We start from the raw sequence: 72,089 nt of genomic DNA, 5'->3' as shown, positions 1-72,089 counted from the left end.
TATTAAACACCAATCAGTGGGTATTAAACACCAATCAGTGGGTATTAAACACCAATCAGTGGGTATTAAACACCAATCAGTGGGTATTAAACACCAATCAGTGGGTATGAAACAACAATCAATCAGTGGGTATTAAACACCAATCAGTGGGTATTAAACACCAATCAGTGGGTATTAAACACCAATCAGTGGGTATTAAACACCAATCAGTGGGTATTAAACACCAATCAGTGGGTATTAAACACCAATCAGTGGGTATGAAACAACAATCAATCAGTGGGTATTAAACACCAATCAGTGGGTATTAAACACCAATCAGTGGGTATTAAACACCAATCAGTGGGTATTAAACACCAATCAGTGGGTATTAAACACCAATCAGTGGGTATGAAACAACAATCAATCAGTGGGTATTAAACACCAATCAGTGGGTATTAAACACCAATCAGTGGGTATGAAACAACAACAATCAGTGGTATTAAACACCAATCAGTGGGTATTAAACACCAATCAGTGGGTATTAAACACCAATCAGTGGGTATTAAACACCAATCAGTGGGTATTAAACACCAATCAGTGGGTATGAAACAACAATCAATCAGTGGGTATTAAACACCAATCAGTGGGTATTAAACACCAATCAGTGGGTATTAAACACCAATCAGTGGGTATTAAACACCAATCAGTGGGTATGAAACAACAATCAATCAGTGGGTATTAAACACCAATCAGTGGGTATTAAACACCAATCAGTGGGTATTAAACACCAATCAGTGGGTATTAAACACCAATCAGTGGGTATTAAACAACACAATCAGTGGGTATTAAACACCAATCAGTGGGTATGAAACAACAATCAATCAGTGGGTATTAAACACCAATCAGTGGGTATTAAACACCAATCAGTGGGTATGAAACAACAATCAATCAGTGGGTATTAAACACCAATCAGTGGGTATTAAACACCAATCAGTGGGTATGAAACAACAATCAATCAGTGGGTATTAAACACCAATCAGTGGGTATTAAACACCAATCAGTGGGTATTAAACACCAATCAGTGGGTATGAAACAACAATCAATCAGTGGGTATTAAACACCAATCAGTGGGTATTAAACACCAATCAGTGGGTATTAAACACCAATCAGTGGGTATTAAACACCAATCAGTGGGTATTAAACACCAATCAGTGGGTATGAAACAACAATCAATCAGTGGGTATTAAACACCAATCAGTGGGTATTAAACACCAATCAGTGGGTATGAAACAACAATCAATCAGTGGGTATTAAACACCAATCAGTGGGTATTAAACACCAATCAGTGGGTATGAAACAACATCAATCAGTGGGTATTAAACACCAATCAGTGGGTATTAAACACCAATCAGTGGGTATTAAACACCAATCAGTGGGTATGAAACAACAATCAATCAGTGGGTATTAAACACCAATCAGTGGGTATTAAACACCAATCAGTGGGTATGAAACAACAATCAATCAGTGGGTATTAAACACCAATCAGTGGGTATTAAACACCAATCAGTGGGTATGAAACAACAATCAATCAGTGGGTATTAAACACCAATCAGTGGGTATTAAACACCAATCAGTGGGTATTAAACACCAATCAGTGGGTATGAAACAACAATCAATCAGTGGGTATTAAACACCAATCAGTGGGTATTAAACACCAATCAGTGGGTATGAAACAACAATCAATCAGTGGGTATTAAACACCAATCAGTGGGTATTAAACACCAATCAGTGGGTATTAAAACACCAATCAGTGGGTATGAAACAACAATCAATCAGTGGGTATTAAACACCAATCAGTGGGTATTAAACACCAATCAGTGGGTATTAAACACCAATCAGTGGGTATGAAACAACAATCAATCAGTGGGTATTAAACACCAATCAGTGGGTATTAAACACCAATCAGTGGGTATTAAACACCAATCAGTGGGTATGAAACAACAATCAATCAGTGGGTATTAAACACCAACCAGTGGGTATTAAACACCAATCAGTGGGTATGAAACAACAATCAATCAGTGGGTATTAAACACCAATCAGTGGGTATTAAACACCAATCAGTGGGTATGAAACAACAATCAATCAGTGGGTATTAAACACCAATCAGTGGGTATTAAACACCAATCAGTGGGTATTAAACACCAATCAGTGGGTATGAAACAACAATCAATCAGTGGGTATTAAACACCAATCAGTGGGTATTAAACACCAATCAGTGGGTATGAAACAACAATCAATCAGTGGGTATTAAACACCAATCAGTGGGTATTAAACACCAATCAGTGGGTATTAAACACCAATCAGTGGGTATTAAACACCAATCAGTGGGTATGAAACAACAATCAATCAGTGGGTATTAAACACCAATCAGTGGGTATTAAACACCAATCAGTGGGTATTAAACACCAATCAGTGGGTATGAAACAACAATCAATCAGTGGGTATTAAACACCAATCAGTGGGTATTAAACACCAATCAGTGGGTATGAAACAACAATCAATCAGTGGGTATTAAACACCAATCAGTGGGTATTAAACACCAATCAGTGGGTATTAAACACCAATCAGTGGGTATGAAACAACAATCAATCAGTGGGTATTAAACACCAATCAGTGGGTATTAAACACCAATCAGTGGGTATTAAACACCAATCAGTGGGTATGAAACAACAATCAATCAGTGGGTATTAAACACCAATCAGTGGGTATTAAACACCAATCAGTGGGTATTAAACACCAATCAGTGGGTATGAAACAACAATCAATCAGTGGGTATTAAACACCAACAGTGGGTATTAAACACCAATCAGTGGGTATGAAACAACAATCAATCAGTGGGTATTAAACACCAATCAGTGGGTATTAAACACCAATCAGTGGGTATGAAACAACAATCAATCAGTGGGTATTAAACACCAATCAGTGGGTATTAAACACCAATCAGTGGGTATTAAACACCAATCAGTGGGTATGAAACAACAATCAATCAGTGGGTATTAAACACCAATCAGTGGGTATTAAACACTAATCAGTGGGTATGAAACAACAATCAATCAGTGGGTATTAAACACCAATCAGTGGGTATTAAACACCAATCAGTGGGTATTAAACACCAATCAGTGGGTATTAAACACCAATCAGTGGGTATTAAACACCAATCAGTGGGTATGAAACAACAATCAATCAGTGGGTATTAAACACCAATCAGTGGGTATTAAACACCAATCAGTGGGTATTAAACAACAATCAATCAGTGGGTATTAAACACCAATCAGTGGGTATGAAACAACAATCAATCAGTGGGTATTAAACACCAATCAGTGGGTATTAAACACCAATCAGTGGGTATTAAACAACAATCAATCAGTGGGTATTAAACACCAATCAGTGGGTATGAAACAACAATCAATCAGTGGGTATTAAACACCAATCAGTGGGTATTAAACACCAATCAGTGGGTATTAAACACAATCAGTGGGTATTAAACAACCAATCAGTGGGTATTAAACACCAATCAGTGGGTATTAAACACTAATCAGTGGGTATTAAACACCAATCAGTGGGTATGAAACAACAATCAATCAGTGGGTATTAAACACCAATCAGTGGGTATTAAACACCAATCAGTGGGTATTAAACACCTAATCAGTGGGTATTAAACACCAATCAATCAGTGGGTATTAAACACTAATCAGTGGGTATTAAACACCAATCAGTGGGTATTAAACACTAATCAGTGGGTATTAAACACCAATCAATCAGTGGGTATTAAACACTAATCAGTGGGTATTAAACACCAATCAGTGGGTATGAAACAACAATCAATCAGTGGGTATTAAACACCAATCAGTGGGTATTAAACACCAATCAGTGGGTATTAAACACTAATCAGTGGGTATTAAACACCAATCAATCAGTGGGTATTAAACACTAATCAGTGGGTATTAAACACCAATCAGTGGGTATTAAACACCAATCAGTGGGTATTAAACACAATCAGTGGGTATTAAACACCAATCAGTGGTATTAAAACACTAATCAGTGGGTATTAAACACCAATCAGTGGGTATTAAACACCAATCAGTGGGTATTAAACACCAATCAGTGGGTATTAAACACCAATCAGTGGGTATTAAACACCAATCATCAGTGGGTATTAAACACCAATCAGTGGGTATTAAACACCAATCAGTGGGTATTAAAAATCAGTGGGTATTAAACACCAATCAATCAGTGGGTATTAAACACCAATCAGTGGGTATTAAACACCAATCAGTGGGTATGAAACAACAATCAATCAGTGGGTATTAAACACCAATCAGTGGGTATTAAACACCAATCAGTGGGTATGAAACAACAATCAATCAGTGGGTATTAAACACCAATCAGTGGGTATTAAACACCAATCAGTGGGTATTAAACACTAATCAGTGGGTATTAAACACCAATCAATCAGTGGGTATTAAACACTAATCAGTGGGTATTAAACACCAATCAGTGGGTATTAAACACCAATCAGTGGGTATTAAACACCAATCAGTGGGTATTAAACACCAATCAGTGGGTATGAAACAACAATCAATCAGTGGGTATTAAACACCAATCAGTGGGTATTAAACACCAATCAGTGGGTATTAAACACCAATCAGTGGGTATTAAACACCAATCAGTGGGTATTAAACACCAACCAGTGGGTATTAAACACCAATCAGTGGGTATGAAACAACAATCAATCAGTGGGTATTAAACACCAATCAGTGGGTATTAAACACCAATCAGTGGGTATTAAACACCAATCAGTGGGTATTAAACACCAATCAGTGGGTATTAAACACCAATCAGTGGGTATTAAACACCAATCAGTGGGTATTAAACACCAACCAGTGGGTATTAAACACCAATCAGTGGGTATGAAACAACAATCAATCAGTGGGTATTAAACACCAATCAGTGGGTATTAAACAGCAATCAGTGGGTATTAAACACCAATCAGTGGGTATGAAACAACAATCAATCAGTGGGTATTAAACACCAATCAGTGGGTATTAAACACCAATCAGTGGGTATGAAACAACAATCAATCAGTGGGTATTAAACACCAATCAGTGGGTATTAAACAGCAATCAGTGGGTATTAAACACCAATCAGTGGGTATGAAACAACAATCAATCAGTGGGTATTAAACACCAATCAGTGGGTATTAAACACCAATCAGTGGGTATGAAACAACAATCAATCAGTGGGTATTAAACACCAATCAGTGGGTATTAAACACCAATCAGTGGGTATTAAACACCAATCAGTGGGTATTAAACACCAACCAGTGGGTATTAAACACCAATCAGTGGGTATGAAACAACAATCAATCAGTGGGTATTAAACACCAATCAGTGGGTATTAAACAGCAATCAGTGGGTATTAAACACCAATCAGTGGGTATGAAACAACAATCAATCAGTGGGTATTAAACACCAATCAGTGGGTATTAAACACCAATCAGTGGGTATGAAACAACAATCAATCAGTGGGTATTAAACACCAATCAGTGGGTATTAAACACCAATCAGTGGGTATGAAACAACAATCAATCAGTGGGTATTAAACACCAATCAGTGGGTATTAAACAGCAATCAGTGGGTATTAAACACCAATCAGTGGGTATGAAACACAATCAATCAGTGGGTATTAAACACCAATCAGTGGGTATTAAACACCAATCAGTGGGTATGAAACAACAATCAATCAGTGGGTATTAAACACCAATCAGTGGGTATGAAACACCAATCAGTGGGTATGAAACAACAATCAATCAGTGGGTATTAAACACCAATCAGTGGGTATTAAACACCAATCAGTGGGTATTAAACACCAATCAGTGGGTATGAAACACCAATCAGTGGGTATGAAACAACAATCAATCAGTGGGTATTAAACACCAATCAGTGGGTATGAAACAACAATCAATCAGTGGGTATTAAACACCAATCAGTGGGTATTAAACACTAATCAGTGGGTATTAAACACCAATCAGTGGGTATTAAACACCAATCAGTGGGTATTAAACACCAATCAGTGGGTATGAAACACCAATCAGTGGGTATGAAACAACAATCAATCAGTGGGTATTAAACACCAATCAGTGGGTATGAAACAACAATCAATCAGTGGGTATTAAACACCAATCAGTGGGTATTAAACACCAATCAGTGGGTATTAAACACCAATCAGTGGGTATTAAACACCAATCAGTGGGTATTAAACACCAATCAGTGGGTATGAAACAACAATCAATCAGTGGGTATTAAACACCAATCAGTGGGTATGAAACAACAATCAATCAGTGGGTATTAAACACCAATCAGTGGGTATTAAACACCAATCAGTGGGTATTAAACACCAATCAGTGGGTATGAAACAACAATCAATCAGTGGGTATTAAACACCAATCAGTGGGTATTAAACACCAATCAGTGGGTATTAAACACCAATCAGTGGGTATGAAACAACAATCAATCAGTGGGTATTAAACACCAATCATTGGGTATTAAACACCAATCAGTGGGTATTAAACACTTCTTTTGGGCCTCCTTATCTCGAGAGACAATGGATGCGCGCCTGGAGGTGGTCAGTGGTTTGTGAAGCAGCGCCTGGAGTGGCTATAAAGGCCAATTCTGGAGTGACAGGCTCTTCCACAGGTGCTGCAGAGAAATTTGTTTGTTGGGGCTGTTGCACAGTTGGCTCTCCCCTTGCGCCTCTGTCTTTTTTCCTGCCAACTACTAAGTCTCTTCGACTCGCCACAATTTAGCCCTGTCTTTATGGCTGCCCGCCAGCTCTGGCGAATGCTGGCAACTGACTCCCACGACTTGTGATCAATGTCACACGATTTCATGTCGCGTTTGCAGACGTCTTTATAACGGAGACATGGACGGCCGGTGGGTCTGATACCAGTGGCGAGCTCGCTGTACAATGTGTCTTTGGGGATCCTGCCATCTTCCATGCGGCTCACATGGCCAAGCCATCTCAAGCGCCGCTGACTCAGTAGTGTGTATAAGCTGGGGGTGTTGGCCGCTTCAAGGACTTCTGTGTTGGAGATATAGTCCTGCCACCTGATGCCAAGTATTCTCCGAAGGCAGCGAAGATGGAATGAATTGAGACGTCGCTCTTGGCTGGCATACGTTGTCCAGGCCTCGCTGCCGTAGAGCAAGGTACTGAGGACACAGGCCTGATACACTCGGACTTTTGTGTTCCGTGTCAGTGCGCCATTTTCCCACACTCTCTTGGCCAGTCTGGACATAGCAGTGGAAGCCTTACCCATGCGCTTGTTGATTTCTGCATCTAGAGACAGGTTACTGGTGATAGTTGAGCCTAGGTAGGTGAACTCTTGAACCACTTCCAGAGCGTGGTCGCCAATATTGATGGATGGAGCATTTCTGACATCCTGCCCCATGATGTTCGTTTTCTTGAGGCTGATGGTTAGGCCAAATTCATTGCAGGCAGACGCAAACCTGTCGATGAGACTCTGCAGGCATTCTTCAGTGTGAGATGTTAAAGCAGCATCGTCAGCAAAGAGGAGTTCTCTGATGAGGACTTTCCGTACTTTGGACTTCGCTCTTAGACGGGCAAGGTTGAACAACCTGCCCCCTGATCTTGTGTGGAGGAAAATTCCTTCTTCAGAGGATTTGAACGCATGTGAAAGCAGCAGGGAGAAGAAAATCCCAAAAAGTGTGGGTGCGAGAACACAGCCCTGTTTCACACCACTCAGGATAGGAAAGGGCTCTGATGAGGAGCCACCATGTTGAATTGTGCCTTTCATATTGTCATGGAATGAGGTGATGATACTTAGTAGCTTTGGTGGACATCCGATCTTTTCTAGTAGTCTGAAGAGACCACGTCTGCTGACGAGGTCAAAGGCTTTGGTGAGATCAATGAAAGCAATGTAGAGGGGCATCTGTTGTTCACGGCATTTCTCCTGTATCTGACGAAGGGAGAACAGCATGTCAATAGTCGATCTCTCTGCACGAAAGCCACACTGTGCCTCAGGGTAGACGCGCTCGGCCAGCTTCTGGAGCCTGTTCAGAGCGACTCGAGCAAAGACTTTCCCCACTATAAACACTAATCAGTGGGTATTAAACACAAATCAATCAGTGGGTATTAAACAGCAATCAGTGGGTATTAAACACCAATCAATCAGTGGGTATTAAACACCAATCAATCAGTGGGTATTAAACACCAACCAGTGGGTATTAAACACCAATCAGTGGGTATTAAACACCAATCAGTGGGTATTAAACACCAATCAATCAGTGGGTATTAAACACTAATCAGTGGGTATTAAACACCAACCAGTGGGTATTAAACACCAATCAGTGGGTATGAAACAACAATCAATCAGTGGGTATTAAACACCAATCAGTGGGTATTAAACACCAATCAGTGGGTATGAAACAACAATCAATCAGTGGGTATTAAACACCAATCAGTGGGTATTAAACACCAATCAGTGGGTATTAAACACCAATCAGTGGGTATGAAACAACAATCAATCAGTGGGTATTAAACACCAATCAGTGGGTATTAAACACCAATCAGTGGGTATGAAACAACAATCAATCAGTGGGTATTAAACACCAATCAGTGGGTATTAAACACCAATCAGTGGGTATTAAACACCAATCAGTGGGTATGAAACAACAATCAATCAGTGGGTATTAAACACCAATCAGTGGGTATTAAACACCAATCAGTGGGTATTAAACACCAATCAGTGGGTATGAAACAACAATCAATCAGTGGGTATTAAACACCAATCAGTGGGTATTAAACACCAATCAGTGGGTATTAAACACCAATCAGTGGGTATGAAACAACAATCAATCAGTGGGTATTAAACACCAACCAGTGGGTATTAAACACCAATCAGTGGGTATGAAACAACAATCAATCAGTGGGTATTAAACACCAATCAGTGGGTATTAAACACCAATCAGTGGGTATGAAACAACAATCAATCAGTGGGTATTAAACACCAATCAGTGGGTATTAAACACCAATCAGTGGGTATTAAACACCAATCAGTGGGTATGAAACAACAATCAATCAGTGGGTATTAAACACTAATCAGTGGGTATGAAACAACAATCAATCAGTGGGTATTAAACACCAATCAGTGGGTATTAAACACCAATCAGTGGGTATTAAACACCAATCAGTGGGTATTAAACACCAATCAGTGGGTATGAAACAACAATCAATCAGTGGGTATTAAACACCAATCAGTGGGTATTAAACACCAATCAGTGGGTATTAAACACCAATCAGTGGGTATGAAACAACAATCAATCAGTGGGTATTAAACACCAATCAGTGGGTATTAAACACCAATCAGTGGGTATGAAACAACAATCAATCAGTGGGTATTAAACACCAATCAGTGGGTATTAAACACCAATCAGTGGGTATTAAACACCAATCAGTGGGTATGAAACAACAATCAATCAGTGGGTATTAAACACCAATCAGTGGGTATTAAACACCAATCAGTGGGTATTAAACACCAATCAGTGGGTATGAAACAACAATCAATCAGTGGGTATTAAACACCAATCAGTGGGTATTAAACACCAATCAGTGGGTATTAAACACCAATCAGTGGGTATGAAACAACAATCAATCAGTGGGTATTAAACACCAATCAGTGGGTATTAAACACCAATCAGTGGGTATGAAACACCAATCAATCAGTGGGTATTAAACACCAATCAGTGGGTATTAAACACCAATCAGTGGGTATGAAACAACAATCAATCAGTGGGTATTAAACACCAATCAGTGGGTATTAAACACCAATCAGTGGGTATTAAACACCAATCAGTGGGTATGAAACAACAATCAATCAGTGGGTATTAAACACCAATCAGTGGGTATTAAACACTAATCAGTGGGTATGAAACAACAATCAATCAGTGGGTATTAAACACCAATCAGTGGGTATTAAACACCAATCAGTGGGTATTAAACACCAATCAGTGGGTATTAAACACTAATCAGTGGGTATTAAACACCAATCAGTGGGTATGAAACAACAATGAATCAGTGGGTATTAAACACCAATCAGTGGGTATTAAACACCAATCAGTGGGTATTAAACAACAATCAATCAGTGGGTATTAAACACCAATCAGTGGGTATGAAACAACAATCAATCAGTGGGTATTAAACACCAATCAGTGGGTATTAAACACCAATCAGTGGGTATTAAACAACAATCAATCAGTGGGTATTAAACACCAATCAGTGGGTATGAAACAACAATCAATCAGTGGGTATTAAACACCAATCAGTGGGTATTAAACACCAATCAGTGGGTATTAAACACTAATCAGTGGGTATTAAACACCAATCAGTGGGTATTAAACACCAATCAGTGGGTATTAAACACTAATCAGTGGGTATTAAACACCAATCAGTGGGTATGAAACAACAATCAATCAGTGGGTATTAAACACCAATCAGTGGGTATTAAACACCAATCAGTGGGTATTAAACACTAATCAGTGGGTATTAAACACCAATCAATCAGTGGGTATTAAACACTAATCAGTGGGTATTAAACACCAATCAGTGGGTATTAAACACTAATCAGTGGGTATTAAACACCAATCAATCAGTGGGTATTAAACACTAATCAGTGGGTATTAAACACCAATCAGTGGGTATGAAACAACAATCAATCAGTGGGTATTAAACACCAATCAGTGGGTATTAAACACCAATCAGTGGGTATTAAACACTAATCAGTGGGTATTAAACACCAATCAATCAGTGGGTATTAAACACTAATCAGTGGGTATTAAACACCAATCAGTGGGTATTAAACACCAATCAGTGGGTATTAAACACTAATCAGTGGGTATTAAACACCAATCAGTGGGTATTAAACACTAATCAGTGGGTATTAAACACCAATCAGTGGGTATTAAACACCAATCAGTGGGTATTAAACACTAATCAGTGGGTATTAAACACCAATCAGTGGGTATTAAACACCAATCAATCAGTGGGTATTAAACACCAATCAGTGGGTATTAAACACTAATCAGTGGGTATTAAACACCAATCAATCAGTGGGTATTAAACACCAATCAGTGGGTATTAAACACCAATCAGTGGGTATGAAACAACAATCAATCAGTGGGTATTAAACACCAATCAGTGGGTATTAAACACCAATCAGTGGGTATGAAACAACAATCAATCAGTGGGTATTAAACACCAATCAGTGGGTATTAAACACCAATCAGTGGGTATTAAACACTAATCAGTGGGTATTAAACACCAATCAATCAGTGGGTATTAAACACTAATCAGTGGGTATTAAACACCAATCAGTGGGTATTAAACACCAATCAGTGGGTATTAAACACCAATCAGTGGGTATTAAACACCAATCAGTGGGTATGAAACAACAATCAATCAGTGGGTATTAAACACCAATCAGTGGGTATTAAACACCAATCAGTGGGTATTAAACACCAATCAGTGGGTATTAAACACCAATCAGTGGGTATTAAACACCAATCAGTGGGTATTAAACACCAATCAGTGGGTATGAAACAACAATCAATCAGTGGGTATTAAACACCAATCAGTGGGTATTAAACACCAATCAGTGGGTATTAAACACCAATCAGTGGGTATTAAACACCAATCAGTGGGTATTAAACACCAATCAGTGGGTATTAAACACCAACCAGTGGGTATTAAACACCAATCAGTGGGTATGAAACAACAATCAATCAGTGGGTATTAAACACCAATCAGTGGGTATTAAACACCAATCAATCAGTGGGTATTAAACACCAATCAGTGGGTATGAAACAACAATCAATCAGTGGGTATTAAACACCAATCAGTGGGTATTAAACACCAATCAGTGGGTATGAAACAACAATCAATCAGTGGGTATTAAACACCAATCAGTGGGTATTAAACAGCAATCAGTGGGTATTAAACACCAATCAGTGGGTATGAAACAACAATCAATCAGTGGGTATTAAACACCAATCAGTGGGTATTAAACACCAATCAGTGGGTATGAAACAACAATCAATCAGTGGGTATTAAACACCAATCAGTGGGTATTAAACACCAATCAGTGGGTATTAAACACCAATCAGTGGGTATTAAACACCAATCAGTGGGTATGAAACAACAATCAATCAGTGGGTATTAAACACCAATCAGTGGGTATTAAACAGCAATCAGTGGGTATTAAACACCAATCAGTGGGTATGAAACAACAATCAATCAGTGGGTATTAAACACCAATCAGTGGGTATTAAACACCAATCAGTGGGTATGAAACAACAATCAATCAGTGGGTATTAAACACCAATCAGTGGGTATTAAACACCAATCAGTGGGTATGAAACAACAATCAATCAGTGGGTATTAAACACCAATCAGTGGGTATTAAACAGCCAATCAGTGGGTATTAAACACCAATCAGTGGGTATGAAACAACAATCAATCAGTGGGTATTAAACACCAATCAGTGGGTATTAAACACCAATCAGTGGGTATGAAACAACAATCAATCAGTGGGTATTAAACACCAATCAGTGGGTATTAAACACCAATCAGTGGGTATGAAACAACAATCAATCAGTGGGTATTAAACACCAATCAGTGGGTATTAAACACCAATCAGTGGGTATTAAACACCAATCAGTGGGTATGAAACACCAATCAGTGGGTATGAAACAACAATCAATCAGTGGGTATTAAACACCAATCAGTGGGTATGAAACAACAATCAATCAGTGGGTATTAAACACCAATCAGTGGGTATTAAACACCAATCAGTGGGTATTAAACACCAATCAGTGGGTATTAAACACCAATCAGTGGGTATTAAACACCAATCAGTGGGTATGAAACAACAATCAATCAGTGGGTATTAAACACCAATCAGTGGGTATGAAACAACAATCAATCAGTGGGTATTAAACACCAATCAGTGGGTATTAAACACCAATCAGTGGGTATTAAACACCAATCAGTGGGTATGAAACAACAATCAATCAGTGGGTATTAAACACCAATCAGTGGGTATTAAACACCAATCAGTGGGTATTAAACACCAATCAGTGGGTATGAAACAATCAATCAGTGGGTATTAAACACCAATCATTGGGTATTAAACACCAATCAGTGGGTATTAAACACTTCTTTTGGGCCTCCTTATCTCGAGAGACAATGGATGCGCGCCTGGAGGTGGTCAGTGGTTTGTGAAGCAGCGCCTGGAGTGGCTATAAAGGCCAATTCTGGAGTGACAGGGCTCTTCCACAGGTGCTGCAGAGAAATTTGTTTGTTGGGGCTGTTGCACAGTTGGCTCTCCCCTTGCGCCTCTGTCTTTTTTCCTGCCAACTACTAAGTCTCTTCGACTCGCCACAATTTAGCCCTGTCTTTATGGCTGCCCGCCAGCTCTGGCGAATGCTGGCAACTGACTCCCACGACTTGTGATCAATGTCACACGATTTCATGTCGCGTTTGCAGACGTCTTTATAACGGAGACATGGACGGCCGGTGGGTCTGATACCAGTGGCGAGCTCGCTGTACAATGTGTCTTTGGGGATCCTGCCATCTTCCATGCGGCTCACATGGCCAAGCCATCTCAAGCGCCGCTGACTCAGTAGTGTGTATAAGCTGGGGGTGTTGGCCGCTTCAAGGACTTCTGTGTTGGAGATATAGTCCTGCCACCTGATGCCAAGTATTCTCCGAAGGCAGCGAAGATGGAATGAATTGAGACGTCGCTCTTGGCTGGCATACGTTGTCCAGGCCTCGCTGCCGTAGAGCAAGGTACTGAGGACACAGGCCTGATACACTCGGACTTTTGTGTTCCGTGTCAGTGCGCCATTTTCCACACTCTCTTGGCCAGTCTGGACATAGCAGTGGAAGCCTTACCCATGCGCTTGTTGATTTCTGCATCTAGAGACAGGTTACTGGTGATAGTTGAGCCTAGGTAGGTGAACTCTTGAACCACTTCCAGAGCGTGGTCGCCAATATTGATGGATGGAGCATTTCTGACATCCTGCCCCATGATGTTCGTTTTCTTGAGGCTGATGGTTAGGCCAAATTCATTGCAGGCAGACGCAAACCTGTCGATGAGACTCTGCAGGCATTCTTCAGTGTGAGATGTTAAAGCAGCATCGTCAGCAAAGAGGAGTTCTCTGATGAGGACTTTCCGTACTTTGGACTTCGCTCTTAGACGGGCAAGGTTGAACAACCTGCCCCCTGATCTTGTGTGGAGGAAAATTCCTTCTTCAGAGGATTTGAACGCATGTGAAAGCAGCAGGGAGAAGAAAATCCCAAAAAGTGTGGGTGCGAGAACACAGCCCTGTTTCACACCACTCAGGATAGGAAAGGGCTCTGATGAGGAGCCACCATGTTGAATTGTGCCTTTCATATTGTCATGGAATGAGGTGATGATACTTAGTAGCTTTGGTGGACATCCGATCTTTTCTAGTAGTCTGAAGAGACCACGTCTGCTGACGAGGTCAAAGGCTTTGGTGAGATCAATGAAAGCAATGTAGAGGGGCATCTGTTGTTCACGGCATTTCTCTGTATCTGACGAAGGGAGAACAGCATGTCAATAGTCGATCTCTCTGCACGAAAGCCACACTGTGCCTCAGGGTAGACGCGCTCGGCCAGCTTCTGGAGCCTGTTCAGAGCGACTCGAGCAAAGACTTTCCCCACTATAAACACTAATCAGTGGGTATTAAACACAAATCAATCAGTGGGTATTAAACAGCAATCAGTGGGTATTAAACACCAATCAATCAGTGGGTATTAAACACCAATCAATCAGTGGGTATTAAACACCAACCAGTGGGTATTAAACACCAATCAGTGGGTATTAAACACCAATCAGTGGGTATTAAACACCAATCAATCAGTGGGTATTAAACACTAATCAGTGGGTATTAAACACCAACCAGTGGGTATTAAACACCAATCAGTGGGTATTAAACACCAACCAGTGGGCATTAAACACCAATCAGTGGGTATTAAACACCAATCAGTGGGTATTAAACACCAATCAATCAGTGGGTATTAAACACCAATCAGTGGGTACTAAACACCAATCAGTGGGTATTAAACACCAATCAGTGGGTATTAAACACCAATCAATCAGTGGGTATTAAACACCAATCAGTGGGTATTAAACACCAATCAGTGGGTATTAAACACCAATCAATCAGTGGGTATTAAACACCAATCAGTGGGTATTAAACAGCAATCAGTGGGTATTAAACACCAATCAATCAGTGGGTATTAAACACCAACCAGTGGGTATTAAACACCAATCAGTGGGTATTAAACACCAACCAGTGGGTATTAAACACCAATCAGTGGGTATTAAACACCAATCAATCAGTGGGTATTAAACACCAATCAGTGGGTATTAAACACCAATCAGTGGGTATTAAACACCAATCAATCAGTGGGTATTAAACACTAATCAGTGGGTATTAAACACCAATCAGTGGGTATTAAACACCAATCAATCAGTGGGTATTAAACACCAATCAGTGGGTATTAAACAGCAATCAGTGGGTATTAAACACCAATCAATCAGTGGGTATTAAACAGCAATCAGTGGGTATTAAACACCAATCAATCAGTGGGTATTAAACACCAATCAGTGGGTATTAAACACCAATCAGTGGGTATTAAACACCAATCAGTGGGTATTAAACACCAATCAATCAGTGGGTATTAAACACCAATCAGTGGGTATTAAACACTAATCAGTGGGTATTAAACACCAATCAGTGGGTATTAAACACCAATCAATCAGTGGGTATTAAACACCAATCAGTGGGTATTAAACACCAATCAGTGGGTATTAAACACCAATCAATCAGTGGGTATTAAACACCAATCAGTGGGTATTAAACACCAATCAGTGGGTATTAAACACCAATGAGTGGGTATTAAACACCAATCAATCAGTGGGTATTAAACACCAATCAGTGGGTATTAAACACCAATCAATCAGTGGGTATTAAACACCAATCAGTGGGTATTAAACACCAATCAATCAGTGGGTATTAAACACCAATCAGTGGGTATTAAACACCGATCAATCAGTGGGTATTAAACAGCAATCAGTGGGTATTAAACACCAATCAGTGGGTATTAAACACCAATCAGTGGGTATTAAACACCAATCAGTGGGTATTAAACACCAATCAATCAGTGGGTATTAAACACCAATCAGTGGGTATTAAACACCAATCAATCAGTGGGTATTAAACACCAATCAGTGGGTATTAAACACCAATCAGTGGGTATTAAACACCAATCAATCAGTGGGTATTAAACACCAATCAGTGGGTATTAAACACCAATCAATCAGTGGGTATTAAACACCAATCAGTGGGTATTAAACACTAATCAGTGGGTATTAAACACCAATCAATCAGTGGGTATTAAACACCAATCAGTGGGTATTAAACACCAATCAATCAGTGGGTATTAAACACCAATCAGTGGGTATTAAACACTAATCAGTGGGTATTAAACACCAATCAATCAGTGGGTATTAAACAGCAATCAGGGGTATTAAACACCAATCAATCAGTGGGTATTAAACACCAATCAGTGGGTATTAAACACCAATCAATCAGTGGGTATTAAACACCAATCAGTGGGTATTAAACACCAATCAGTGGGTATTAAACACCAATCAATCAGTGGGTATTAAACACTAATCAGTGGGTATTAAACACCAATCAATCAGTGGGTATTAAACAGCAATCAGTGGGTATTAAACACCAATCAATCAGTGGGTATTAAACACCAATCAGTGGGTATTAAACACCAATCAGTGGGTATTAAACACCAATCAGTGGGTATTAAACACCAATCAATCAGTGGGTATTAAACACTAATCAGTGGGTATTAAACACCAATCAGTGGGTATTAAACACCAATCAGTGGGTATTAAACACCAATCAGTGGGTATTAAACACCAATCAATCAGTGGGTATTAAACACTAATCAGTGGGTATTAAACACCAATCAATCAGTGGGTATTAAACAGCAATCAGTGGGTATTAAACACCAATCAGTGGGTATTAAACACCAATCAATCAGTGGGTATTAAACAGCAATCAGTGGGTATTAAACACCAATCAATCAGTGGGTATTAAACACCAATCAGTGGGTATTAAACACCAATCAGTGGGTATTAAACACCAATCAATCAGTGGGTATTAAACAGCAATCAGTGGGTATTAAACACCAATCAATCAGTGGGTATTAAACACCAATCAGTGGGTATTAAACACCAATCAGTGGGTATTAAACACCAATCAGTGGGTATTAAACACCAATCAATCAGTGGGTATTAAACACCAATCAGTGGGTATTAAACACCAATCAATCAGTGGGTATTAAACACCAATCAGTGGGTATTAAACACCAATCAGTGGGTATTAAACACCAATCAATCAGTGGGTATTAAACAGCAATCAGTGGGTATTAAACACCAATCAGTGGGTATTAAACACCAATCAATCAGTGGGTATTAAACACCAATCAGTGGGTATTAAACAGCAATCAGTGGGTATTAAACACCAATCAATCAGTGGGTATTAAACAGCAATCAGTGGGTATTAAACACCAATCAATCAGTGGGTATTAAACACCAATCAGTGGGTATTAAACACCAATCAGTGGGTATTAAACACCAATCAGTGGGTATTAAACACCAATCAATCAGTGGGTATTAAACACCAATCAGTGGGTATTAAACACTAATCAGTGGGTATTAAACACCAATCAGTGGGTATTAAACACCAATCAATCAGTGGGTATTAAACACCAATCAGTGGGTATTAAACACCAATCAGTGGGTATTAAACACCAATCAATCAGTGGGTATTAAACACCAATCAGTGGGTATTAAACACCAATCAGTGGGTATTAAACACCAATGAGTGGGTATTAAACACCAATCAATCAGTGGGTATTAAACACCAATCAGTGGGTATTAAACACCAATCAATCAGTGGGTATTAAACACCAATCAGTGGGTATTAAACACCAATCAATCAGTGGGTATTAAACACCAATCAGTGGGTATTAAACACCGATCAATCAGTGGGTATTAAACAGCAATCAGTGGGTATTAAACACCAATCAGTGGGTATTAAACACCAATCAGTGGGTATTAAACACCAATCAATCAGTGGGTATTAAACACCAATCAGTGGGTATTAAACACCAATCAATCAGTGGGTATTAAACACCAATCAGTGGGTATTAAACACCAATCAGTGGGTATTAAACACCAATCAATCAGTGGGTATTAAACACCAATCAGTGGGTATTAAACACCAATCAATCAGTGGGTATTAAACACCAATCAGTGGGTATTAAACACTAATCAGTGGGTATTAAACACCAATCAATCAGTGGGTATTAAACACCAATCAGTGGGTATTAAACACCAATCAATCAGTGGGTATTAAACACCAATCAGTGGGTATTAAACACTAATCAGTGGGTATTAAACACCAATCAATCAGTGGGTATTAAACAGCAATCAGGGGTATTAAACACCAATCAATCAGTGGGTATTAAACAGCAATCAGTGGGTATTAAACACCAATCAATCAGTGGGTATTAAACACCAATCAGTGGGTATTAAACACCAATCAGTGGGTATTAAACACCAATCAATCAGTGGGTATTAAACACTAATCAGTGGGTATTAAACACCAATCAATCAGTGGGTATTAAACAGCAATCAGTGGGTATTAAACACCAATCAATCAGTGGGTATTAAACACCAATCAGTGGGTATTAAACACCAATCAGTGGGTATTAAACACCAATCAGTGGGTATTAAACACTAATCAGTGGGTATTAAACACCAATCAGTGGGTATTAAACACCAATCAGTGGGTATTAAACACCAATCAGTGGGTATTAAACACCAATCAATCAGTGGGTATTAAACACTAATCAGTGGGTATTAAACACCAATCAATCAGTGGGTATTAAACAGCAATCAGTGGGTATTAAACACCAATCAGTGGGTATTAAACACCAATCAATCAGTGGGTATTAAACAGCAATCAGTGGGTATTAAACACCAATCAATCAGTGGGTATTAAACACCAATCAGTGGGTATTAAACACCAATCAGTGGGTATTAAACACCAATCAATCAGTGGGTATTAAACAGCAATCAGTGGGTATTAAACACCAATCAATCAGTGGGTATTAAACACCAATCAGTGGGTATTAAACACCAATCAGTGGGTATTAAACACCAATCAGTGGGTATTAAACACCAATCAATCAGTGGGTATTAAACACCAATCAGTGGGTATTAAACACCAATCAATCAGTGGGTATTAAACACCAATCAGTGGGTATTAAACACCAATCAGTGGGTATTAAACACCAATCAATCAGTGGGTATTAAACAGCAATCAGTGGGTATTAAACACCAATCAGTGGGTATTAAACACCAATCAATCAGTGGGTATTAAACACTAATCAGTGGGTATTAAACACCAATCAATCAGTGGGTATTAAACACCAATCAGTGGGTATTAAACACCAATCAATCAGTGGGTATTAAACACCAATCAGTGGGTATTAAACACCAATCAGTGGGTATTAAACACCAATCAGTGGGTATTAAACACCAATCAATCAGTGGGTATTAAACACTAATCAGTGGGTATTAAACACCAATCAATCAGTGGGTATTAAACACTAATCAGTGGGTATTAAACACCAATCAATCAGTGGGTATTAAACAGCAATCAGTGGGTATTAAACACCAATCAGTGGGTATTAAACACCAATCAATCAGTGGGTATTAAACACTAATCAGTGGGTATTAAACACCAATCAATCAGTGGGTATTAAACAGCAATCAGTGGGTATTAAACACCAATCAATCAGTGGGTATTAAACACTAATCAGTGGGTATTAAACACCAATCAATCAGTGGGTATTAAACACCAACCAGTGGGTATTAAACACCAATCAGTGGGTATTAAACACCAATCAGTGGGTATTAAACACCAATCAATCAGTGGGTATTAAACAGCAATCAGTGGGTATTAAACACCAATCAGTGGGTATTAAACACCAATCAATCAGCGGGTATTAAACACTAATCAGTGGGTATTAAACACCAACCAGTGGGTATTAAACACCAATCAGTGGGTATTAAACACCAATCAATCAGTGGGTATTAAACAGCAATCAGTGGGTATTAAACACCAATCAGTGGGTATTAAACACCAATCAATCAGCGGGTATTAAACACCAATCAGTGGGTATTAAACACCAATCAATCAGTGGGTATTAAACACTAATCAGTGGGTATTAAACACCAATCAATCAGTGGGTATTAAACACCAACCAGTGGGTATTAAACACCAATCAGTGGGTATTAAACACCAATCAATCAGCGGGTATTAAACACTAATCAGTGGGTATTAAACACCAACCAGTGGGTATTAAACACCAATCAGTGGGTATTAAACACCAATCAGTGGGTATTAAACACCAATCAATCAGTGGGTATTAAACAGCAATCAGTGGGTATTAAACACCAATCAGTGGGTATTAAACACCAATCAATCAGCGGGTATTAAACACCAATCAGTGGGTATTAAACACCAATCAATCAGTGGGCATTAAACACTAATCAGTGGGTATTAAACACCAATAAATCAGTGGGTATTAAACACCAACCAGTGGGTATTAAACACCAATCAGTGGGTATTAAACACCAATCAGTGGGTATTAAACACCAATCAATCAGTGGGTATTAAACAGCAATCAGTGGGGATTAAACACCAATCAGTGGGTATTAAACACCAATCAATCAGTGGGTATTAAACACTAATCAGTGGGTATTAAACACCAATCAATCAGTGGGTATTAAACACCAACCAGTGGGTATTAAACACCAATCAGTGGGTATTAAACACCAATCAGTGGGTATTAAACACCAATCAGTGGGTATTAAACACCAATCAATCAGTGGGTATTAAACACTAATCAGTGGGTATTAAACACCAATCAATCAGTGGGTATTAAACAGCAATCAGTGGGTATTAAACACCAATCAGTGGGTATTAAACACCAATCAATCAGTGGGTATTAAACACTAATCAGTGGGTATTAAACACCAATCAATCAGTGGGTATTAAACACCAACCAGTGGGTATTAAACACCAATCAGTGGGTATTAAACACCAATCAGTGGGTATTAAACACCAATCAATCAGTGGGTATTAAACACCAACCAGTGGGTATTAAACACCAATCAGTGGGTATTAAACACCAATCAGTGGGTATTAAACACTAATCAGTGGGTATTAAACACCAATCAGTGGGTATTAAACACCAACCAGTGGGTACTAAACACCAATCAGTGGGTATTAAACACCAACCAGTGGGTATTAAACACCAATCAGTGGGTATTAAACACCAATCAGTGGGTATTAAACACCAATCAGTGGGTATTAAACACTAATCAGTGGGTATTAAACACCAATCAATCAGTGGGTATTAAACAGCAATCAGTGGGTATTAAACACCAATCAATCAGTGGGTATTAAACACCAACCAGTGGGTATTAAACACCAATCAGTGGGTATTAAACACCAATCAGTGGGTATTAAACACCAATCAATCAGTGGGTATTAAACACCAACCAGTGGGTACTAAACACCAATCAGTGGGTATTAAACACCAATCAATCAGTGGGTATTAAACACCAATCAACCAGTGGGTATTAAACACCAATCAATCAGTGGGTATTAAACACCAACCAGTGGGTATTAAACACCAACCAGTGGGTATTAAACACCAATCAGTGGGTATTAAACACCAATCAATCAGTGGGTATTAAACACCAACCAGTGGGTATTAAACACCAATCAGTGGGTATTAAACACCAATCAATCAGTGGGTATTAAACACCAATCAGTGGGTATTAAACACCAATCAATCAGTGGGTATTAAACACCAATCAGTGGGTATTAAACACAAATCAATCAGTGGGTATTAAACAGCAATCAGTGGGTATTAAACACCAACCAGTGGGTATTAAACACCAATCAGTGGGTATTAAACACTAATCAGTGGGTATTAAACACCAAACAATCAGTGCGTATTAAACACCAATCAATCAGTGGGTATTAAACACCAATCAGTGGGTATTAAACACCAATCAATCAGTGGGTATTAAACACCAATCAGTGGGTATTAAACACTAATCAGTGGGTATTAAACACCAAACAATCAGTGGGTATTAAACACCAATCAATCAGTGGGTATTAAACACCAATCAGTGGGTATTAAAGACCAATCAATCAGTGGGTATTAAACAGCAATCAGTGGGTATTAAACAGCAATCAGTGGGTATTAAACACCAATCAGTGGGTATTAAAGACCAATCAATCAGTGGGTATTAAACAGCAATCAGTGGGTATTAAACAGCAATCAGTGGGTATTAAACACTAATCAGTGGGTATTAAACACCAAACAATCAGTGGGTATTAAACACCAATCAATCAGTGGGTATTAAACACCAATCAGTGGGTATTAAAGACCAATCAATCAGTGGGTATTAAACAGCAATCAGTGGGTATTAAACAGCAATCAGTGGGTATTAAACACCAATCAATCAGTGGGTATTAAACAGCAATCAGTGGGTATTAAACACCAATCAACCAGTGGGTATTAAACACCAATCAGTGGGTATTAAACACTAATCAGTGGGTATTAAACACCAATCAATCAGTGGGTATTAAACACCAATCAGTGGGTATTAAACACCAATCAATCAGTGGGTATTAAACACCAATCAGTGGGTATTAAACACTAATCAGTGGGTATTAAACACCAATCAATCAGTGGGTATTAAACAGCAATCAGTGGGTATTAAACACCAATCAATCAGTGGGTATTAAACAGCAATCAGTGGGTATTAAACACCAATCAATCAGTGGGTATTAAACACCAATCAGTGGGTATTAAACACCAATCAGTGGGTATTAAACACCAATCAATCAGTGGGTATTAAACAGCAATCAGTGGGTATTAAACACCAATCAATCAGTGGGTATTAAACACCAACCAGTGGGTATTAAACACCAATCAGTGGGTATTAAACACCAATCAGTGGGTATTAAACACCAATCAATCAGTGGGTATTAAACACCAACCAGTGGGTACTAAACACCAATCAGTGGGTATTAAACACCAATCAATCAGTGGGTATTAAACACCAATCAACCAGTGGGTATTAAACACCAATCAATCAGTGGGTATTAAACACCAACCAGTGGGTATTAAACACCAACCAGTGGGTATTAAACACCAATCAGTGGGTATTAAACACCAATCAATCAGTGGGTATTAAACACCAACCAGTGGGTATTAAACACCAATCAGTGGGTATTAAACACCAATCAATCAGTGGGTATTAAACACCAATCAGTGGGTATTAAACACCAATCAATCAGTGGGTATTAAACACCAATCAGTGGGTATTAAACACAAATCAATCAGTGGGTATTAAACAGCAATCAGTGGGTATTAAACACCAACCAGTGGGTATTAAACACCAATCAGTGGGTATTAAACACTAATCAGTGGGTATTAAACACCAAACAATCAGTGGGTATTAAACACCAATCAATCAGTGGGTATTAAACACCAATCAGTGGGTATTAAACACCAATCAATCAGTGGGTATTAAACACCAATCAGTGGGTATTAAACACTAATCAGTGGGTATTAAACACCAAACAATCAGTGGGTATTAAACACCAATCAATCAGTGGGTATTAAACACCAATCAGTGGGTATTAAACACCAATCAATCAGTGGGTATTAAACAGCAATCAGTGGGTATTAAACAGCAATCAGTGGGTATTAAACACCAATCAATCAGTGGGTATTAAACACCAATCAATCAGTGGGTATTAAACACCAATCAGTGGGTATTAAACACCAATCAGTGGGTATTAAACACCAATCAATCAGTGGGTATTAAACAGCAATCAGTGGGTATTAAACACCAATCAATCAGTGGGTATTAAACACCAATCAGTGGGTATTAAACACCAATCAATCAGTGGGTATTAAACACCAAACAGTGGGTATTAAACACCAATCAGTGGGTATTAAACACCAATCAATCAGTGGGTATTAAACACCAATCAGTGGGTATTAAACACCAATCAAGCAGTGGGTATTAAATAGCAATCAGTGGGTATTAAACACCAATCAATCAGTGGGTATTAAACACCAATCAGTGGGTATTAAACACCAATCAGTGGGTATTAAACACCAATCAATCAGTGGGTATTAAACACCAAACAGTGGGTATTAAACACCAATCAGTGGGTATTAAACACCAATCAATCAGTGGGTATTAAACACCAATCAACCAGTGGGTATTAAACACCAATCAATCAGTGGGTATTAAACACCAATCAGTGGGTATTAAACACCAATCAGTGGGTATTAAACACCAATCAATCAGTGGGTATTAAACACCAAACAGTGGGTATTAAACACCAAACAGTGGGTATTAAACACCAATCAGTGGGTATTAAACACCAATCAATCAGTGGGTATTAAACACCAATCAGTGGGTATTAAACACCAACCAGTGGGTATTAAACACCAATCAGTGGGTATTGAACACCAATCAATCAGTGGGTATTAAACACCAATCAACCAGTGGGTATTAAACACCAATCAATCAGTGGGTATTAAACACCAACCAGTGGGTATTAAACACCAACCAGTGGGTATTAAACACCAATCAGTGGGTATTAAACACCAATCAATCAGTGGGTATTAAACACCAACCAGTGGGTATTAAACACCAATCAGTGGATATTAAACACCAATCAATCAGTGGGTATTAAACACCAATCAGTGGGTATTAAACACCAATCAATCAGTGGGTATTAAACACCAATCAGTGGGTATTAAACACCAATCAATCAGTGGGTATTAAACACTAATCAATCAGTGGGTATTAAACACTAATCAGTGGGTATTAAACACCAATCAATCAGTGGGTATTAAACACTAATCAGTGGGTATTAAACACCAATCAAACAGTGGGTATTAAACACCAATCAGTGGGTATTAAACAGCAATCAGTGGGTATTAAACACCAATCAATCAGTGGGTATTAAACAGCAATCAGTGGGTATTAAACACCAATCAATCAGTGGGTATTAAACACCAATCAGTGGGTATTAAACACCAATCAATCAGTGGGTATTAAACAGCAATCAGTGGGTATTAAACACCAATCAATCAGTGGGTATTAAACAGCAATCAGTGGGTATTAAACACCAATCAATCAGTGGGTATTAAACAGCAATCAGTGGGTATTAAACACCAATCAATCAGTGGGTATTAAACAGCAATCAGTGGGTATTAAACACCAATCAATCAGTGGGTATTAAACAGCAATCAGTGGGTATTAAACACCAATCAATCAGTGGGTATTAAACAGCAATCAGTGGGTATTAAACACCAATCAATCAGTGGGTATTAAACACTAATCAGTGGGTATTAAACACCAATCAATCAGTGGGTATTAAACACTAATCAGTGGGTATTAAACACCAATCAATCAGTGGGTATTAAACACTAATCAGTGGGTATTAAACACCAATCAATCAGTGGGTATTAAACAGCAATCAATCAGTGGGTATTAAACAGCAATCAATCAGTGGGTATTAAACACTAATCAGTGGGTATTAAACACCAACCAGTGGGTATTAAACACCAATCAGTGGGTATTAAACACCAATCAGTGGGTATTAAACACCAATCAATCAGTGGGTATTAAACACTAATCAGTGGGTATTAAACACCAACCAGTGGGTATTAAACACCAACCAGTGGGTATTAAACACTAATCAGTGGGTATTAAACACCAATCAGTGGGTATTAAACACCAATCAGTGGGTATTAAACACCAATCAATCAGTGGGTATTAAACACCAATCAATGGGTATTAAACACCAATCAATCAGTGGGTATTAAACACCAATCAGTGGGTATTAAACACCAATCAATCAGTGGGTATTAAACACCAATCAGTGGGTATTAAACACCAATCAGTGGGTATTAAACACCAATCAGTGGGTATTAAACACCAATCAGTGGGTATTAAACACCAATCAGTGGGTATTAAACACCAATCAATCAGTGGGTATTAAACACCAATCAGTGGGTATTAAACACCAATCAATCAGTGGGTATTAAACACCAATCAGTGGGTATTAAACACCAATCAGTGGGTATTAAACACCAATCAGTGGGTATTAAACACCAATCAATCAGTGGGTATTAAACACCAATCAGTGGGTATTAAACACCAATCAATCAGTGGGTATTAAACACCAATCAGTGGGTATTAAACACCAATCAATCAGTGGGTATTAAACACCAATCAGTGGGTATTAAACACCAATCAGTGGGTATTAAACACCAATCAGCGGGTATTAAACGCCAATCAGTGGGTATTAAACACCAATCAATCAGTGGGTATTAAACACCAATCAGTGGGTATTAAACACCAATCAATCAGTGGGTATTAAACAGCAATCAGTGGGTATTAAACACCAATCAATCAGTGGGTATTAAACACCAATCAATCAGTGGGTATTAAACACTAATCAGTGGGTATTAAACACCAACCAGTGGGTATTAAACACCAATCAGTGGGTATTAAACACCAATCAGTGGGTATTAAACACCAATCAATCAGTGGGTATTAAACACTAATCAGTGGGTATTAAACACCAACCAGTGGGTATTAAACACCAACCAGTGGGTATTAAACACTAATCAGTGGGTATTAAACACCAATCAGTGGGTATTAAACACCAATCAGTGGGTATTAAACACCAATCAATCAGTGGGTATTAAACACCAATCAGTGGGTATTAAACACCAATCAGTGGGTATTAAACACCAATCAGTGGGTATTAAACACCAATCAATCAGTGGGTATTAAACACCAATCAGTGGGTATTAAACACCACTCAGTGGGTATTAAACACCAATCAATCAGTGGGTATTAAACACCAATCAGTGGGTATTAAACACCAATCAGTGGGTATTAAACACCAATCAATCAGTGGGTATTAAACAGCAATCAGTGGGTATTAAACACCAATCAGTGGGTATTAAACACCAATCAATCAGTGGGTATTAAACACCAATCAATCAGTGGGTATTAAACACAAACCAGTGGGTATTAAACACCAATCAGTGGGTATTAAACACCAACCAGTGGGTATTAAACACCAATCAGTGGGTATTAAACACCAATCAGTGGGTATTAAACACCAATCAATCAGTGGGTATTAAACACCAATCAGTGGGTATTAAACACCAATCAGTGGGTATTAAACACCAATCAATCAGTGGGTATTAAACACCAATCAGTGGGTATTAAACAGCAATCAGAGGGTATTAAACACCAATCAATCAGTGGGTATTAAACACCAATCAGTGGGAATTAAACACTAATCAGTGGGTATTAAACACCAATCAATCAGTGGGTATTAAACACCAATCAATCAGTGGGTATTAAACACCAATCAGTGGGTATTAAACACCAATCAATCAGTCGGTATTAAACAGCAATCAGTGGGTATTAAACACCAATCAATCAGTGGGTATTAAACACCAACCAGTGGGTATTAAACAGCAATCAGTGGGTATTAAACACCAATCAATCAGTGGGTATTAAACACCAACCAGTGGGTATTAAACACCAATCAATCAGTGGGTATTAAACACCAACCAGTGGGTATTAAACACCAACCAGTGGGCATTAAACACCAATCAGTGGGTATTAAACACCAATCAATCAGTGGGTATTAAACACCAACCAGTGGGTATTAAACACCAATCAGTGGGTATTAAACACCAATCAATCAGTGGGTATTAAACACCAATCAACCAGTGGGTATTAAACACCAATCAATCAGTGGGTATTAAACACCAATCAGTGGGTATTAAACACCAACCAGTGGGTATTAAACACCAATCAATCAGTGGGTATTAAACACCAATCAGTGGGTATTAAACACCAATCAATCAGTGGGTATAAAACAGCAATAAGTGGGTATTAAACACCATTCAGTGGGTATTAAACACCAATCAGTGGGTATTAAACACTAATCAGTGGGTATTACACACCAATCAATCAGTGGGTATTAAACACCAATCAGTGGGTATTAAACACCAACCAGTGGGTATTAAACACCAATCAATCAGTGGGTATAAAACAGCAATAAGTGGGTATTAAACACCATTCAGTGGGTATTAAACACCAATCAGTGGGTATTAAACACTAATCAGTGGGTATTACACACCAATCAATCAGTGGGTATTAAACACCAATCAGTGGGTATTAAACACCAATCAATCAGCGGGTATAAAACAGCAATAAGTGGGTATTAAACACCAATCAGTGGGTATTAAACACCAATCAGTGGGTACAAAACACCAATCAGTGGGTATTAAACACTAATCAGTGGGTATTAAACACCAATCAATCAGTGGGTATTAAACAGCAATCAGTGGGTATTAAACACCAATCAGTGGGTATTAAACACCAATCAATCAGTGGGTACAAAACACCAATCAGTGGGTATTAAACACTAATCAGTGGGTATTAAACACCAATCAATCAGTGGGTATTAAACACCAATCAGTGGGTATTAAACACCAATCAATCAGTGGGTATTAAACAGCAATCAGTGGGTATTAAACACCAATCAATCAGTGGGTATTAAACAGCAATCAGTGGGTATTAAACAGCAATCAGTGGGTATTAAACACCAATCAATCAGTGGGTATTAAACAGCAATCAGTGGGTATTAAACACCAATCAATCAGTGGGTATTAAACACTAATCAGTGGGTATTAAACAGCAATCAGTGGGTATTAAACACCAATCAATCAGTGGGTATTAAACACTAATCAGTGGGTATTAAACACCAACCAGTGGGTATTAAACACCAATCAATCAGTGGGTATTAAACACCAATCAGTGGGTATTAAACACCAATCAATCAGTGGGTATTAAACACTAATCAGTGGGTATTAAACACCAACCAGTGGGTATTAAACACCAATCAGTGGGTATTAAACACCAATCAGTGGGTATTAAACACCAATCAATCAGTGGGTATTAAACACTAATCAGTGGGTATTAAACACCAACCAGTGGGTATTAAACACCAATCAGTGGGTATTAAACACCAATCAGTGGGTATTAAACACCAATCAATCAGTGGGTATTAAACACTAATCAGTGGGTATTAAACACCAACCAGTGGGTATTAAACACCAATCAGTGGGTATTAAACACCAATCAGTGGGTATTAAACACCAATCAGTGGGTATTAAACACCAATCAATCAGTGGGTATTAAACACTAATCAGTTGGTATTAAACACCAACCAGTGGGTATTAAACACTAATCAGTGGGTATTAAACACCAATCAGTGGGTATTAAACACCAATCAGTGGGTATTAAACACCAATCAATCAGTGGGTATTAAACACCAATCAGTGGGTATTAAACACCAATCAGTGGGTATTAAACAGCAATCAGTGGGTATTAAACACCAATCAATCAGTGGGTATTAAACACCAATCAGTGGGTATTAAACACCAATCAGTGGGTATTAAACACCAATCAATCAGTGGGTATTAAACACCAATCAATCAGTGGGTATTAAACAGCAATCAGTGGGTATTAAACACCAATCAATCAGTGGGTGTTAAACACCAATCAGTGGGTATTAAACACCAATCAGTGGGTATTAAACACCAATCAATCAGTGGGTATTAAACACCAATCAGTGGGTATTAAACACCAATCAGTGGGTATTAAACACCAATCAATCAGTGGGTATTAAACACCAATCAATCAGTGGGTATTAAACAGCAATCAGTGGGTATTAAACACCAATCAATCAGTGGGTATTAAACACAAACCAGTGGGTATTAAACACCAATCAGTGGGTATTAAACACCAACCAGTGGGTATTAAACACCAATCAGTGGGTATTAAACACCAATCAGTGGGTATTAAACACCAATCAATCAGTGGGTATTAAACACCAATCAGTGGGTATTAAACACCAATCAGTGGGTATTAAACACCAATCAATCAGTGGGTATTAAACACCAATCAGTGGGTATTAAACAGCAATCAGAGGGTATTAAACACCAATCAATCAGTGGGTATTAAACACCAATCAGTGGGAATTAAACACTAATCAGTGGGTATTAAACACCAATCAATCAGTGGGTATTAAACACCAATCAATCAGTGGGTATTAAACACCAATCAATCAGTGGGTATTAAACACCAATCAGTGGGTATTAAACACCAATCAATCAGTGGGTATTAAACAGCAATCAGTGGGTATTAAACACCAATCAATCAGTGGGTATTAAACACCAACCAGTGGGTATTAAACAGCAATCAGTGTGTATTAAACACCAATCAATCAGTGGGTATTAAACACCAACCAGTGGGTATTAAACACCAATCAATCAGTGGGTATTAAACACCAACCAGTGGGTATTAAACACCAACCAGTGGGCATTAAACACCAATCAGTGGGTATTAAACACCAACCAGTGGGTATTAAACACCAATCAGTGGGTATTAAACACCAATCAATCAGTGGGTATTAAACACCAATCAACCAGTGGGTATTAAACACCAATCAATCAGTGGGTATTAAACACCAATCAACCAGTGGGTATTAAACACCAACCAGTGGGTATTAAACACCAATCAGTGGGTATTAAACACCAATCAATCAGCGGGTATTAAACACCAACCAGTGGGTATTAAACACCAATCAATCAGTGGGTATTAAACACCAATCAGTGGGTATTAAACACCAACCAGTGGGTATTAAACACCAATCAATCAGTGGGTATTAAACACCAATCAGTGGGTATTAAACACCAATCAATCAGTGGGTATAAAACAGCAATAAGTGGGTATTAAACACCATTCAGTGGGTATTAAACACCAATCAGTGGGTATTAAACACTAATCAGTGGGTATTACACACCAATCAATCAGTGGGTATTAAACACCAACCAGTGGGTATTAAACACCAATCAATCAGTGGGTATAAAACAGCAATAAGTGGGTATTAAACACCATTCAGTGGGTATTAAACACCAATCAGTGGGTATTAAACACTAATCAGTGGGTATTACACACCAATCAATCAGTGGGTATTAAACACCAATCAGTGGGTATTAAACACCAATCAATCAGCGGGTATAAAACAGCAATAAGTGGGTATTAAACACCAATCAGTGGGTATTAAACACCAATCAATCAGTGGGTATTAAACACCAATCAGTGGGTATTAAACACTAATCAGTGGGTATTAAACACCAATCAATCAGTGGGTATTAAACACCAATCAGTGGGTATTAAACACTAATCAGTGGGTATTAAACACCAATCAATCAGTGGGTATTAAACACCAATCAGTGGGTATTAAACACCAACCAGTGGGTATTAAACACCAATCAATCAGTGGGTATTAAACACCAATCAGTGGGTATTAAACACTAATCAGTGGGTATTAAACACCAATCAATCAGTGGGTATTAAACACCAATCAGTGGGTATTAAACACTAATCAGTGGGTATTAAACACCAATCAATCAGTGGGTATTAAACACCAATCAGTGGGTATTAAACACTAATCAGTGGGTATTAAACACCAATCAATCAGTGGGTATTAAACACCAATCAGTGGGTATTAAACACCAACCAGTGGGTATTAAACACCAATCAATCCGCGGGTATTAAACACCAATCAGTCCGTACTAAACACCAACCAGTGGGTATTAAACACCAATCAATCAGTGGGTATTAAACACCAATCAGTGGGTATTAGACACTAATCAGTGGGTATTAAACACCAATCAATCAGTGGGTATTAAACACCAATCAGTGGGTATTAAACACCAATCAATCAGCGGGTATTAAACACCTATCAGTGGGTATTAAACACCAATCAGTGGGTATTATACACCAATCAATCAGTGGGTATTAAACACCAATCAGTGGGTATTAAACACCAATCAATCAGTGGGTATTAAACACCAATCAGTGGGTATTAAACACCAATCAATCAGTGGGTATTAAACACCAATCAGTGGGTATTAAACACCAATCAATCAGTGGGTATTAAACACCAATCAGTGGGTACTAAACACCAACCAGTGGGTATTAAACACCAATCAATCAGCGGGTATTAAACACCTATCAGTGGGTATTAAACACCAACCAGTGGGTATTAAACATCAACCAGTGGGTATTAAACACCAATCAGTGGGTACTAAACACCAACCAGTGGGTATTAAACACCAATCAATCAGTGGGTATTAAACACCAACCAGTGGGTATTAAACACCAACCAGTGGGTATTAAGCACCAATCAATCAGTGGGTATTAAACACCAATCAGTGGGTATTAAACACCAATCAATCAGTGGGTATTAAACACCAATCAATCAGTGGGTATTAAACACCAATCAGTGGGTATTAAACACCAATCAGCGGGTATTAAACACCAATCAGTGGGTATTAAACACCAATCAATCAGTGGGTATTAAACACCAATCAGTGGGTATTAAACACCAATCAATCAGTGGGTATTAAACACCAATCAGTGGGTATTAAACACCAATCAATCAGTGGGTATTAAACACCAATCAGTGGGTATTAAACACCAATCAGCGGGTATTAAACACCAATCAGTGGGTATTAAACACCAATCAGTGGGTATTAAACACCAATCAATCAGCGGGTATTAAACACCAATCAGTGGGTATTAAACACCAATCAGTGGGTATTAAACACCAATCAGTGGGTATTAAACACCAATCAATCAGTGGGTATTAAACACCAATCAGTGGGTATTAAACACCTATCAGTGGGTATTAAACACCAATCAATCAGTGGGTATTAAACACCAATCAGTGGGTATTAAACACCTATCAGTGGGTATTAAACACCAATCAATCAGCGGGTATTAAACACCAATCAGTGGGTATTAAACACCAATCAATCAGCGGGTATTAAACACCTATCAGTGGGTATTAAACACCAATCAGTGGGTATTAAACACCAATCAATCAGTGGGTATTAAACAGCAATCAGTGGGTATTAAACACCAATCAATCAGTGGGTATTAAACACCAATCAGTGGGTATTAAACACCAATGAATCAGTGGGTATTAAACACCAATCAGTGGGTATTAAACACCAATCAATCAGTGGGTATTAAACACCAATCAGTGGGTACTAAACACCAACCAGTGGGTATTAAACACCAATCAATCAGCGGGTATTAAACACCTATCAGTGGGTATTAAACACCAACCAGTGGGTATTAAACACCAACCAGTGGGTATTAAACACCAATCAATCAGTGGGTATTAAACACCAATCAGTGGGTATTAAACACCAATCAATCAGTGGGTATTAAACACCAATCAGTGGGTACTAAACACCAACCAGTGGGTATTAAACACCAATCAATCAGTGGGTATTAAACACCAACCAGTGGGTATTAAACACCAACCAGTGGGTATTAAGCACCAATCAATCAGTGGGTATTAAACACCAATCAGTGGGTATTAAACACCAATCAGTGGGTATTAAACACCAATCAATCAGTGGGTATTAAACACCAATCAATCAGTGGGTATTAAACACCAATCAGTGGGTATTAAACACCAATCAGTGGGTATTAAACACCAATCAGCGGGTATTAAACGCCAATCAGTGGGTATTAAACACCAATCAATCAGTGGGTATTAAACACCAATCAGTGGGTATTAAACACCAATCAATCAGTGGGTATTAAACACCAATCAGTGGGTATTAAACACCAATCAATCAGTGGGTATTAAACACCAATCAGTGGGTATTAAACACCAATCAGCGGGTATTAAACACCAATCAGTGGGTATTAAACACCAATCAGTGGGTATTAAACACCAATCAGTGGGTATTAAACACCAATCAACCAGCGGGTATTAAACACCAATCAGTGGGTATTAAACACCAACCAGTGGGTATTAAACACCAATCAGTGGGTATTAAACACCAACCAGTGGGTATTAAACACCAATCAGTGGGTATTAAACACCAACCAGTGGGTATTAAACACCAACCAGTGGGTATTAAACACCAACCAGTGGGTATTAAACACCAACCAGTGGGTATTAAACACCAATCAGTGGGTATTAAACACCAACCAGTGGGTATTAAACACCAATCAGTGGGTATTAAACACCAATCAACCAGTGGGTATTAAACACCAATCAGTGGGTATTAAACACCAACCAGTGGGTATTAAACACCAACCAGTGGGTATTAAACACCAATCAATCAGCGGGTATTAAACACCAATCAGTGGGTATTAAACACCAACCAGTGGGTATTAAACACCAATCAATCAGTGGGTATTAAACACCAACCAGTGGGTATTAAACACCAATCAGTGGGTATTAAACACCAATCAACCAGTGGGTATTAAACACCAACCAGTGGGTATTAAACACCAATCAGTGGGTATTAAACACCAACCAGTGGGTATTAAACACCAACCAGTGGGTATTAAACACCAATCAGTGGGTATTAAACACCAATCAGTGGGTATTAAACACCAACCAGTGGGTATTAAACACCAACCAGTGGGTATTAAACACCAATCAGTGGGTATTAAACACCAATCAGTGGGTATTAAACACCAACCAGTGGGTATTAAACACCAATCAATCAGTGGGTATTAAACACCAACCAGTGGGTATTAAACACCAATCAGTGGGTATTAAACACCAATCAACCAGTGGGTATTAAACACCAATCGCATCTTCACTGGAGGAGGTGTCTCTTTCAAATAGTTGATATAAAAGTTTTTAAAGATGTAAAGCCTCCCCCACAAACAAAGAAACAAGTGAGCGCGGTTCTCCTGTTTATTTGACAGCAGCTGGAATTTCTGAGTGAACTCGCTCCGCCTTGCGGATGTCTCTGACCAGATTTGGAGGCTTGTTCCGCCCACTCTGTTTGCTCCTGTTATTTTGAAGTTTTCCATTTCTGGGGGCCTTTGTACAGCGGCTCTGAGTGCCTGCTTCGCTGTTCTTCCGCTTCATTGGGATCTGCCTCTGCACATGTCTAGATTCAGTAAGGACGGGATCCTGGGCGCTGCCGCCCTCGGCGTGACTTTCACTGCTGGTCTTTGGCTCGGTGAGTGAGCGAAACAGTGTCGGCCTGGACATATCTTTGAACAATTCCCCACTCTCTCTGTCTCTGTTCACCCACCCCGACCCCCTTCCTCCCCTCAGGCCTTGGGTCTGATCCCTGGTTCATCGCTAATTGTATCTGGGCTTGTGGGTGGATTGCTGCAATTGACTGCAGTGTTAAGTTAGGGTGAGGATAATGGGTATGGCTTCCTGAAGGTTGGGTGGTGCCACTCGCCTATATCTAGTGCTTGGCAGTTCCTGTAGGAAAGTGATTGTGGTTATAACAGCTCTCTGCACCCATGAATAACTGATATCTTTGTTTGGAGTCAAGATGGGATAGGAAGTGTAATTCAGCGAACATTTTTTTCCTAAAAATATTCATCAGATTTGCAAAAAGAAATTATGTAATAGCTCAAGTTTGACATTGCATAAAGTGCAGTATAAATCAGTTTCTTTCAATACAGTGTTCGGACCAAGTGAGGAAGGGGTCTCCCTTTTGCCCCTTCTCTGGTTTAACTTTACTCGGTGAGCACATGCTCCTATTGATCTATTTGCAAATGAACCAGACAGGTTTTCTTTAAACAAGAAAGATGTAAGTTTTTATTAACATTTTATTGTGTTAAACTGGTTAAAATTACTAAAATATGCAATGCAGCCACACATGTTCATACGAGAGAGACACGCACACACATAGAGGGGAAGAAAAAGGTTGAGAGGTGGAAGTAAGGTCTGTAATAAATGGAATTCAAATAATGAGTTTCAGTAGCCTTTATTGAAGTTAAAGTCTTGAAGTCCTCGCTGGGGCCACGTGCGCAATTTGGGCTTGCTTCTCTGGTTCCAGAAAGCCGAAGAGAGGTTTTATTCGTCCTCTTGGTTGTTGCCTGTGAGGGTCTGTAGATTTGAGGTTTAGCTGCAGCTGTGGTTCCCTGGGACTTTTCTCGAGAGAGAGAGAGAGAGAGAAAGTTCTTCTCTCAAGCCATGCAAACACACTTTGGGTGTGTGGGTGAGGGGGTGGGGTGGTGGTGGTTATGACCAGGTGAGAAGGGGTCTAGGGGTTCCCTCGCAGCCTTTGCCTTGTTTAATCATAACAGGGTTTAATTTTAAAACTTTTTAGCTCCCCCTTAGTGAATCCATGTTCACTGCTCCAATTGTAAGGCAAATAAATCAAACCGGTTTCCTTGGATTTAAACAAGAAAGGTAGAATTTTATTAATCTTAAAACTCTAATCTGGTTAACAACTATGAATATGCAACGCAACCACACTAGCATGCATACGTGATAAACACACATGCAGACAGAGACAGAAAAAGTAGAAGGAATAAATGGGAAAAGTTTGAGGCAATATCTGGTAGTTACAGTCCTTTTCAGTTCACTGTGGAATCTTTGGTTGCTGGTAAGTTTTGCATTTCGAGAGAGAGTTTCAGCGTCAGTTGCGCATGGCCTTCTGAATTCTAAGTGTCCTGTGGCTAGTTTTAAAAATCTTGGACCAGTCAGTTTAACCTGTCCTGACTCTGTGGATTGTATCATCTTAGCGGGGCCTGGAATGTGCTTCCTTACACCTTCAATGTCTGGTGATCAAAATCTATTTGGGTTAATTGGAGCAGGTAATAGTCCTTTCTCTCCAGAAGCAGTGTCTCTTAGTATGCAAATGTCCTTCCAGCCCAGTGTCTGGTGATCTTCAAACAAGCTATTGCTTCACTCCAGCAACAGTTTAAAATCAATGTTCATATGACAAAATTAATGTGCCTCATTCTTGGCAATTGGGGGTTTGGCTTTTTCAAAGTCAGTGGGTGTCAAGGCTTTTGACTACCACTATTGACACAAACAATTCTAGGTAATTGAATCAGAGTGCATCCCTATTCTAGCTAGACTGGGTAATTACCTCTGTCTCTGTTTGGTCTTTGGCTTCTCGTATGCAATAGTGTTTGGCCATCTTTAGCTGTTCTGTTCTGCTTTTTTAAAAGTTATCTGTAATGTCCAGTAAATGGTCTCTGGTGTAGTTCCATATGACAAAATTAATATTTTCCATTTGGCATGTGGGGTTTCTGTCACAACAGTATAGGTTACATTTAACTTTCATGTCAAACATTCTCTAGTGCATACAGCCCAAGGGGTTTTACATGGGTTCCAGCCCCTCAGTATACTGTGGTGGGAGGGCCTTTCCCCTTTGAGCCTGGGATGGCCTTGTTTTTCCCAAAAAATGCTTTGAAACCCTTTGCCTAGTTGTTTGTATATGAGCTGAATTGAGTGCCTATTTGTATACTGGGTGAGGTCTCGCCCCCAGTTTGCTTTGTTAGGCTGCACAATCACACACTCCCTGTGATATGATGAGGAATCTTACTGACTTTCAACTTTCTAATTTCAAGTCTTGATAAGAGTCAAATATCAAAGTCTAAAGCGTGGTCAGACCAGGCCACAGTAAAGTTTATGTTCAGGAAAAAATCACTCCAGTAGAAAATGTCCCTGTTTCATTTCTAGTTTTCTATTTTTTTTCTATACTTTTCCCAGTCTATTCCCATACAGAATAGTTGGTAACTAGAATGGATTACCGCCCTAATTGAGGTCAGACAACTTGCTGTGCAGTTGAATGGTTCATAACTCAGGTTCAGCAATGGTCAACATTCACTTCATAACACACTCTTTTAACTTCAAGTTTTAGTCAATTCAATGTGGTTCAAGATACAGATGCTGAGGAGCAGGCACAGTGATGCATACAAGCATTTTTACAGCAGAATGAACTGTGTAATTGCTGCAAGTGCAAGTAACTATTATAATGGTGCTGCTTAAACTCCGACTTCTATGCAGTGTTTGGACTTTGACACAGTCATTAGTTGGAGAGTTGGTAACCAGAGTGGGATGGTGGAGGGGATAAGATCTAGAAGACACTGCCTGAAAGTTAGGATGGAAGCAGATTCAATAATGACTTTCAAAAAGGAATTCAATTAATATTTTCAGGGAGGAAAAATTACCAGGCTATGGGGAAAGAGCAGGAGAGTGGAACTAATTAGATAGATCTTTTCAAATAGGTTAGCACAAGCACATTGGGCCAAATACCCTCATTCTGTGATGTGATTCTATAAAGTGGTGGGAGCTTCCTGTTTCTGTGGCACTATTGTCCCTCATTGTCCAGCACACAAAGAACATTTGCCTGGATTTATACAAGAACTTTGTGCAACATGAGTAGTCACCTTTTGACTTTCTTTTTGTAGGGAGAAAGTTGTTTTCACGCCATTACTCCATTTTAAACACCTTTAAGAGCCACGGTGCTGCAAAAGGAGATCCTTTAATGGATTATGTGTTACAGAATTCTCTCCGAGAGCATCCAATTCTGAAGAAGCTGAGGAAGGTCAGTGAGTCCCTGTGACTTTTGTCGTTAACTATATTCTGGGATTTGGTGCAAAGCACAAAACTAAGATCATCCACAATTAAATGGTCGGAGCTGGATGAAGAAAGTGAGCTTGGTGATCTGGACAAATAATTACATGGACAATATCCCTGGCCTTCCAGGAAGAGATGGGTTTGAGTTGTTGATACATGATTGTGTCTCACTCCTAGTGTAGCTTTGTAACAGCCACGAGGAGCTATTCCAGTGTTCTTCTTGAGTGAGTTGTGCAGAATTTTTAGTTGAATTTGGACACTCGAAGTGGGTTTTTATGATTCACTATCATCTTGTGATGGGAAATATTAGAATTATACAAATTCAAGCTGTGATTCTATTGCCATGCAGTTTTAGAATTGGTGGTGGATGGCACAGTCTAGGCAATAGTCAAAACATGAAGAAACAAGACTGGCACAAATAATTTTTGTTCTCACTGACCGTGATCACTGGACCACAAGATATCACGCCTTTAAAGAAAGTGAAGTGTTCGGAAACCCTTTTCTCATTTTTATCCATTTTTAAAATTCCTTTTCAGCGGACTCTCCAGGATCGAATGTGTTTGATGATGGTGGCTTGTGAACAGGCTCAGCTGATGGCCAACTTGGCAAAGCTTATTAAAGCAAAGAATGTGATCGAAATAGGTGGGTAGACTACGTATACCTCCAATAGAACCCTCGCTGTGCATGTCATAGAGAATAATTAGTAAACCTGTTTGTGTATAAATGTGCACATGAGCAAAAAACCATAAATACAGAATCATGTACACCTGAGGGAAACTAATGCTTCATTGCAGGTGACACAAACTGAGAAAGTACATCTTCCTGAGAGGGTGAGCACTGCAGCCTCACCGCTCCAGCGACCCGGGTTCAATTCTGGGTACTGCCTGTGCGGAGTTTGCAAGTTCTCCCTGTGACTGCGTGGGTTTCCTCCGGGTGCTCCGGTTTCCTCCCACATGCCAAAGACTTGCGGGTTGATGGGCAATTTACAATAGCCAATTTACCTCGAGTGTAGGTAGGTGATATGAGAAGTGAGGGAAGGTGGGGATGAGAGGGAAATGGATTAGTATAAATGGGTGGTTGATGGTCATCACGGACTCGTTGGGCTGAAGGGCCTGTTTCAGTGCTGTATCTCTGACTCTATCTTGGACTGCTAATGGGCATCCAGGGACACCTAATAGTCAACAAAAATGTAACTTTTTGTAAACTGGATTGTAGTGCCTGAAGTTTTGTAATACTTGGGACATTGTGATCAACTTGCATTAAATCAAAAATTGCTTATTGCATTAGACTGAGACAGACCTTGTGTTTGGGTCAGTTGGGTTAGTGGGAGTGTATGTAGGGATCATTCTAAATTGGCTACTGTGATTCTCATTAGATTCCATGCAAGTTCTTGTAAGGTTATGTATTTTAGAGAAACTTTGGCCCATTTTGAGATGGTTCCTATGCACCTCGGCCAGTGTGGAGTAGCAGTTCAAATAACTGCTTTCAACAGTCAAAATCTCCCTTTTGAAAGGGGACTAATGCTGAAGTTTTTTTGGGAGGCTTCAGAGGTGAGTGAAAGTTTGGTCATGAATTTTTTTGTGAAGGTCTTTTTTTTTTTTTAAAAGGGTAAAACTGAGATGGAAACAAAGAAATTTGCATTTATATAATGTCTTTCATGACCTCTAATGTCCCAAGTACTTTACAGCTAATTAGTGATTCCACTTCAAAGTAAAGCAGGAAATGTGGCAGCTAAGTTGTGCACAGCAAGCTCCCACAAACGAGTTAATGACCGAGTGAATTGTTGTAATGTTCGTTGGGGGATAAATATTGACCAGGACACCAGGGAGAACCCCCGCCCCCCCCCCCCCCCCAATCCTCAAATTAATGTGGGATCTTTTAACTCTGCCTGAGGGAAAACAGGGCCTTAATTTAAAGTCTCATCTTTATAGACAGTTCATTACAGTGCAGCACTCCCTCAGTACTTCACTGGAGTGTTGGCCTAGATTTTGTAGTAGGGACTTAAACCCACAAGCTTCTTACTCAGGCCAGAGTGGTACCACTGAGCCACCCAGTCAGTGGTTGAAGGGAGAGATTTTGAGTAGTGTTCAAAGGTGGAGCGCAAGGGAGGGGAATGGGGGTTTAGTTTAGAGATACAGCACTGAAACAGGCCCTTCGGCCCACCGAGTCTGTGCCGACCATCAACCACCCATTTATACTAATCCTACACTAATTCCATATTCCTACCACATCCCCACCTGTCCCTATATTTCCCTACCACCTACATATACTAGGGACAATTCATAATGGCCAATTAACCTATCAACCTGCAAGTCTTTCGGCATGTGGGAGGAAACCGGAGCACCCGGAGGAAACCCATGCAGACACAGGGAGAACTTGCAAACTCCACACAGGCAGTACCCATAATTGAACCCGGGTCGCTGGAGCTGTGAGGCTGCGGTGCTAACCACTGTGCCACTGTTGGTGTACAGGATGCCAGTGCCAGAAAACAGGAGGATATGGAATAGCAAGAAACCCCCCATATGCCAAATGAGAAATATTATTTCATCGGTTGGAAACTTATATTCGACTTTTTTAATGGAAAAAAATCCTACAGTTAACTTTATATTTAAAAAAAAACTAGCAGCCAAGATGGCCACTTCAATTTGTATCTGAAACACCTTTTCATATTCAAAAGATCCACCTGGAGTCAGGTTTGAGCAGCATGGACCCAGAACAATGGCTTGCTATAAGTGAGTGAATTACCTAAAATGGCTTAATTAGCACAGTTCAGTCAAGGCAGTCCTGCCATATTCTCTTTAAGAGCAGACCCCCTCCAAGTGTAAATTGACATCCTGGGGCCTGTGGAGCCAATTCCTCACTTTGAATTTCATTAGAAGGTTCCAGAAAGCCTGAAGCAGCCATGTGACTGTCCATCTCTGGGGAAGCTGGTTTTGCTTCCCTTGGACAAAGAGACGAGCAGTAACTGCGCAGCAGCAGAGAAAGCTGCGTGCTACTGTCTGTGTGATTGTGGACCCTCCAAGCTTACAGACTGCTACAGCCAGAGAGCAGGGGAAGAGAGTCTGCCTTCAAGAAAATCCTTAGCAAAGCAGGCCAGCCACAAAGTGCACTTTGACCAGCCAAAGACGTCGAGAGTACAGTGAAATCATCCACTCCACACACTGTTTAAGTTCCATTTATTCTGGACTTTAATCCAACCACCAAATCTATTTTTCCCTCTGTAATCTATTTGGGTGTGCGTGGTTCTCGTGTGAATGTGTGCATGAATGGGTAGCATATTTATTTACATCCGGGTTAGTTTGTTAAGCATAATAAACTTACCTTTTTCTTTAAACTTGAGACAACCTGTCTGGTTCAAGATCACAGTAAAAGAAAAAGGTAAAACACTCAGGTGGTAAGTACAACCACTGTTTAAAAGGAATTAACCCTGTTGCAATGAAATAAGAGGAAGAGCAAGAGGGGAGCCTGAGACCCACCACCTCACCTGACTGTAACAGGAAAGAGACAAAGATTTGAAAAATTGGAGGTAGAATGGATCTGGGCAATGGAGCAGTTTGAAGCTGAAGACTGTAAAACTGACCTTTTTGTGGTATTGCAGCCAGTAAAGGTTATTTGGCTGTTGCAGGGGTCAAATGGGGTCAAAGACCATAGCGCATAAAAGATTTTTTTCCACAGATATATTAATCAGAGGGCAGGTAGAAGAAACTAAATCCCTTTGAAGCCAGGAAGGAATTTGTGGGCAGGAAAATGTTCCACAAATCCCATTATCTTTAATGACAGAAGTCCCTTGTACTAAACAAAAACAGTTGCAGCTTCCAGCCCTCTTGTGCAAAGTGCAGAATCCAAACTCTGTTAAGTAAGCAATTGGAAACGGTGCAAAAGTAAAATAGTCACAAATCAGATGACTAAATTCCATAATGCAATTTGACTTTGTTACATATTAGTTCATGTACATGGATTGACTGTCAGACTGTGTTGTAAAGTCCTTTCCAGTCATGTGTAAAGTTACTTTGTTGGCAATGTGCGATTGTTGGTGGGTCAGGCAGGGTGAACTCTGATTGCCTTGCTAGCTGTCGTAGTTGTGGACTGATTTGGCTGCTGTTTGACAAATGGGTTGGATAACTCAGTTAGACAGCATTTCATTTTCTTTATAAAAAAAAAAGTAATTTTAAAGATTTCTTGGTATTGATATTAGTAATTATCAGCTGTGGCTCAGTTGGTCAGACTCTTGCTTTTGAGTCCAGAGATGGTGGGTTCAAGTCTGACTCCAGAGACTTGAGTGCAAAAATCTATGCTGACACTTCAGTACAGTACTGAGAGAGTGCTGCACTGTCTGAGGTGCTGTTTTTCAGAGTCATTAAACCGAGGCCTTGTTTGTTCCCCAGGTGGACATAAAAGATCCAATGGTTCTATTTTGAAGAAAAGCAGAAGTTATTCCCTAGTGCCCTGGCCAATATTTATCCCTCACCAACATCAGATTTTTTTTTTTTGTCATCACATTGCTGTTTGTGGGAGTTTGCTGTGTGCAAGTTAATTGTCATGTTTCCTACATTAGAACAGTGACTCCACTTCAAAAGTACTTCATTGGCATGTCCTGAGGTATTGAAAGATGCAATACGAATGCAGGCCTTTATTAATGTGATTGAGATTTAGTTTTAGTCCAGTGTCGAGTTGGCTTCTGACTCTGGATGTGAACTTCTAACGCTGCTTTGCACTGATTCTACAGTTATAATGTGAATACCTCCTTCCTAGAGCTCAGTTGGACATGTTTAATAGTCCTTTTTTATTCTTTAATGGGATGTGGGCATCACTGGCAAAGCCAGCATTTGTTGCCCATCCCTAATTGCTCTCGACAACTGAGTGACTTGCTAGGCCATTTCAGAGTTAACCACATTGCTGTGGGACTGGAGTCACATGTAGGTCAGACCAGGTAAGGACAGCAGATTTCCTTCCCTAAAGGACATTAGTGAACCAGATGGGTTTTTATGACGATCGATAGTTTCAGTAATGTGCTATGAAACTAAAGTTCAGATTGTGTGTGTTTTTTTTTTTTAAATTCCACCAGCTGCCATGGTTGGATTTGAACCTGTATCCCCAGGGCATTAGTCTGTGCCTCTGGATGACAAGTCGTGACATTACCACTCTGCCACCATCTCCCTTGGTGCTGAAACTAGGGCAGCTTTTTTGATTGGCACATTGGATTGACTGTCAACAGGAGCAGAGATAGCCTGCCTGTGTTACATTAACACTTTGAATAAATTTGGATGATAATTGTTAAACCTGATTTCACATGAATGTGGTCACTGAAACAAATCTAACAGCAGTCTGTTGGGCTTACAGCTCTGGGGGTGAGACAGCTGAGTGCTGGTGCATTGACCCACCTGGAAAAGAACAGATCACAGGGAGGAGACACCTGGTGTGGCAGCAGCCCAGGTTCTATTTGTATGGTCTGGTGGAGCACTTCTGCTCCTCCCCCCCCCCCCCCCCCCCCCCCCAGCCCCACCACAATGAATTAAAACTTGACTTTGGGGCTGCTCTTCGACACCACCCTGGAAGTGGGTGGAGTCTGCACAGCACACTTCTCACCCAGTTATGCCCTAAAATGGCAGTTGGAATATTATGCGTCCCATAGGACTTCAGTTTGTATATTAAAAGGGGCCCATGGCCTGAAACAGACAGGCACGTAGACAGCCCAATTTAGGCCCCTTTTGAAGATGGCAGCAGCCAGTGTAGGTGGGGAGGTGATTTTTTTTTTTTCAGGGCCTCCTGTGTTGAAATCTAAATTACTACCTAGGCTTCATGTGACCAATGGCTGCTGTCTGGTATCCCTCTGACACTAACTCAGTGAGTGGAGGACACTTTTTTGAAGAGGGATTTGAGGTGAACTAGAACAATTATTAAAAAAAAAACTTCAGTGGAAAATTAATGAGGATTATGATGCCTGGGTGTATCCTTGAGGCCTTCAGTTAACCCTCTTAAAGAAATGACCAAACACTGATCTATCCCCATGTGAATGTAACTTGCTATGTGTATCTTGACTGCTGTATTTCCTACATTACAATAGTTACTACAATTCACTTTATATAAAAAAAAAAGTACTTCATTGAGACATTCCTGAGGTTATGAAGTGCAGTATGTAAGTGAAGTCTGTTCTACTTTACATCCTGGTACTATAGCTTAGTGACAGCAAAATATCTGACTCCATAGCTCAATTTTTTAAATTTGGAAACTTTTATCATTTGGACTTGGAATCAAAGAACTTGCGGAGCCTTTATCATATCATATGATTTGAAACTCTAATATACAGACCAGCTTTCATCATGACTGTGCACTTCATGGGACAGGGAAAATGAGTCCAGTTCTCTCTCTCTCCTTTTTTCCCCCTACTCGCTGGATGGGATCCATGTCTGCTTGATGTCACCTGTGTTTGATCTGGAGTTAGCACCCTAAACTGAAGAATAGGAGGGCGAACAGCTCATGTGTAGCAGCACAGTGAACTGTTTGCAAATCTTGACACTGGCTGGGCAATTTTGGTTTGTTTTTTTAAAATTGTTTTTTGTAGAGGAATCCGATCAGATTTTACCAATAAATTTTAGTGAACTGTTCTCTGTTTGAATAATTCCCCTCTCTCTCTCATTTAGTCACTCAATATTGGGATTATTTTGCTTCTTTAGGAGTCTACACTGGATATAACACCTTGAACATGGCACTTGCAATACCAGATGATGGAAAAGTCATTGCCTGTGATATCAGTTTAGAGTTTGCCAACATTGGAATGCCATTTTGGAAGGAGGTGAGAAAAGATTCTCATCCAAGTATGGTTAAATATGATTTGTTTGGTTAACTCTAATGCTTGTGAGCTTTGGTCACCAGTTTTCAAGCTAACACAAATTCATATGAATATTTTTGTGCCCCTAATAGAAACTATTTACTGTACTAATATAAAAGCAAAATACTGCGGATGCTGGAAATCTGAAACAAAAACAAGAAATGCTGGATTCACTCAGCAGGTCTGGCAGCATCTGTGGAAAGAGAAGCAGAGTTAACGTTTCGGGTCAGTGACCCTTCTTCGGAACTGACAAATACTGTACTGTTGGAAGGGACATTTATGACTAGGAGTAGGCCTTTCAGTCCCTCAAACCTGTTCTGCCTTTCAATGACTTGTATAGGTTTAGCATTACTTACTTTACTGTTTTCCTCTCTACCCCTATTTAAAGAACTTGGGACCTCAAAACTTTATATGAAAAAAAGGCTGTGTTTGTTGACAATGCAACCACTAGATGGTGCAGTACTTGCACATGTGCAAATGCAGGCCCTTCAACTGGAACGTCAGTGTCTGCAACGTTCAGGCAGCTGCCAGGATTAAAGATGGTGCTGCTCAATTTATCACAGGAAATGCTTATGGCTAGATCGTTCTAGCAAACTAAGCTTACATTAAGTTGGCTGGAAGCCCACTAATATGCTACAATGTAGTTATAGGATACTAACTAATCCTCAGATCCATTTAATATTGCAGTAATCCTATTAAATACAAAAGGAATTTTATGATTGAATTTCCATTGGAAGATGGTGATTTGGCACCCTGATCAAAAATCAGACAGAGTATAAAATGTGCTGCCAATTGGTTATTGTGATTCGTTAATATGACTGACCAGGACTGATTTTCACCCGAACGCAGCTACTAGCTCATCTCACTTGCTGCTCTCCCCCCTTGCAACTCACTTTCTCCCCCTCTCCGACGGGGATCGAGCTCCTGCCTCAATCTCATTCAGCTGCTTCCTCCAGCCAAGTAGTGGGCTGGATACCTGATGACGCTTCATCGCGCATGCGCGAAGATGGACCAGGCGCAGATACGCGTTAATGTTGGTCATGCTGCGCACGCGCCACTTAGTCCTGGCAAGATGTAGCTGCGCATGTGCGCAGCTTGGTGCACTGTCAGCAGGCTGCTGCATTCTCATGAATCACTTTGTGTAAAAAAAAAAGCCTGATCACTTTGCCCTTTTTAAAAAAAAAAACAATCTGTGTGTATCTGAGCTTTTTTAGGTCTCTCTGCTCCTTTCATTTTAAAGTATTACTATTCCCTTAACACACACCCATCTCACCGAGATTTGAGATGTGCTGTGAATTTTAAGAAAAAGTACTGGCCCTTTAAACAATGGCAGCCGCACCCATGCTATATAGTGACTTCTCGACCTTAATGTGTGCTTTGAAAATCTCCAAGAGGGATATTACATAGCTGACAATGGTTAACTGGACTGATTCTTGTGATGAATGACTAGCAGATTGTAATCTGTCTTGAGAACTCTCTCTCCTGAAAACTGGTCATCCAGAACTGAATTGAATTCTATAAAGCTGCTCCAGGTACAGTAAGACTGTTTGATCATGTATGATAAGGGTGGTGTGACTTTTGGGATTGGCAGTGGGGTGCTGCAAATATACTTCCAAGATCTAGATTGAGACTGCTCAGCATTATTTTACTTGGAGCCCTGTGAGGTTTGCTGCTGTTCCATAAGCAACGTCATGTCTCCTTTTAATGTACACTGATTCAGACCTAATATGGTGTGTGCCAAGTAAACTGAGATGGTGCAGAGCAAGCAGGGCTTCTCCATGAGAGTTTAAAAGCAAAAGGTTTGCTTGTGCTCATGGTAGGTCCCAGTGAGTAACCAGATGAGAGGGAGCCTGATCCTGGGTTGGTCATTCCCTCTGCATGACCCTGTTGAGTATGTTTGATACACACTATACAGGGAGAATTAACAGCATCAAGCCCTCTTTCCTGACTGAACTAAAACCTATGGAAATGCTGCTATGGGGTACCTGCAAAAGGTCAGTTCTGCCCTTTTTAGAAATGAGGTGTGTGGCATCCAACTGGGCTTTTATCATGGAGAGAAAATCCTGAAATAGAAATGGGAAAGGCTGGTAAGACAGGAAGGGACAAGTTCAGGCTGCAGATGGAGACCCTTTTGCAGAACTGGAATCTGGCAGATAAATTCGGTACTTTTATAGAACTGAATAAAAGGAGAGAAGAAAGAAAGCTGATCATGGGTTTAATGTCCTGCTGATAGGTTATTTTTTTTAAACTGAAAGTGGGTGAAAAGCAGTCTTTTTGGTGAGATTTCTAAAATCCTGGGCATGGTTTAAACTGGGGTAGGTGCTGATGGGAGATGCTAAAGATTCCATTATTAGAGAGAGCTGAGGTCTACCACTAACATTTATTTTAAGCAGCGCTCCTTTTTTATTTCTCTCTTCAGTGATTAACACAAGCGGAGTTTGCTCTTGTACACCTCACAGGTTTCAGTGTAGTCTTCACGACCATATCAAAACTTGACTGGTGTGGTGATGGTGTCTGTTGATCTGATTTCAGTGTGCAGTTAAGACACTGCTTGCTATGTGTTCAGTGGTTTTCTCAGCCTGGTAAACCAGAGGGAATGGTTGGGACCAGCATCTTTCTCTGCGCTCCTCCAATTCTGGCCTCGTGAGCATCCCTGATTTTTATCACTCCTCCATTGATGGCTGTGCCTTCAGTTGCCTTAAAGCCTCTCCACCTCTCTACTACTCTCTCCTCCTTTTAAAACATTCTGTAAAACCTACTTCTTTTACCAAGCTTTAGGGTCACCTGTCCTAATATCTCCTTGTGTGTGTCTTTAGTATCAAACTTTGTTTGCTTCTCCAAAGCGTCTTGGGGCGTTTTTACTATGTTAGAGGTGCTATATAAATGCAAGTTGTTAATATAACCTTTATGACCTAGATAGCACGAGGAATAATTTCTTTGTGCAATGGGTGGTTAGGATTTGGAATGCACTGCCCGACAGGTGGTGCAAATAGATTTAATAGCCTTCAAAAGAGAATTGGATAAATACCTGAGGGTGGAAATTGCAGGGATGTGAGGAAAGAATGGGGGTAGTGGGACTAACTGGATTGCTCTTTGAAAGAGCCAGTGCAGACTCGATGGGCCAAATGGTTGCCTCTGTGCTGCACTATTCTGATTTCCATGAAGTATGTTTTCTTTAAAGTGTAGTCATAGTTATGTAGGGAGTTACATTCATGTAGCTAATTTGGGTGTGAATGAAGCAAAGCACTTGGCTCAGAGACAAACACTTGCTAAAAGGCAGGGCACCCTGGACCATTGTCACATATCCTAGCAACCACTTTCTGAAGGATGGTGGCACAGACTTAAGTGCAGGTTCCTTACTAACTGTCAGCAGAGAGTTCAGGGGGAAATGGGAGTAGGAGGAACAAGGAGCCAAAAGAGGAGTAAATCAACTAGTTTATTATCTCTATGCAGAAATTAGGGAAAAATAGTATTGAGGCTGCTGCCTTTGATATCTTCAACTTCCACTAATAAATGGATGATTTATTGTCTGAGGTGTAGAAAGCTGGAAGGTCAGAATTGTTAGTACATGTCACAATTAGATGTGAATGCAGCAGAAAAGTCTGTACGGTGACATTTCCTCAAGGTGAATCAGCTGCTTGCTGAGAGGCTGAGGCCCCTGCAGGGCAGTGCTGAGCTCTGTCAGGGACTGGAGAGGCAGCTTTATTTTGAAATTACTGAGCTAGAGTTCCAAGCATGCTGGAGTATATTTCATGTGGATTATGCCCTGCAGCAAACTGAACTGTAAAAGCAGCCAGGTTGTGCAATCAACTATAGAAAGTCACTGATTTACCCCTGAGATTGGAGTGGTATAAATAAAGTAGGGGATGTATAGCTGACTCCGAAATAGACTATCAGACACCCTGCTGGCTGATGCTCGGCTTCATTGAGAAATATTGCAACCCAGAACTGTTATATCTCGTTACTGCCACTGCCTTGCAGTGAGAGCAGGTTCAAACAGGGCTGTCTCTCTGCATCATGGCAGAGTTAAGCAAATACCTGTGTGCAGTGCCAGGTCAGTGGAGGAGGTGGTTTTCTGAACAAGGTGACTGTGGGTAGATGCTAAATGAGTCTCAGTTTGTGGGCACAGTGGGTTTCTGGTCTCCAGGCAGAGACACATTCTCTGTGTCTAGAGGATTTGCCGCAGTCCCACCCAGCTGGATGACAGTGGAGAGACGTTGGAGGACGATGGTGTGGTCAACTGTTTCAAAGGCTGCAGGCAGGGATGAGGAGGGAGAGTTTACCTTGGTCACAGTCACATAGGATGTCATTGTGACTGAGAGCTGTTTTGATACAGTGGCAAGGGTGGTAACCTGATTTCAGGGATTCAAACATGGAGTTCTGGGAACAGTTGTCAGATTTGGGAGGCAACAATGCATTTAAGGACTTTGCAGAGGAAAGGGAGGTTGGAGATGGGGTGGTAGTTTGCAAGGACAGTGGGGTCAAGGATTGTTTTTGAGGAGAGGGGTGATAGATTTTAAAAAAGGAGAGAGGAACAACACCTGGAGAAAAACGTTAACAATGTCAGCCCAGATCGGATAGGGACCAGGAGAGGAAGTTGGGTGGTCAACAGTTTAGTTGGAATATGGTTGAGAGAGCAGGAAGTGGGTCTCATGGACAAGATGAGCTTGGAGAGGGCATGAGAGAAATTGGAGGGTTAGAAAATATTTCTGTACACAAAGTATTAAACGATATGTATATCTGCCTGGATTACCTCTGCAGTCAGTCGGAGCACTGATGGTTCCTCTGCTTGCTGGTCATGAGAGAAGGTGCCTTTCAGAAGAGCATTGGCTCCTATTGCCAAGATCAGTTGGCACTGCAATAGCTGAGCTGGTGCTGTTTTGGGCTTAGTGAGGTCGGGCCAGGTTCTGGACAAGAGTTGCTGCTTTTGAACTCCTGAAGGTGATGTTTTTGTGTATGGGAGAGGGGCAGAATAGATGTCCATGTCCCGCAGAACACGTAATTCGGAGTTATCACTAAACTTTACTAACTAAAGCAGTAATAGCCTGATGATGTGAATGAATTTGATGTTTTGATTTACTCGAGCCACTTCATGTTGCTTCAATTCCTTGATTTTTAGACCAGAGACTCTTGTATTGTGTTTAATTTCTATTCTCCTTGTGATCTGCTGTATGTTGATGAAATGAGCCCAGTAATACTTCCTAAAGCTTAAGGTTCATTTACATGTTTTGTTGAATTTCACAATATTCCTGATCAGTTTTTACAGAATTTATCACTTGATTTTTTTAATGACCTATGCAGTAAGGGATTGTAACAAGAATATACAAACACTGTTGAATTATTTTTGAATTACCTTGATTCAATTTTGGACTTTAAAAAAAAAATGAACACTTGGGAAATCAAATTAATTGAAAATGAAGAAACTTGTATTCTGTTTTTTCTTTCGCTGTATTTCTGCGCCCCCCCCCCCCTCCTGATTACTGCTGTCTTATCATTCTTTTGTCAAGGTTTATGGCCTAGCAATTCAGGTGAGCTGGTGGGAGGGATGGTTTCTGTTAAGGTTGTGGAGGGCTGGGGGGATTTTGATCAGGGGCCTGGAGTTCACAATTCAAGGGCTGGGGATCGAGAGCAGCCTAGAGTCCATGGTCCAGGGCAGGTGTTGCTGGATGCATCGATCAAATCCTTTAATCTGAGACTGGAGACAGGCAATCCCTCAGACTGGTTTCCTATGATGGCTCTGATTGCCTTGGGACAAGCCACTGTTGCAGTGGTGACCTTCTTCAGGCATTAGGCCCTTTGCACATGCAAGTGCACTGCCTGCTTTAGGTGTGGGTAAAGGACACCTCTTGTTTGACCTTGCCAACAGCCAGTGCTTGTTCAACAGCCAATTGGACCCCATAGTAGGCGGTGTAGTGCTTGTGAAATGGGTGCTGCATGGCCCAATTTCTAAGCCCATGACTTCACTTGCAAAATTAGAGCTCTTCAGTCTGCTGAAGAAAGGACTACCCTAATTGTTATGGTTGTACCAGCTTGCATTTGAGCCTTGTATTTAATCATTGCTCTCCCAATTATTTCATTTGGAAAAGATTCCTGAGCAGTGTAATGGGATTTTTTAAAGGCCTGCTTTAGGTACTGAAGCAGCAATTTACTAACCTTAAAAATTCTGTTTGCCTAGAGCAGCTACAGTAGTCCTGTCCACAGTCTTCATGTGAATAAAGGCATAGAGGTCCCAATGTACTTGGTGTCTAACAATAGTACTCCCTCCTTTCCCCTCCGGAGTGACGTGGAGTGGTTAGTTGCTTCTGGTGAATTGTTAGTTATATAGATAGCTGCAGGCTGCTGCTGTTCTGCTCTGCTGTTTTGATGGCTCTCGTTCTGTCATCCTGACTAATGATCACTGCTGCTGTGGGGCCTGTGATATATTGAGGCCCAGGCTGTTCACTTGAGCTGGATGGTTTACCCTGGTCCCAGTGGGGAAAGCTCAGCACATTCTGTGCAGGTGGCTCATTCTCCTGCCTATTAGAAACACTTTCAGATAACTCCCCTTCACTGAGAACAAACAAAACATTGTTAAATTACTCATTCATGTTGAGGTTCTGTTTTTTTTTAAATTACATTTCTGTGCTGATTTAATTGCAGGCTGGAGTGGAGCATAAAATTGACCTACGGATTAAACCAGCAACTGAAACGCTTGGTAAGTAAAACAGCCAAGAGAAATGGCATCAAATAACGAATGATACTGTAACTCTTGCCAGACTGGCATTGCTTTTGCACTCTAATTATATTCTAGTCCCATTTGTCCTCTCTCATTCTTAATTTAACAGGGTAGAGGACAGTTCACACCTCCAGATGTTCCTTCACTGTATCCAGCTGCACAATGTCATTTCACACCATTATGAGTATATCTTTAGGACTCTTGAGGCCCATTACCAGGATTCTAATGCACATTATTCTTATGCCCACCTTGTCAACTGTAGCTCAGTTATAAGCATTTGTGACTGAGTGAGTCAGAAGGATGTGGGTTCAGGACTCACTTTTTTGAGTATGTAATCAAGCTGACATTTCAGGGGCGTACTGAGGGAGTGTTGTGCTGTCGGAGGTGCTGTCTTTCAGATGAGACACTGAACCAAGGTCCTCTCTGCCCCTCAGGTGGGTATAAAAGATCCCATTGACTTTCAAATAAGAGCAGGGGAGTTCTCCCATGTGTCCTCTGCAATATGTATCGTTCACCCAGCAACACAAAGAAAACACAGCTTGCTGTGTGCAATTTGGCTGCTGTTTCCTACAACAGTGACTACACTTCAGACATATTTCATTGGCTTTGGACCATCCTGAAGTCACTACTGGTGAATCTGGGAGTCAAAGGTTGAATTCCTAGAAGCACCTTAAACTTTTAAAAATAGAAATAAAATGAAAATGACACAATGAAGCATCCAGTGCCTAAAAATCTTTTGATCATCCCAATGCTCAATTGAATTAGCTACATTTTTTAATGGTTTAACTATTACTGCTATTTGAAGCGAATACATGAGCTCCTATCACCAGCGTTGTGTGACTGGGTGTATCTCTCGGGCACGAATAGTCCTTTTACCTGTCAATCCAGCCTGGTATGTTTATAATGGAATGATCTGCAAGCACATGTCTGTAATTAGTTGCATATCACCATTTCCCATAAGAGAGACAGACAGGAATAAACTGTTCCCATTGGCAGAGGATTGAAAGTCAGGACATTGATTTAAGGTGAATGGCAAAAGAACCAAAGATAACATGAAAAAGAGTGGTTAGGATCTGGAATGCATAGCCTTGGAGTGTGGTGGAGGCAGATTTAATGGTAGCTTTGAAAAGGGAATTTGATAACTATCTGAAGCGAGAATTTGCAAGGCTGCAGGGAAAATGTGGGGAAGTGGGACTAGCTAAGTTGCTGTTGCAAAGAGCTGGCACAGACATGACAGGCAGAATGGCCTCCTACTCTGATTCCATGTGAGAAACCATGGAAACAGTTAAATTATCACTGCTCTAAAATGAAGGTATGACTCATTTCAGACATCCCCATCCACACATTTAATCATCTAATAACTGGAAGCATACATGAGTAGATGTAGTAAGAATTGGTTTAAAAAAAAATAAAAAATTGGCAAGTTAAAACCTGTTCCTATTGCAGTTGGATAGCACACATGGTTGTGGCCAGTGCATCAGCTTTCCATATCGTAGTGTTACGACCAGGTGAGAAAGGTGTCTGGGGGTCTTTTACTGTCTTCACCTACTCTTATTGTAACATGTTTAATTTTTAAACTGTTTTGAGCTCCCCCTTTTTGAATCCTTGCTCACCACTTTCTGATTTTACTAATTTCTTTGCCTTATCAGGTTTCCTTGGGTATAAAGAAGAAAAGTGAAATTTATTAAACCTTAAACTCTCATTTGGTTAATGCCTACAGAGATTCAACACACCCACGCTAGCATGCACACATGATTACACATAGAAATAGGGATAGAAAAGAGCAGAAGAAAAAATAAAATGGAGATGTTTGAGGCCATCTCTGAAAAGGGATTTTTTTTTTTTTACTGTGCTTCAAGCTTGCTGTAGGGTCCTTGATTGATTGTAGGTAGTCTTGCTTTTCATTGGAGCTAAGTATTAAACCTTGTTCACTGTAGGAGACTTTTTCTCTCTTGGGGTTCATAGGTCTTCAGTGGTTTCTGAAGCTGGTGAGAGAGATAAGAGCAGTCAGGAGAGAGGTCTTTTCCAGTCCAGGAGCAAATAGCTTTGAGTTTTTAAACTCTCTGGCAAGTTCAAAAAAAACCAACAGGCAGTTAAGCATGTGACTAAACTGGTCTGACCACTTCTGTGTTTTGGGGAAGCAAGGACTGGGTGCCTTTTTCCAACACTGTCTGTTACTATGCAAATGTCTTTCCAGTCAGGAGCTTGCAATTTTAAGTTTTTTAATGTTCATGTGGTGAAATAATGTGTGCCTCAGTCTTGGCAGGTGGGGGACCTACATGACAGTAGCTTCTAGTCACCGTGCAACTTAACAATAAGTCCTGGTAATCCAAATCGAACTTTCAATCTGGAATTTTAAGATGACTATTTGATTTCTTGGATTTTCAAATAAACTCCCTGATTATAACACAATCCCCATCCCATTATATTCCAAGGAAGGAGTCAATACTGGATTGTGAATCTTCTGAACCTCATGTACAAATATGGCCAATCTCAACCATTGTTTTAATTATTCCCAATTATTTTCATTATTCTCTCCAGTCTGTAATTCCTGAAGCTTGAAACATTGTATAGAAGTAGGTTTGGTGTAAAGATCTGAACTGCAGTCTATAAAATTATAATGTACTGCACTGGATGCAAAAGAACATTAAAATAAAAATAGGCAAAAATACCTTTTTTCCTTTGTCTGCTAATCTACACCTCCCCCCCCCCCCCCCCACCCCCCCAATTAGATTTCGTAGTTGAGTTCTGACAGTGCTTATGAACACCAAAATGGCAATTATTCCTTACATGGTTGTGGCCTAGAGATTGGTTTTTTTTTGGTAGGCATTTCTCAGGAATACTAAAGCCCCAAAATGGTGGGCAGCAGGTGTCTAGTTCTGTCCAGTAGGGAATTGCTTGCCATATTGAGACAGATAGCACGCATCCTTTACCCATGCATGAAGCCCCTTATTTACATATGCAAATAAATGGCTTAATGCCTGCTTGAGGTCCCCTCCAAGATATTTTTTTGTTTTCCCTGAAGCAGCCAGCACCATCATGGGAAATGAGCCACTGTGGGGCGTGTCAGCAACAAGAGGCAAGTCTCTTCCCTGAATGTGGACCCAGGAGGAACTGGAGTGCTCCTCCAAACTCCATGTTAAAGGAGTTACTGCCACTTCCCTGCCCTGACTAGAATTCCCAACCTTCCTGGATTGGCATGGATTCTCCAGGAATTGAGGATTCATCTCTCCGACACAGCTCTGGGAGAAAAATCATAGGGAGTAGAGTTTTCACTTTGGAACTTGGATGTTCTGTATCAGACTCCTCTGTCCTCCTTTTATTTGAAATGAACCAGTGGGGCACTGTCAGACTCTGCAAAGTGCAGACACCTAGCTTGTGGGCATGCACCGTGCCCAGCCCAGGGCAACCACTGGGCACACAAGCCTGGCAAGCTGTTGCTGCTGGTGGCCTCAGACCATGAGGCGACCAGCAACAAACAGTTAAGTGGAAATAAATTGCATTTGTTGGTTTGCACTGAATGGAGAAAGATAGCACAGCAGAGCCTGTTTCACAATCACAAGATCCACTAACTGAAAGGATCAGTTTCTGAAACGTTCATAGAAAATCAGTGCATCAGATGATTTCCGGTTATACCGCCACAAGTGACACTCAATCCAGTTTGAGAACATTTTCAGTTGGTTTATGGATCCGGTCCAATGAATGTATAGGATTATCCAGTTGCAACATTACTTTCATTCAAGCCAGAACCACTTTTTAAAAAAAAAGTTCTTGTGGAAATATTTTTGACTGGCTTGTCACTGTGGTTTTAACCTGTGTATTGATGATGACTTTCAGTATTAACATTAACTATATATTCTCTGTATATAGAGATGAGGGTTGTGAGGTAAGGCTGTTGACTGGATAATTCCTTAGTCAGGTAATGAAGAATCTACTCCTTTTTCCAGTTGGTGTAGGAAGGTGATGCACTCGAGGATGAAAATGTTGGGCAGTCACTGGTGAAGGATATTTGAGGCAGGAAGATGTCCAACCGGAGCTGGTAACTTTGGCTTTGACCCTTGATCTTGAGAACCCAGATAACCAAATCCATGCCTCCCCCACACCCCTTAGCTCTGCTTGCCTTGGCACCCCTGATTTCCCCCACCCAGAAACTAACAGATGCACTTACTTACCTTGGGGGTATTCCTCCACCTCAGTCCTCGGTCTGTTGCCCACCTGTTAACAGTGACCTGATTTTTTCCACCTACTGTTGCCGACAGACTCTGGGACCATGAGACCAGAGGCCCAATATCTGGGGAGCCTGGTGCCTCGCCATTCATATGAGCCCAAGTGTCTGGGTCAGGGCACAATCCCCAGCCTGTGATGGAACTGAATCAGTTAACTATTGGAATGTGGCAGATGGACTTTTCATTTTCTAAAGACCTAACTGTCAAAGATTCCATGCCACTATTTTGAAGAGCAGGGGAGTTCTCTCTGTCCTGGCCAATACTTATCCCTCAATCAACATTAAAAAAAAAAAATCTGGCCATTATCACATTGCTGTTTATGGGATCTTGCTGTGTGCCAATTGGCTGTTGCTTCATTGGTTGTGAAGCACTTTGGAATGTCCTGAGGTGGTGAAAGATGCAAAACAAGCTCTTTTTCTTTGTAACTGGCACTCCATTAAACTTTTGTCAGGTCTAAAGTTGGCAAATGCTCTGGTGCTGTTTGACATCTTTAACATTTCATTTAGTCTCTTGTCAAATCATTTAGTGTGCAATGATGGACCCAGAAACATCATTAGCAACAGCCATAGACTTCAAGATGGCCGTATTATTCTCTAGTCCAGCATCTCCTGTATCTCTAGCTGTACATTCCCCTACACTGGCACAGGATGTGCATGTGTGTGCACTGATTTGGAAGTCTCTTTAGATGGCATCCAAACTGCTTTTTAAAGGTGCTTTGTTCAAAAGCCATTGGCAAAAACTTGGCAGCAATTTGCTAGCTTCCTGTTACTCTGTGGAGATAACAGTGAACTGACAGGGTGACCTGATCTACTCTCCATTTTTATTCTCCCTCCTCTGGGACAGCAATGAAACACCCAGCCCCTTCCTGATGATAGGATTGGGGCTTTAAACGCTCACTTGGCCTCACTGGTTGCCTGGTTGACTTTGGATTATATAATCTACCTTTCCGAGTCTTTCTACTATGGTGTACACTCTATTATTGGAGAAATAATGGCCCTGTTCTCCTCTCCAACCTGAATCCAATCTTCATCACAGCTACAAAACTGTCAATCACAGTTTTTATCAAAAGAATTGTGCAATATCAATCACATTGAATATTTGGCTTGTGTAATAGCTCAACCCACTGATCTGTCACCAGCATTTTGTTCAATCTGATTTCAGGAAATTAGTACTTGTACAAAGCAGGGATGACCCTTGCTTTCCTTCTGAGGGAACAAGAAAAAGTGGAATCATGTCCCAGCTTGCTCAAAATCTCTCAAGATGTGTTTTAAGATGGATGGAGCAGTGAGTCTGATAGCATTAAGATTACAAACTTGAGGGATTTTAATAGATTTATTAGACTTTCCAGAGGCACTGATAAAAATATTGGGAAAAGCTGACACAATTAAGATTTGGATCAGTAATTATTTTATGTCAAAATCTGTCCTGTCTGATTAGGGATAGTCAGCATAGCTTTGTGCATGGGAAATCATGTTTCTTGAATTTGAGCTTTTTGAGGAGGTGACCAAGAGGATTGACGAGGGCAGGGTGATGGACGTTGTCTACATGGACTTTAGCAAGGCCTTTGACAAGGTCCCGCATGGTAGGCTGGTCCAGAATGTTCGAACACATGGGATTCAGGGTGAGCCGGCAATTGGATACAAAATTGGCTTGGTGACAGGAGGCAGAGGGTGGTAGTGGAGGGTTGTTTTTCAGATTGGAGGCCGGTGACCACTGGTGTGCCACAGGGATTGGTGCTGGGCCCTATGTTTGTGATATATATTAATGACTTAGATGTGAATGTAGGGGGCATGATTGTAAGTTTGCGGATGACACCAAAATTGCTGGTATAGTGGACAGTGAAGAAGGTTGTCTAAGGTTCCAACAGGATCTAAATAAACTGGGAAAGTGGGCAAGATATTGGCAAATGGAATTTAATGCAGACAAGTGTGAAGTGATGCATTTTGGGAAGTTAAACCAGGGCAGGACATATACAGTGAATGGCCAGGCCCTGGAGTGGTGAGCAGAGAGACCTTGGGGTGCAAGTACATAGTTCCCTGAAAGTGGCAACACTGGTAGACAGGGTGGTGAAGGCGTATGGCATGCTTGCCTTCATCGGCTGAGGCATTGAGTACAAGAGTTGGGACGTCATGTTACAGTTGTACATAACGTTGGTTAGGCCGAACTTTGAATACTGTGTGCAGTTCTGGTCGCCGCACTACAGGAAAGATGTGATTAAGCTAGAGAGGGTGCAGAAAAGATTCACAAGGATGTTGCCTGGTTTGGAGGGCTTGAGAGTTATAGAGATTGGATAGGCTGGGTCTGTTTTCCCTGGAGCAAAGGAGGCTGAGAGGGGACATGATCGAGGTATATACAATTGAGAGGCATAGATAGGGTGGTTAGCCAGAGTCTGTTTCCCATGGTAGAAGTGACTAAAACTAGAGGGCATAGATTTAAGGTGAGAGGGAGGAGGTTTAAAGGGGATCAAAGGGGTACATTTTTCACACAAAGAATAGTGGGTATCTGGAATGAGCTGCCAGAGGAGGTGGTTGAGGCAGGAACAGGAGCAACATTTAAGAGGCATCTGGACAGGTACTTGAATGAGCAAGGCATAGAGGGATATGGAATTAATGCAGGCAGGTGGGATTAGTATAGATAGGCATTATGGTCAGCATGGACGCGGTGGGCCGAAGGGCCTGTTTCTATGCTGTACGACTCTGACTCTATCATCCATCTGCAGATTTAGAAAGTGGGGGTTTTTCATTTTCAGATTGAATGATTTAGTTATTCATTGTTCAGAGCTCTGCATTGTAATGAATCATTAATAAATCAGTGCGTCCTCCACCTCCTCACCAACACTCTGCTTCACTCCACATATGTATCTACTCTTCTGAACCCTATTGAGTATTGAATGGCCTTTGGTGCTTAAACCTACAGACATATGAAAATGATGGGCAGGAAAAAAACAACTGCTCTATCCAACCTCCCCCTCACATCATGATGCTTCTTAAATGTCATGTTTCACAACAGCCTGCACCCACCAACAGCCAATCAATCGCCTGGGAGAGGCATAAAAAACATTTTTAAAAGTCAAGATCCATTTAGGAGGGAATAAAAAAAACCTGAGCTTCTTAGGTGGTCAAAGTTAGTCCAGGAGCCCCTGTTGACCATGATTCCGATTACTTTGGATTCCACTGAGCTTTTGGGTGCTGTGATAGAAGAAGCTTCAGACACACCTGACTTTGGTTCTACCCTTGCATAGCTAATATACATAACCTGGTCCTCCCTAGCCTATTTAATAGAAATGATCTGTGAATGCTATCTCCCTTCTTTGTAATTTAAATCCTCTATCAGATCTCCTCCGTCTAAGCATCTCTAAAATAACAAGACAGCCTATTTGGGTGGGTAAGGTGTTTTAAAATGGGCATCATTCTTGTTTGTGGCTGCTTTTCTTAAACTTTTCCCCTTACATGAGAAGTTCAATAACCACTGGAACCTGTAGTGATTTTTAAAGAGGCACTTCCTTCAAGGTTTTCGGCAAATTGTTTCATTGGCTGTTAACCTCTGACTCTTGACCTTTCACTGTCCTTGAAACATCTGCCCAGATGTTGCAGTTAGCAGTGAAGGAAACTGTATTTGCTGGTCACTGCTTCCTGCTGCCTACAGGGTTTTCTCTGGCTTTTGAGCAGCAACTTGCCATCTGATCCAATGCAGCAACTTCCACCCCATTTCCCCCCCCCCCCCCCCCCCCCCACCCCCAACAAGGATCTGTGGCAGTGTGAGCCAGTCAGATTAAAGAATCCTGACACAGGGCTGCATTTTCATTTTGGGTGGGTTTCCTGACGTCGGAAGCATTTCTGGGTCTTGGCCCCCATTAGTGCATGATGCCCAATGCATTTTTCAAGAAGACGGCCAATTAGTGGCCAGGTAGAGCACTTGCTATCTAATTAAGGATGACTTGTAGGCCCCTGAGTTTGGAGGGCCAATTGGAGGCTGTCCTGCACTTACAAATTGGCAGCCCAACGGACAGTGGCAGGAGCTGCTGAAGTAGGTAGGAAGGCGCGAGGGTGCCTCCATTCCTGGTCACTGGCCACTAATTAGGTAAATAATGGGGCCAGGATATTTAGGGCCTTCGGACATCTGGGGTAAGCCACCCACAGAAATGGGCATTACCATGGTTGCAGTCAATTTTTGGAATGGCGCTGTCTAAATAGATTGGAGCCTCTGGTTCTAATGTCTCCCTGCCCTGCCACTGGGAGGTCGCCATGGTTTCACAGATGGCCTGCTGATGTGACAGATACCCCATAAGCCAGGTTGAAAACAGTCAGGGTCAGGATAGTTCCTTTAAGCCCTCAAGGGGCTTAATTGACTTCCCTACAAAAGCAGATAACCAGTATCAGGACCCACTGCTCCTCTCAATCACTGGGAGGTGGGATCATGATGGAAGGCTGGCATGCTGCTCGGGGATGCAAAATTGTGACCTCGCCTGCCTCCAGTCAAGCCTCCTCAGCCAAACAAAAATGCTGTCTCCAGAAAGTATAAATTAGAATATGTAATTTACTGTAACTTCATTCACAAAGTGAAGGAAAGAAAGATACAATTGAGTGAAATGAGGCAGAAAGAGTATGTTAAGTTTTTTGATTTTTAAAAATCTGTTAAATTAAATTTCTGAAGGAATGAGACTCCACACTTGTAAATTACATTAAGGGCTAAAGAAGTTGTTTGGCAGTAATTAAGATTTATCATGCCATTAAAAATTCACTTACACCTGAATGCACCAGCCTTCACTTTTTCTGGCATGTTTGGTGGGTAAGTAAGCCCTTCACTTGTTTCAATGCTGAGTCTATTGGTGAGGTACTGTTTAGTAAAGTCCACGGAGGAGCAGGGTAAATCAGACAGCAACTTCTAGATTTGCACATTTAACTGCACATGTACGGACACAAAGTGGCTGTCGGGTTTACTCCATAATAACGGTGACCGCTGATAACCTTGCTGTTCCTATTGCAAAATCCAGGCCACAAGCTTATTGTATCTAACATTGACATAAATTCTCCAATCAGAATTGTTGAGCAGTGTATAATTAGTGAATTGCAAAAGCTATACAATTGCACTGTGCAGCTTGGATATAAAGCATATGATCAAAGGTTATTTTGTAATGGTTATTGTTAGGGCCTCAAACCAGCCAAATCACTGAGCAAAGGCATCTCGTGTACTTAGTCATAATAGGTGAGACTAAACTATTTTGTAGTTTCCAAGGGTACAAGATGTTCCAGGATTTCCATGAGGAAATGTCTGACGTTGTCTGAGGTTATTCTGGTAGCAGCCCTGGTTGTTGACCACTGGGGTAGGAGGGGCATTGAAGTGTAAGTGAGAATGCAGGGCTTGGGGGGCCTTGGTGTGACCTGGTGATCACCAAAGGAAGCCAATGCATCAATGAGGAAGATCCCTGTCTCAGGCTGCCTGCAGTTTCTAGGTTCTCTAGCCTCCTGTGTGGTTGACCTGTGCAAATCCAGTATTTAATGTTTCAAAGGCTTGCTTATAAATTTCTGGTAATTCCAATATACATTAAACAATAGTTCAGATGATGCACAAGTTGATGGGAGAAATCTTTTTCAACATATTATTTGGACAGAATGGGGCCAGTCTGAAAGATAATAATGTTTAGTGTCGGCAGTTCTTGAACAGGGCGATGCAGCGTTGAAGAATAATCTAATATTGCTGCATCTGGGAGCCATCTGAAAGAAATGGTAATTGAAGCTGAACCTTGAGCCCAGATTATCCAAATGAATGACAGATAGCAAGTAAATGAATGTCTCCATTTAACAGTACAAAATTTATTAATCAGGCTTCAGGTCAGCATGTCTGGAGGGAAATGCCAGCCTGAGCCTGGCCAGCTTTTAACTTTATTTTGCCAATAAGCACATAACTGAAATGAGAGTTCCTTCAAATATACATCCATCGGTGCAAAGAAACCTCTTGCTTTTCATCTCAAATTGTTGAGGTCGACCTCAAAGCACCATCAACTCTTCAGCGTGCTTGGTGAGACGCAGTATTTTAGTGAGTGAACCCTGCAGAGTTTGTCATCTGTGTCACCATTTTTGCATTTGGGGGTGTTCAGAGCCTCGAAGAAAACCATTTTGGTCAGAAAAACAGTTGAGTGCAGCCTTCTAATTCCCCCCACCTTACAGCAGAATGTGACTGCTGTAGAGAGTGCTGCAATGCTTTGAGTCACTATGCCCTTGGATGGTGCAGCACAGCCGTGAGCCAATTCACTGCCGTTATCCAAATATGGACTCCTCCATGTATTTCCAACTGCTGCTGTGTCACGAACAGAAAAGCAGCCGCTCATGTGGCCCCTCAAACTGAGGAGGCATCGCTAATATAATTAAACATCTTCTAATTAAACTAAAGTTAACCTATAATTTCGATCCTTTGTCTTGCAGTGCATGCCAGTCATGGAATGCCTGGAGTGTACTGGTGGGTACTGCATATTCCCTTTCCAAAGCCACTTGGCCATGGATTAAACCATGAGTTAGAGGCAGGCAGCCAGAGATCCTCCCCTTCTCGATAATGACCTCCAGCATGGAGGGAACCTCTCTTCACCTTAGCAAAGAGCCAAATTTCCCTTTTCAAGGAAATGGATTTTAATGAGCAAAAGCTCTACCAGTGCTTGTGCAAGCTCTGCTTTGCCTAGCCACTGGGCAATGTGGAGCAGGCAGTATACCTCCATGTTGCAGTCTAGTACAGCTTGAAAGCAGAATGGATCTGCAGCATTGGTGTGCCCTCTTCTCTCCTTCTGTAATGGTTACAATATTCACTTTCTAAACAGAAATAATCAAGAGATTGATAATACAATGATTCTTAATAACTGTTTGCGGTGCTGGTGTTGACACTTGTTCTTTAAAGGGTAGTTTGGATCGAGTGTGGAGATATCCACTTGTTATATAAAGCAAATGGCTAGCTTCCATTCAGCTGCACTGACTCCTGACTGTCATCAGCAGAAACTGGTAACAGGTTCAATCGAGGGATTCTAAAGAGAATTCGACTCCTATCAGAAAAGGAAGAATGTGCAGGGTTACTGGGAGAAGACAAGGGAATGGTATTAAGCAAATTACTCATTCGGAGAGCTGGTGCAGACACAAAGGAGGCCACCATTTCGGCTCAGAACTGTAACGATCCTGTAATGAAGAGCAGAGGATAGCTCATGGTTTAAACTCTGTGTAATGGGATTTGAACCCACAACTGCCTAACCCAGCAACAGAATGCTACACTGAGCCACGGATGACTTACAATGCAGGGTCTTCAAATGATAACTGTCCCATAAGCACAAAGCTTCAGCTCTACCACTAGCATATGAACATTACCATGAAGTCATATTAGTGACTTCTACCTGCCCATCCTGCAGGTTTGAAAAAGATTTGACCCACGTTCATTCTCTCATCTGTTTTTTCAACAGATGAGCTACTACAAGCTGGCAAAGCAGGATCCTTTGACTTTGCCTTCATAGATGCTGACAAGGTGAACTACAACATATATTATGAGAAATGTCTGCAACTTATCCGGAAAGGAGGAATCATAGCAATTGACAATGTGAGTACAGAAGGTGCCCTTTAAATAGCGGGCATTCTCAATTAGCTGAGGTCTGTTAGCTGATGGGTGTTTGGTATTCCTAAACAAATTATTAAATGGCATAAGTGGAAGTAGTCTTCATATGACAAACTTGTACAGTTCAGAAAAGTACATTACCTTGTCAGGAAGTTCACCTTATTAAGGTTAGAGCTGTTTTTCTGACCTGGCTCCAGCATAACCTGATCATGCTTTTTCTTTATCTCCTCCCGTTCCCAACCTTAACCTTCCCAATAGAGCTTTTTTGTTAACAGCTGCTTCATTCAATGCCTGTGAGATGCTGAGTTCTGACCCTTCTTCATGACTGAGCTGGTGTCGAGTAATGTACTTGCACTGCAATCTGCCAACAATACTGGATTCACTTGTAATAAAACAATAATTGTCAACCATGGCTCAGTGGGGAGCTCGCGCTCTCCTGAATCAGAAGGTTGTGGGTTCAACAATTTCTTTCTCCCCCTCTCTCCTACCCCAAGGGCTTGAGCACAAATTCTAGACTGACACTTCAGTGCAGCAATGAGGGAGTGCTGCACTGTCGGAGGTGCTGACTTTCAGATTAGACATTAGACTAAGGTCCCTCTGCACTCAAGTGCATGCAAAAGATCCCATGGCACTATTTCGAAGAAGAGCAGAGGAGTTCTCTCCAGTGCCTTAGCCTTAAATCTAGCATTACTCAACATTATATTTGTTTGTGGGAGTTGACTTTTCTGTTTCCTATGTTACAACTATGACTATACTTCAAAGCACTTACAGCCAGTTAAGTACACTTGAAATATCCTGAGGTCTTGAAAGACACTATATTAATGCAGGTTCTTTCTCCTGTGTGCTTCTCTGCATGTGCCTGTGTCCTGGGTGAAGGTTAATGGGAGAACATGGACCTGCCTTTTCTGCTGTCTCAAGAACTGTCAATGATAACCCCCATGATGGTGGGGGATTCGGCAGTTGTAATGCTCTTGAATATCTTGGGGCGATGGTTAGATTCTTTCGTGTTGGAGATGGTCATTGCCTGGCACTTGTGTGGCACAAATGTTACTTGCCACATATCAGTCCAAGCCTGAATGTTGTCCAGGTCTTGCTACATGTAGACACTGACTACCATTCACAAATCCTCAGATACTGAAGCAATGAACATTGTGCAATCATTGGCGAACATTCCCACTTCTGACCATATGGCAGGAAGATCATTGAAGCAGTTGAAGATGGTTGTACCTAGGACACTGCCCTGAGGAGCTCCTGCAGCAATGTCTTGGGGCTTAGATATTAGGCTTCCAACAATTGCAGCCTTTTGTGATTAGGTATGATTCCAACCAGTGAAGAGTTTCCCCTCCATTCCCATTGACTGCAATTTTGCTAGGGCTCCTTGATGCCACACTTGAACAAATGCTGCCTTGATATCAAGGGCAATCTCACTCGCCTCAGCTCTTAAATTCAGCTTTTTAGTCCATGTATGGACCTGTAATGAGGTCTGGAGCATAGCCCCTGGCAGAACCCAAACTAAGCATCAGTGAGCAGGTTGTTGCTGAGTATGTGCTGCTTGATGACACAGTCGACAAGACCTTCCATTACTTTGCTGCTGATCAAGAGTAGATTGGGGCCAGGGATCAGGATGGAGTTGGTGTCTTGGAAATGAGTTTGTGGGGGGGAACCAAAGACAGTGCCTTTGGTCTTCCCAATATTTAAGAGGAAGTTTCTGCTCATCTAATACTGGAGCGATTTTTAGTCTATTTTTGCCTACTTTTCTACTGATGGTTGCTGTTTACAATGTTCCTGATGCTTTGGCGAATTGATGATTTTGCTGAAACTCTAGGTGTAATGGTTAGATTGTTCCTGACTGAGTCAGTGGTCCTCTTGATTACTTTTACCTTTTTTTAATTCTTGGTGCTGATTGCTGCTGCAAGTTTTTAAATATTTTGCAGGAGTGTACAAGAGTGAATAAGTGTAGGTATGCTCTTTAGCTACATTTGACTTTCTTTGGATTCTCTTGGATTATTGGATATTTTAATTTAGGAAGAAAAAAGTTGCAGTTCCGCCGTGGAACTTAAATGGTTTTGTCTGATGCAGGTTTCTTTTTGTCCTCAAACAATTGGTTTTTATTCCTACAGGTTCTTTGGGGTGCGCAAGTGCTTAATCCAGGAAATGATCCGGACACGCTAAGCATCGTTAAACTCAATGAGAAGATTTACCGGGACAGCAGAGTCAATGTGAACATGCTGACCATTGGTGATGGAGTCACCTTGGCCTTCAAGCTGTAGTGCCAACTCCAGTGAGCATACATTTCAACAGTGCTTGCAATAATTCTTGTGCAAGTGTAACATCAGATAATGGAAAGACCCCTCATATTTCATAACACCGATCTCTCCTTTCTCGCCAACACTTTTTCACTCTACATTTTAAATTCTTCAAACTTCCAAAGCGATTTATCGGGGGTGCACTTATTCCTCTGACCTCTAAGTATCCAAATCATGTCTTTTATCACCTTCACTGTCCACTCATTGAAAAGATCCCAGTGCATGAGATACTGGAAACAAAGCAAGCAAGGGTATCTTTAAGGTTTTACACATCATAGAAATTTATTTAATATTGATGGTGGGAGTAGATGGGATGAAATTGAAATGTTCTTAACTTTGAAATCATGTAAAACCCAAAAAGAATTGACCCTAGTCAGACTGCACTCTAGTATCTGCTCATGAGTACGTGAGTCTTGTGTGAACATAAGAAATAGGAGCAGGAGTAGACCATGTGGTCTGAACGGCCCACTGCTGACCTATGTCGCTTCCACCTTCCTGCACTATCTCCACATCCATTAGTTTCCAAAAATCTAATCAATCTGTCTTGAAAACCTCAATGACTGAGCTCACTGGGTAGAAAATTCTAAAGATCTACAACCCTTTGAAGAAATGTCTCCTCAATTCAGTCCTTAATGGCTGACCCCTTTTATAGTGAGACTATGACTTCTAGTTCTAGATTTCCCCAGGCAGGGGAAACCTGCTCCCAGCATCTACCCTGTTAAGCACCTTAAGAATTTTATATATTGCAATGAGGTTACTTCTATCTTCTATTACTTCTAGCACTACTATCCAACACTGATTTTAGATCAATTCAAAGAGGAAATAATTGTCTAGCATCTACAACTGTAATTTTCTAATAAATTTGATGTGCCTTTACAGAACTAAACAGACCTCTGAGCTCAAATTTAACAAATGGTCTGAATGGAGCTCAGGAATTGCCCTTCAGGGACAACTTTGTCTTTTAACATACAAAGATTAAAGGGGACAGAGGAAGGGGCTGAAGGTGTGGATTGCCACATTGGCCTTGCACTTTGGGAACTGGCTTCCAAATCCAACCAGTGATTTAATTGCTTTCCTTTTGGTACTACTTTAGAAAGAAGACACCAAGAAGGTTTTGTACTTGCCTGTCAGGTTAGTTTGGATCAGGACAGGCAGAATTGAGCAGGTAGTTGTTATGTCACCTGTAATGAGCACCTAATACATTGCAGCAACCATCATTGAAACCAGTGCTGGAATTAGCAAAAAAATCAATTTTCTAAAATGGGTATTTAAAAATTAATTATTTTTTTTTTAAACCTACCTTGTGCAGAACCAGTGATTTGTAGACAATATTCCTTCCCCTCATGTTAAAGGGGAGTGGATATTCCAGCAGCCAAAGACATTGTTATAATTAAAACTTTAATTTTGTTGAAAATGTGGATTAATAATGTGAAAAGCTTCAATCAGTGCAATGACTGCACTTGAATCAGACTGCTTTTAGAGTACTGGAGAAATCACAAATTCACTAACTTTGCAACATGTAAATCACATAAAAATAAAACGAGATTTACAAGAAACTGAATCCCAGCTTTGATTCTGTGATTCAATCTGTACACTTGTGCAACTGCGAATGGCAATAGAGTGCTTAAGGGAAGAGTAATGAGGTAGACTGGCCAATGATAATTGCTAATATAAACACTTCCTCAATGCGAATATTGCAGATGCATCCCTCAGGAAACAACAGGGAATAAAATAACCAGCACCTCCAGTGAAACGTGCTAAAAATATAAACTTGATCTTGTGAATAATTCAGTAGCTGCTGAAAAACTGGACATTGTGGAACCCCTGGTACCAACTCCATAAAATCACTTGCCTTGTTTTGACAAGATTCGTGTTTACTTTTTGGAAAGAATGACCAGGATATACTCTCTGAAGAGTCCTGATTGTCAAACTCTGTTGCTGCAGAAATCTTGCTTTAATCATTTGCAGCAGATTTACACAGTGGATATGTTTTGTTCCAAAGATGTTCATTTTAGATACCTTGACAGTGAATTTGAAGTAGAGTGGTCTTGTTAATGTGCTTGGTTTGAAATATCTGAATAAGATGTATGTTTTTTTTTTTCTGTTTTACATAAGGTCACTGGAAAAACACTTTCCTTGAAGTCTCGGAGCTAATTTTAACTTAACATTATGGGCGGGAAGCCCACAGGATGAGGTGGAATGCTGGTTTTAAACCACCCCTAATATTCAGTGGAGATTAAAATTGGGCCTGGTGTAAAATCACCATTGTACTGAAACCCGTCAGTTTAAAATTGCTCCAGTGTTATGTCTTTAGGTTATTTTGGCTTGTTCTTACTATACTGCATATTTCTTTGAGTGCAGTGATTACTTGCTTTATAATTGTTGATCAGTGCTGACTTAAGACACGTGAAGTAAAATTCAAATTTCCTTTCAATACAAAGTTGGTATTAAGAGTGGAGAATTTGAAGGTATTTTACTGTTAAAAATGGAAGAAAATCAAATTAATAAAGGATTCATATTTTGGGGGAAATATGAAGCTGAAAATACGAGGAGGAACAACTTGGCCTGGTTTATATTAGAGTAAAACATCCAGATATTTAACAGTTAGAATTTTAGATATTTCAGGATGCACTTTTTTAGTTGGCCAGACATCTCATTAACTAGCTTGAATATTTATTTTGACATTTATTTAGGTTATTTATGGTGTTCCAAGCTGATCTGTGATCACCTAGTTGTCAGCAGAGGAGGTTTGCTGCAAGGATCTTTTAACAGTCATGTGGGGCCATCATTTATCTTTGTGACTCGGGTAATTATTCCGCTAAAGGGTCCTCCAGGGAAGGTCGTTCATTTTCCATTTTGATAGATCCATATTCAGTGAAATCACGCCACTAACCCATTGCCAAGATTAGATGTTATCCTTTTATTTTGCTCAAGGTGAGAAGTTTTTTATGTCTCTACATTTAAATATTGTGTGAGTGTGTTCAACAGGCAATTTTATGGGGCCTGTCATAACTACAGAGTTGGGTGATTGTAGAATTTTGCAAGTGGACTTAATTTCTACAGGGATGGTTTAATCCAATTTGTTATACCTTTATAACCCAGCTGATTGTCCCCCTTCTCCTCCCCCCCCCCCCCCCCCCCCCAAAAAAAAAAACCTTTCTGTCCCCAGTATTTATCAGCTTGGCTCAGTAACAGCATCCTTGCCACCTGTCAGAAGGTCATGGGTTACGGCCCCACCCTAGGAATTGGAGTACAAAATGCAGAGGGGGAGTGCTGCAGTGTCTTTTGGGATAAGATGTTAAAAGTTTGTCTAGTTGGATAATATAAGTTCCAAGGCACTATTAGAATAATAGCAGAGGGGTCTTGTGGTTGACATTTCTTTCAACTCACATTGGCAAAAGCTGATTAACAGGTCATTTATCCCATTGCTACTTATGGAATATTACTGTGCACAAATCGCGTCCAACCCAACACTTTGCAAGTAAATCATTGGCTGTGAATGCTTTGGAATGTCTGCTTCAACACTTCTGACTGCAAATGTTTGCAAACGCTTTGAGCCTTGTCCTTTTCACTCACTTGCTGGGCTCTGCCATCATTGAGAATAGGGATACTCATGGACCAATCATAGCTGGATGTGCCAGGACTACAGAGCTTTGATCTAGTCCATTGGTTGTGGGATCACTTATCTCTGGCTACAGCATGCTGCTGCCACTGTTTAGTGGCATGTAATCCTGTATTATAGTTTCAGCAGGTTGGTACCTCATTTTTGGGTGTGCCTGGTGTTGCTCTTGGCATGCTCTCTTACATTACAATATGGAATCTTGCAGGCATTTACAACAACCCAGTAGCTTTCATGGTGCTTTCTCCTGGTACAAGCCCCAAATTACTAGATTGATTAAATTCAATTTCACAACTTGCTATGATGGGATATGAATTCATGACGCCTGGTGATGTTATTCATAATATAATAGTGTAAGAAATGAACTACGCTCCTTTTTCCCTTGGATAGTCAGCTGTACCAGTGCCCAGTACTCAGTCTCTTATTCCAAACCCTAGCAGTCGTTTGCTGAGTGAATGCAAACGTTCAAGGTTGGATTTAGAATTTGTAATCCTCTGGTTAGGGACTCAACATTCGAAGCAGGATTTGAGATTAGCTGGTAGTGACCCAGCTCTGTGCAGTGCGTGCTATTCATTTTGCAACAAGTATACTAAACCCCTTACTTTGCTGGGGAGAGGAGAGTTTTACTGGTGACTGGGTCACTTACTCATCCCAAGGGCAGATAAAAAAAAAAAGCTGGATAATTGGTTCTCAGCTTGCCTAAAAGTAGAAAAAAAAATCTCTCACTGCTGAAAAGTCGCACTGCAGCTCCCAAGGCACTTGTACATTTGTACTGAAATATTAATCACTGCAGTGTTTCAGTGGAAGTTACTGAAATTGGCCATTTGTTGTGGTTTAAATACAATCTTGGCAATAAAAAGTAAGCTGATCCCTTGTTTTCATATAGTAATAGCCTTACTTCGCACTACAATTATCCAGCAATGAGGAACAGGCACAGTGGCTAGCACCGCAGCCTCACAGCTCCAGCGACCCGGGTTCAGTTCTGGGTACTACCTGTGCGGAGTTTGCAAGTTCTCCCTCTGACTGCGTGGGTTTCCGGCGGATGCTCCGGTTTCCTCCCACAGCTAAAGACTTGCAGGTTGATAGGTAAATTGGCCATTGTAAATTGTCCCTAGTGTAGATAGGTGGTAGGAGAATGGTGGGGATGTGGTAGGGAATATGGGATTAATGTAGGATTAGTATAAAATGGGTGGTTGTTGGTCGGCACAGACTCGGTGGACCGAAGAACCTGTTTCAGTGCTGTATCTCTAAATATAAAAAAAGTGTCAACATTTTGAAAGCTTGCACTGGACTTTGCGATTTTTTTTTTTTAAAGAATGCACTTGCACATATCCGTTTCCTATTTGGTGTATTGCTGCTCCCAAAGACTTGTGTTCAGGTGGATTAGAGTGTCTTTTCACCCATGATTGCATAACATGCTCCAGATTTATATATTTTTTAACCCGATATGGATTCATTGCCTCTAATGTTCCACCTGTTTTAGTTTATTTTTTTTAATTTTATTTGGAGATACAGCACTGAAACAGGCCCTTCGGCCCACCGAGTCTGTGCCGACCACCAACCACCCATTTATACTAACCCTGCAGTAATCTCATATTCCCTACCACCTACCTACACTAGGGGCAATTTACAATGGCCAATTTACCTATTAACCTGCAAGTCTTTGGATGTGGGAGGAAACCTATGTATGCTCAATCTATACCTGAATCCAGTTGCTGGTTACTCTGCCAGAATGTCTGTCCAGTGATTGTGTCTAATTGGAAAGGTGGTAAATGGCTGAGCACAAAATGAAGAAATATGGAATATGAACTTATTTCACTATAAAACTGATATTCACCTTTTACTGTATGGACTTCAGTGGTTCACATAGGTGGCTTACCACTCATTTTGTCAAGGGCAACTAAGGATGGGTAATGAGCGTTGGCCCTTCCAGAGGGGCTCACATCCCAAGAATGAGCAAATAACAGCAATATTACTTTAAATAT

At 40.6% G+C, this 72,089-nt stretch overlaps 1 protein-coding gene across 1 annotated transcript; it reads left to right on the top strand.

Annotated features, from left to right (window-relative positions):
* Positions 1 to 35,232: 35,232 nt before the first annotated feature.
* comtd1 (catechol-O-methyltransferase domain containing 1) lies at positions 35,233 to 68,046 on the top strand. The gene is made up of 7 exons (XM_068020631.1): positions 35,233 to 35,451; positions 38,657 to 38,793; positions 39,362 to 39,467; positions 45,500 to 45,618; positions 52,294 to 52,348; positions 64,031 to 64,164; positions 66,300 to 68,046. The coding sequence occupies exons 1-7, from the start codon at positions 35,376 to 35,378 to the stop codon at positions 66,447 to 66,449; spliced, it is 777 nt and encodes a 258-aa protein (XP_067876732.1). The 5' UTR covers positions 35,233 to 35,375; the 3' UTR covers positions 66,450 to 68,046.
* Positions 68,047 to 72,089: the final 4,043 nt, after the last annotated feature.

This window comes from Heterodontus francisci, chromosome 42, assembly GCF_036365525.1.
Source record: "Heterodontus francisci isolate sHetFra1 chromosome 42, sHetFra1.hap1, whole genome shotgun sequence".
NCBI classification, from domain to species: Eukaryota; Metazoa; Chordata; class Chondrichthyes; order Heterodontiformes; family Heterodontidae; genus Heterodontus; species Heterodontus francisci.
The sequence above is the reverse complement of the archived record's forward strand: the minus strand, read 5'-3'. Positions and strand labels throughout refer to the sequence as shown.

Bases quoted from the DNA above. Each gene is read 5' to 3' on its own strand.
- comtd1 (XM_068020631.1), top strand. From the start codon at position 35,376: ATGTCTAGATTCAGTAAGGACGGGATCCTGGGCGCTGCCGCCCTCGGC. The intron at 35,452-38,656 runs GTGAGTGAGCGA...TTCTTTTTGTAG, and splicing joins CACTGCTGGTCTTTGGCTCG to GGAGAAAGTTGTTTTCACGC. The intron at 45,619-52,293 runs GTGAGAAAAGAT...ATTTAATTGCAG, and splicing joins GAATGCCATTTTGGAAGGAG to GCTGGAGTGGAGCATAAAAT.